The sequence below is a fragment of the Nicotiana tabacum genome, chromosome 20, assembly GCF_000715075.1.
Source record: "Nicotiana tabacum cultivar K326 chromosome 20, ASM71507v2, whole genome shotgun sequence".
Lineage (NCBI taxonomy): Eukaryota > Viridiplantae > Streptophyta > Magnoliopsida > Solanales > Solanaceae > Nicotiana > Nicotiana tabacum.
The window spans coordinates 25,449,479-25,521,567 of record NC_134099.1 but is presented as its reverse complement, the minus strand read 5'-3'; the positions used below and the strand labels follow the sequence as shown (position 1 = coordinate 25,521,567).

General features: G+C 35.7%; 6 protein-coding genes across 11 annotated transcripts in view; 1 reads left to right on the top strand and 5 right to left on the bottom strand.

The window, feature by feature from the left end:
* The window catches only part of LOC107798821 (uncharacterized), an 8,068-nt gene extending 275 nt beyond the window's left edge, over positions 1 to 7,793 (bottom strand). The window contains exons 1-9 of one of the 5 annotated variants that reach the window (XM_075241038.1): positions 7,654 to 7,793; positions 7,469 to 7,543; positions 5,813 to 5,940; positions 5,238 to 5,399; positions 5,038 to 5,143; positions 4,660 to 4,842; positions 2,695 to 2,854; positions 2,000 to 2,325; positions 625 to 714 (exon numbers count right to left, since the gene is read on the bottom strand). In XM_075241038.1, the coding sequence (XP_075097139.1) occupies positions 625 to 714; positions 2,000 to 2,325; positions 2,695 to 2,854; positions 4,660 to 4,842; positions 5,038 to 5,143; positions 5,238 to 5,399; positions 5,813 to 5,848 (1,063 nt within the window). In that variant the 5' untranslated portion in view covers positions 5,849 to 5,940; positions 7,469 to 7,543; positions 7,654 to 7,793. Of the gene's footprint in view, positions 1 to 624; positions 715 to 1,999; positions 2,326 to 2,694; positions 2,855 to 4,659; positions 4,843 to 5,037; positions 5,144 to 5,237; positions 5,400 to 5,812; positions 5,941 to 7,468 lie in introns of all 5 variants that reach the window. The other 4 variants (XM_075241040.1, XM_075241041.1, XM_075241037.1 and 1 more) reach the window with 4 other exon arrangements.
* An 11,463-nt stretch (positions 7,794 to 19,256) lies between these two features.
* Positions 19,257 to 20,107, bottom strand: LOC142174305 (uncharacterized). Its single transcript, XM_075240086.1, has 2 exons — positions 19,660 to 20,107; positions 19,257 to 19,618 (listed from the first exon to the last, which is right to left on the bottom strand). Exons 1-2 carry the CDS (start codon positions 20,105 to 20,107, stop codon positions 19,257 to 19,259), a joined length of 810 nt encoding a protein of 269 aa, XP_075096187.1.
* A 7,192-nt stretch (positions 20,108 to 27,299) lies between these two features.
* Positions 27,300 to 37,811, bottom strand: LOC107806494 (PH, RCC1 and FYVE domains-containing protein 1-like). Its single transcript, XM_016630657.2, has 10 exons — positions 37,493 to 37,811; positions 37,123 to 37,391; positions 36,431 to 36,517; positions 35,852 to 35,941; positions 35,232 to 35,312; positions 34,949 to 35,107; positions 32,732 to 34,831; positions 29,803 to 29,949; positions 28,549 to 28,835; positions 27,300 to 27,842 (listed from the first exon to the last, which is right to left on the bottom strand). Exons 2-10 carry the CDS (start codon positions 37,168 to 37,170, stop codon positions 27,749 to 27,751), a joined length of 3,093 nt encoding a protein of 1,030 aa, XP_016486143.2. The 5' UTR covers positions 37,171 to 37,391; positions 37,493 to 37,811; the 3' UTR covers positions 27,300 to 27,748.
* A 9,681-nt stretch (positions 37,812 to 47,492) lies between these two features.
* On the bottom strand, positions 47,493 to 49,712 carry LOC107797934 (HVA22-like protein c). 2 transcript variants are annotated; one of them, XM_016620857.2, is made up of 5 exons: positions 49,558 to 49,712; positions 49,391 to 49,417; positions 49,025 to 49,147; positions 48,217 to 48,457; positions 47,493 to 47,760 (listed from the first exon to the last, which is right to left on the bottom strand). In XM_016620857.2, the coding sequence occupies exons 1-5, from the start codon at positions 49,614 to 49,616 to the stop codon at positions 47,692 to 47,694; spliced, it is 519 nt and encodes a 172-aa protein (XP_016476343.1). In that variant the 5' UTR covers positions 49,617 to 49,712; the 3' UTR covers positions 47,493 to 47,691. The 2 variants fall into 2 exon arrangements, with proteins under 2 accessions (XP_016476343.1, XP_016476344.1); XM_016620858.2 differs by having other exon boundaries at positions 47,493 to 47,757; positions 49,558 to 49,710.
* Positions 49,713 to 53,512: 3,800 nt separating this feature from the next.
* LOC142174303 (uncharacterized) lies at positions 53,513 to 53,905 on the top strand. The gene has a single exon (XM_075240085.1). The coding sequence runs from the start codon at positions 53,513 to 53,515 to the stop codon at positions 53,903 to 53,905; it is 393 nt and encodes a 130-aa protein (XP_075096186.1).
* Positions 53,906 to 63,055: 9,150 nt separating this feature from the next.
* Positions 63,056 to 65,108, bottom strand: LOC107797936 (AAA-ATPase At3g28580-like). Its single transcript, XM_016620859.2, has 2 exons — positions 64,256 to 65,108; positions 63,056 to 63,949 (listed from the first exon to the last, which is right to left on the bottom strand). The coding sequence occupies exons 1-2, from the start codon at positions 65,025 to 65,027 to the stop codon at positions 63,120 to 63,122; spliced, it is 1,602 nt and encodes a 533-aa protein (XP_016476345.1). The 5' UTR covers positions 65,028 to 65,108; the 3' UTR covers positions 63,056 to 63,119.
* Positions 65,109 to 72,089: the final 6,981 nt, after the last annotated feature.

The following is a 72,089-nucleotide window of genomic DNA, read 5'->3' as shown; positions in this document are numbered from 1 at the left end:
AGAAAAAAACCGATGATGTTGTGATGGTTACTGTATATATCCTACACTACAGCTAAACCACCTCTAGCTTTTTCAAAGAGGAAACCAGAAAAATGGGAATTTTTCAAAGAGAAGCATTTGAATATGGGTTCGAGCAGTGTAAGTAGCCACTAATGCTTGCATTAGGGTCACACCCGGCCCTTTCCCAAATCCTGCGTGAACGCGGGATGCCTTGTGCACCGGACTGCCTTTTAAGCATATGGAAATGCAGACTAATAATATTTGTATAGGTCCAAGCATATATACCAATGTGCATTCATGTATCAATGTTTACTTCTAACTTATATATTTATACATGATTAAACCATGTTTACTGCAAATGCAACAAACGAAAGCCAGGATGCACTAAACAAGGATCAGAAGTCAGATTCCAGACAAAACCACTATTATAGTCCAATGTCGTGAAAGAAGATTAGGAGCACGAAAGACCACAGCATCAGCCATTAAAGTGCATCTAATAACTTAGGCAAAAAAACAGCACACAAGTTGATATGCTTAATGCTAACATTTTGTTGAACATCTCACGGTTAATGATTCAAATTTCAAAGCATAACATTCGATGGGCAAGAAAGTAAATAATCTCACCTATATCATCTTGCTCAGGAGAGTCGAGTAGAATGTCTGAATCAGAAGGCAAAAATGCAGAACCAGGATAGTTTCCAAGAGGTCCTAGATCTGTAATAAACGTCAACCAGAACAAAAGAGGAAAAGAATTCAAAAACTCTGAGCAAAAAAGCAATCCATAAAATCTTCATTGAACAAACAGCGCATACAAATTATCACACTCATTACTAGTACTACTGCAACTATATCTCTATAAAACACATCTTCGAATACATATCATTAATCTAATCTGTAAAGTTGGTCCCTTCTCCCTGAACAGGAATACTGTGATGCAACATGTTTGCAGTCCGTTTGTCTGATTTGCCTGTGTACCCCGCTAACTAACAAAAAACAAGCTAACACATAATAAAATACTTGAAAACTATGTACTTATCACAAAACGGGAAAAAGTCCTTGACAAGTATGAATCTAAATGCCAACAAGCCCCCACCTTTTCCTGTCCGGGCAGAGGGCCAACTAGCCAGTACACCATGCACTAGTCAATTTTTCTGTCAAATGAATCTCTTTTTGTTTTGCTTGTCAAGCATTTTGTTTATCAAGAAATTAACGAAACACACAACTGATAGAGATAAATATCAAGTAGTGCTGCTTCTGCTGCAGAGCCAAAAACTATAAAGCATTTCCTAAAGCTGAAGAAAAACAACCTCCCTGGAAATTGGAAAATTCTGAAGATACATTTAGCTCTAAGGCAAAGGAAGGCATCAACTTGGAAACTTCTAAAGTTTTCTGAAAGCCGAATAGCAGAGATACAGACATCTTACAATGGGGCCAAAACTTCAATAACATCGAGAAGTAAAGATCTTTGGCTAGAGAAAAAGCAAAAATAAGATATTTCATGAAAACAGACATATGGTTATTCAATTGTGAAAAATCTGACTTCTTCCCGCACCAAAGTTCCTACTTGGCTTAGAAGTACCCTGATTTTGTGTACACTTACCATACTTTCTCCAAACCGAATGTTACAGTTTGCAATGGTTGACTATTAACATTAAAGTTTATACATGTATTGGTGCTAAATAGAGCAACATATCGCAACCTTCATCTAGTATTCCAGAAGTATAATGCAAAATAAACTCTCTTTAGGCAAATGGACTTTATATGTAATATTAAAAGCCATTGGATCAGATTCTGGACGAGTATCTTCAACTTTGATAAAACTCCATATCATGAATTGTCATAAGAGTTCATTTGTAATGCTTCGAATAAGACAACAAGAACAAAGTTCTCAAATCAATTACTCTTCTTAACATCAAAGGATGCACAAAAGGAGTGAGAGGGAAGTAGAACCTCATTGCAAATTAATAAACAGAGATAAGAGTTGTATAAGCAAACTTACCTCCCAAATTGGACAAATCTGCTGTTAGATCTGAAAGACTAAAATTCCAAGGAAGCTGAGCGAAAGATCTCAGTGAATCCCTAGAATTACCAACACCATTATCTGGTGGAAGTTCTAATCCGACTGAACTTGCTACATCAGATGGGAAAGCAGCATCAAGGGCTGACGTGTCAACTCCCATCCCCGAAATCTCTGAAGCTGTAAAGGGAAAATGGCCGCTGGAAGCTACTGATGTAGGGCTTACGGCCATATCTGACATTGATGACATGGCATTGCTAGGTGGAATAGTTGGTGCTACATCTGATGCACTGGTGTCAATCAGCATACTGTCAGCAGAAAAGAATTGTAAAGCGTCATTGCTCAAGCCGTGTCTCCACCAACAAATATAAATAGCTTTTCATCCCAGCAGCCAATGCACTTCAACCATCAAATTAATAATTTATTCATCTTTGGTAAGAAGAAGAAGAAATGAACCTCATTTCCTTGATAGAAGAGTTAAAACTAGACATGGGCTTTACCTGAGTAGGTTTGACATACTCAGATAAAGTAACTATTTTTCACCAACCTATACTCATTTTTAACCCTTGTGAACCTTCAATGCTATTTCGAATCTTACCAAATTTGGGAAAATAAGAAATAAATTTCCAATCTTAGAATCAAGGAAAACTAATTCCTATGTAAGAAAAAATTCTCACTCGTTTCCAGAATTCATCCTCATGGGATGATAGTTTCCTGGCGCTGGCACACCATTAACCACATGGCAGCTGGACATGCCCATTGAATCAAGATGAGGTTGACCTGCAGCTGGAGCTGGATGTTGCTGAAGGACGGGATATCCCATGGGTAAGTTGTTGACTGCACTGGAAACAAGTGGCAATGAATATAGCGATAATAAAACTAAAAAAAGACCTGCTCACCTGTTCTGAAAATAACAATATCCCCATGCTCTATTCAAGTAACTTAACTACAATTTGAAAGGCCATGTTACTTAATATTGAGGAAGAAAGGAAGCAGATGAAAGGAAGTGCAGAGGGCAAGATGAACTACACACTTTGTAAAACCTTATGTTGTATACAGTTGAAAATTATTTTCAAGTTCCTACAAGATACTGATTCATCCGCCAAAATATTTAAGCTTCTTTGCTGATAAAAATTAGCACGGTTTGAAGCTGGAAAAATTGAATAAGCCATAGCTTCAGCTAGACCAGCCACTCCAACTTGTTCACAAATGAAAAGATTGGACAGACGGACCTAAAAAAGGCTTAGTAATTGATAATAGGTGAATTGGACTATAATTAGGCCCTAAAGAACCACCTTCTTGTATAGTTTTTATGGTAAAAAGTGATAACAAAATGCTCTGATTAGTGCTTTTCATGCTTTGCAGGCTACATACAATAAAAGAAGTCTATGGAGTACTTTTGGGATCAACTACGGAGAAAAAGAGGCCAATCTTACAATATCCGCTAAGTGCACCACGCGAAGGCAGCAAAACCAGAACTGGAGATGGACTGCCGCGGTCCCGGCGTTACCGCGGTCGGACCGCGGCAGAAGGCTGTTGCGGATTCTGAGAGGCTAGTTGGCCGCGGTCCTGGCGTAACCGCGGTAGGACCGCGATAGGAAGCGGAAAATTGAGGGACTGAAGTGCAAAACACGGGATTTTTAGCCCAAAACCCTATATTAAACAATAGAACTCGCCCCGAGGGAGGCATGTAATGTTTTAGAGAGTACTTTGGCAAGAAAAACAAGTGTGAGAGATCACCCAAAACATCATATTTTCTTCTTCTCTTTAATTTTCTGGCAATTTTGATCATGAATAGTTTCATAGTTTATTTACCCATTGTCATGAGTAGCTAAATCCTTTGTCTAGGGTTTTGATGGAACCTATTGAAGGATGAACTTCTTGATTATGTTAATATAGTTTGCCAGTTTAATCTCTATTTGTTCAATTACGTGTTTGTTGTAGTTAATTGACAGGATCCTCAATTAGTTGTGCCTAATTAGTATACATAACTCGGGAAAGAGTGCATATTTAGGTAATTGTTGAACAACATCACTCCCAAAGTATAAGAGGGATCTATAACTGCGGGTTTAAAGGTGGGATTAGGGATAACGAAGTCTTGAGTGCAATCTAAAGTGAACTGTAATAAACAAAGCCAGCTAGCGTATCTCGAGAGAGTGCGTCTAGTAAATTATCGTGATTACTCGGGAGAGATTCACGGTAAAAAGAGTGTTCATGATTGATAGAGATGTGTTGGTAAATCTATATGAAACATAAACAGAAGGGATTCCATCAATAGGGGAAATCACTACCTTAGAACCTTCTCATTATTGTTCACAACTTAAGCATATTTAGTTTACAACTGTTTATTGACTTTCAATCTTAGTTATTAAATATACCATCAACTGTTATTCACAACGTTTGGGGAAGTTGATTCTAAAGAATTTAGTAAGTCCAACGAAAGTAATTGATAGGTTAATTCTCTGTGGATTCGACTCTGGGCATAAATACTCAGGTTATATTTGCAACGTCCGCATTGTCCTTTTATAAGGCATAGTTGGGCGTGATCAGTAATCGATGATTGGACAATCTCAAATTTTAAAATCTAATCCGAAAGCAGAATAATGCAATAACTCTCACCTTCATACGACAAATAAATTTACCTGGCATGGTGTTAATCCCGTTCTGCATCGGAGCCAATGGAACCTTTGGAGGCACAGGATATTTCATTAGATGATACTGATGCTCAAGCAAATGATTGAACAAGATGATTTGTTTCTTCAGTTTAAGCCTAATGTAGTAGGCCCGAAAGAAATCTGCATTTTCTTCTTCTAATTTTTGCCAAACTGGATACAATATGAAAAAGATTTAAAAATTGGGAACTGAAAATAACCATAGTCTTACAAAAAAAAAATATAACCATAGTCATAGACCAGAAAATACTTGGTCAAAATACACGTGAAACAGTAGATAGCATATATAAAGCAAGCAGCCACAATCACAATGCATAAACAAATTCATCAATAACTTCATGTACCTACCTAGAGTTGTAAATCCAGGATCTATCCTTGCACGATTAAGAAGTGTTTTTACTACTTCATCCTTATTCATATACAGTTGCAAGCACCGTTCAATCAAGTTTTGGACCTGTAATAAACATGTCATCATGAAGTTAAAAGACCCGAGCACAACTTCCCAATGTATGATCTAGGCAAAAGTAAGTGTTTAGAGACTGTCTTACAAGTTCAATATCTTCACGTGAAACTTTCCGATTATCATTGCCTGATGCAGAAACAGAACCTGCATCAGCTACAGGTGTATCAACTGTATGGTTCTGCGGGTCATTTTGGGTTTCATGAGAAGCCTGGGTTGATGGTTTCTTTTCTACAGTGTTTTGTGGATCCTGCAATATATCATGAAATAATAAAATTATGAAAATAAGATTCCATATCTGAATAATAACTTAACCAACTTAATCTATGTTTTAAATAAAAATCACAAGAGTTTCAGAATTTCAGAAATTTTTATTCTATAACCTATTTAGTATAGACTATCTGTGTTGTAATCACTTATTATAGAACAAAATGGATAACCTAATTGCAGATAAGAGAATCCTCACGCTTTAAATAAAAAGTTACAGAGGTTCGCCACAAGTTAATAGCGCGAATATTGTTTCCAATTAGCAGCATTTTAACACTTCTAGAAAATGCTAAGTCGCATTGCCAAAATAATGCAACATATAACCAAGTAAATGAGCAAGAAATGGAAGATCTGAACACAACAAAGGGAACTCTGTTAGAAAATAGATAAAATAACCTGTGTGGTCTTCATTTTAGTCAACTTCATGCGCATTAAATATCTTCATGAAGCTCCAACATTCCACTGCTGCAAGTTGTATCACTACTTCTGGCACTCTGCATATGGAAAATTGGAGAACTAATCACCTGAGAATAAAAGGTAACCATCAATAAGTAGATGTAAAAAATCACATGAGTTCGATGATCGAGGAGAATTAAAAATTTAAAGTTTAGCCTAAAATTTCAGAGTTGAGAAAGCAAGCATCATGTTCAGTACAAGAGCTGATATATTTAGGATAATGTGACAAGTCTAAAAAGAAAGATTACACACTCCCATTCCCCACATTGGAACTGATCCATGATACTTGATGAGTTCCATAGATCTTAAACAATTTAAACTGAAAAGAAGAGAATTTATTCCAAACAACGAGCAAGCTATAAGAATATAGAAAGGAACCTATTACATTGGATAGTAAATGAGTCTGATATTTACTCTCTTTTTTTTAATCTTGTCTATTTTGTTCATTAAGCCCTGATATCCTCAAGTAACTACTTAGTCTCTCTCCTAAAACTCTGATCCCAACGTTGCCTGTTCTCCATACCTTCAAACTTAAATCTTGGATTTGCCTCTTTTACATTGTAAGGCGCTCAAGCTGCACTATATTCAAATAATGCAAGAACTATGGCAAATGGAGGAGCTAATACTGTTGGAAATGGAAAGCATTTGATTGGAATAATATAAAAAGAGAATGGCTTCAAAAAAAGTGTCTCCTTGTTTTTCTTTCTCATTTTCTACTGTTTACAACCTGCCCAGATTTGAACTCTACTCTACAGTGGCAATTGATAAGGTGTAACACTGTCCTAAAAGATTTATATTTCTCATGTATTTTTAAACTCCTTCGAAATCTCAGAACAAATTCTAGCATGAGCAAACATACGCATTCACGAGATTAACATACCATAACAAAGAATCCTGAAAAGTTACAAAAAGAATCAAGCAACCAAAAAGGAAAATTCTCCACTAAAGGTTAAGACTTTCCAACCAAATGTGTGACTTTAACTTGCTAAAAAGATAAAAATTCTATAATAAAGTTTTTAAGTCTTTTCTACCAAATTCTTGACTTTAATCCAAATCCAGAATTGTCTTTTAATCAAAGCTGAACCGTAGAAAGCAGCTGTAATGGGATATCCAAAATAAGAAATCAAAACAAGCATAATCTAATTAGGCAAAAATAAAGATATCCACACTACAAGAACCTAGTACAACACCTCCAGCTTAACATAGAAAATGCATTTTAAAAGTAAAAATTCTCAAAGATCTCAAAACTAATAGCAGAGAGATTACCATTTAAATCAAGATTCTCTTTTTTCCACAAAATCAAGGTTGTTTGTTATTCAAACAACACTTAAGAGTATATCACTCAATTAACAATATTAAAAATTTATTAACAATACAAAGCACCAGTCTGACAAATCTTTAACCAGGGTCAGATTTAAACTAACTTTAATTTATAAGCTCCTTGAAATACAAACAGCAGCATCAAACACCAAATTCAGAAATGAACAACAATGTGTGCAGATAAAACCATTTTAAAAAGGAAAAAAAATCCAAAAACCCCAACTTAAGAAATGTTTGTATACTAAAGAGAAAGCAAAAAAAAATAAAAAATCAAACCTTTGGCTTGCAAGGTGGCTAGTGAAATCTTGGTTACAGTGGCAAATGAACAAAGTGTTGGCAAAATTGAGCTTACTAAAATCGATTAAAAAAATGAAAATTAGCAACTAATCAAGAAAAAGAATAAAGGTGAAAGGTCAAAGGAGGAGATGAAGAAGAGAAAAGTGTAGATGGGTTGTGCTTACAAGAGTTTAAGAGGAGAGGAACAGTTAAGATGGAAGGTTTTAAAGCAAAGTGTGGAAAAATATGGTTTATGAGCTGCTGCTGTTGTTTATTGGTCCTGTTGTCCAGTAAGTAAGAAAATGGCAGTAATGGAAAGTGCAAATTACCGCCAAAGATTGGTTTTCAATAATACCTGATTATTTTATTCTAATTTGAATTCAATGTGGACAATATGCTTGATACCAAATTTTAATTTTTTCTTGTTTCTCATCAATTTAGAAGCTGAAAGCAATATTGAAATATACTTGTAGCCCGTTTGGCCAAGCTGCAAAAATCAGCTTATTTTGAGAAGTTTTTTTTTCAAAAATATTTTTCTCAAAAGTACTTTTGGTGAGAAGCAGTTTGTATTTGGCTGATTAGTTTGAAAAACACTTTTGAGCAACAATTAGTGTTTGGTCAAGCTTTAAAAAACTGCTTTTAAGTGTATTTTTCTCAAAAGTACTTCTCAAAAAAATATTTTTAGAGAGAAACTACTTTTTTCTGCTTCTGCTTATCCTCAAAAGCACTTTTTTTCTTTCCAAAAGCTTGGCCAAACACCTCAATTTTTGGGCAAAAGTGCTTTTGACAACAAAAAAAAACACTTTTGACCAAAAATAAGCTTGGTTAAACAGGCTATTAGTTCATGATTTTTCTTTCATGGGGCAAATTTTAGTGAAAATAGCATTGACTAGCTTGTTTTTGGACCGATAATTGAAAAATATCTAGTGTTTGCAAAGTCATAAAAAATAGTTATTATTTTTTAAAGAGATAAAATCTAGACAAAAATACCTTAGCTGAAACATAAAAAGTTCTAGCATAATATGCTAAATTCGAACTCCTGCATATTAATTTTTTCGTATTTTTAAGGATGTTTTCGTTCAAATTTTATCTTTATATAAAAAAAATGACTAAAATTCGATTACTTTTGAAACTTCGGGTATTTTCAAGTAAATCAGGCTATTTGTGATCCCCCTCCCCCCAAATTTTATCATTGGAAAAGCAATTATTTCTGTTATATTAATTTGAGGCTTTTTCCCCTTCTCTCTCTATATATAGTCTGATTGTAAAAGTTAGCCTAAAATGAAATTAAATAAAAGATAAATTTATGTAATCGACCCTAATTTTGTGTGATACATAATTGTAGTTATTGTTATTGTTGTTGGATTCTAACAACTTGTTTGGATGGTTGTTACGCATCGTTTCATAATGTATCGTATCGTACTGTATTGTATTGTACTGTATCGTTTGATAAATATAATGTTTGGATAGCTTGTGTTGTTTGCCATCGTTTCATGATATCACGCACCAGCAATATGAAGAATAAACTTGCAATATTATAAAGAAAAATTATGATACAAGGTAAAATTACTATATAAAAAAGTAGGGTAAATGATAAAATAAAATAATTTAATAATAATAAAGGGTGAGATTGAGAGAAAAAGACAAGGTAACGATGCGACCACTCCAAATCGGTCGTTACATAAAGTGGCACATTTCGTTGTTATGTAACGATGGATTTAACGATACGATACAATTTAAGTAACAATCAAAACAAATATTGTATTTAAAGAAACAATACGATACGATACAATAGGTAACAACCATCCAAACAAGCTGTAAAATAACTGGTGCACTCATATCCTTGACCTGCCACTAGCTCAAAATTGTTCATTTGCATTATGCATTTGGAATTTGTTACTCCTTTTTTATATTTCTTACTTTGGAAAAAACTAAATCTATGACCAAAATAAAAAGTTAAGTACTAAATAATAGTAATAGGCAGATTCTTAAACAGTAATTTATTTTTTCGACACTTAAACATTAATTAAACACAAAGCAAAAATGATACCCATTCATTGATTGAATTTGGTTGTCTTTATTCTTATTTTGGCTTATTTCAAGGATAGTTCTTGCTTATGTTTTTTTTGACCTATTTTTTGACTTTGTTCTCTTACCTTGATGGTTAATGCTATGACAATGAAATATATTTTACATTTCTGAAATTTAAGTGAAAAAAGGTTAGCTTGGTGCACTAAGCTCCCATTATGTGAGGGATTGAGGAAGGGCCGGACCACAAAGGTCTATTATACGCAGATCTTGTATTTTTGCAAGAAGTTGTTTTCACAATCCGAACCCATAAAAACCTAGTTACGTGGCAGTAAATTCACTAGTTACGGCAAGGTCTCTCCTTATGAAATCTAAGTAGAATGTAAAAAGAGATAGGAACTCTCACTTATTGAACCAACAAAAAAGAAACCTCTCATTTATGTTTTGAAATGAGCTATTACTTCTCCTGAGCAGTGGTTCTTTTATTTCATACTAAGGAAAGTTGTACAAGAAAAAGGAAGAGAGAAAGAAAATCGTAGAAAAAGAACAAAAATTGCATGATTTGAGACCAAATTTTGTGCAACATGCACATGGAGAAGCTGTCTGGCTGTGGATGAACAAATACAAATAAAAGTATTAACTTTCCATATGCAGATTTTGGGTCTGCAAAGAGACATAAAGTTTTTTCTGCAATCACCGAAAGATGTGCTGCAGTGGATGAGACTGCTTCTCCCTTAACTAGAGGTCTCGGGTTCGAGTCCTGGGTATGGAAAAAACTTTGGTAGGGAGCGCTTCCCCCCAAATGGGACCCTACGCAACGCGAATCCGAATATAATCGGGCTTCAATGCGGATACCGAACAGCGGGTGAAAACCAAAAAAAAGTTTGTAATGCAAACTCAACTTGTTGTCTGTCTTCTTTTGTTTTGCCTCTCTTTTTGTCTCTCTTTTTTCTTTTTCTTTTTCTCTCATAAATAGAATACTTGGAAAAAAAGTGTAAAAAAATTCCTGATAGAAAATACTTTTTCCTTAAATGAGCTTTACCCGGGCAAATTTAAGTAGGCGTTTGGATATAAAAATTATAATTTTTTTTAAAAAGTAGTATTTGGAATTAAGTTGAAAAATAATATTTGAAATTTGAAATTGTGTTTGGACATACATTTCACTTGAAAATTGTTGCAGTACAAAAATTTCTAGTACAAAAATTTCTGAATTTTTTTTAAAAAATTCATTTTCGAAATTTTTTCAAAAATTTGTAAAATTTCATGGACAAACACATTTTTGACAAAAAAAAAAAACGCAAAAATATCTATTGACAAACGGTCCTAAATTAATGGGAACCCAAATTTTTATTTGAGTTGTAGCAGTAACACAAGTAGTAATATGTTTTTGGGTTGAAAATGGTCCCACAAAGTAGATCTTGTTCGTCGAGCCAATCCTTTTTATTACTATAATTTGGCATCCAATGGCTAAAGGACCACTCCTTTCTTTGCCCCATTATTGCATGCCAAATTGCCTATTGCTAAAGGGATCTATAAAATATCCAACACCTTTTCCTCTTTCCACTTTTCATTTCTTTAATTAGTCAAATTTCATGATTTTCTTAATCTCGAATATCTTCAAGAAACACAAACTTATCTTATGTTAGTTACAGCGGCGAAAGATGATCAGTTAAATATTCTTATACAAGTTATACAGTACATATACATCAAATATTATTGCTGTTATATATGTATAAAATTTTAAATACTCTTGAACTAGCAAAATTCTTGATTTTTTGCCACTAATGTATGTAATTGTTAATGGCGAAAATAATTTACTAACGTATTTAAAGTTCTAAGCATATAGGTAAGGGCCTTCATATGCCAATTTGATGCGCTTTCTATATTTATTTATTTTTGCATGTAAATGTTCATAAATGCATAATTTAAGCCTATTAGTTATTACTCCAGTGAAAAGAATAATCATGGAAGCAGACTTGATACTTGGCAGGTCAGATTAATGAATTACATACAAGTTAAATATACTTGAGTTTCAATTTTTTTGTACAAAACCATATATGGCCATGAAACCAATTATATTGTGATATATATGTCAACAAACGATCTATTTCTAATCTTATTATAGAGTTTAATGACGACACGTGGATGATGATTATTATATTGACATGTCACGGTAATCCAATGAAAATCGTCTTCATCAGAAAAACCTGCGTTGATTTATTATTACAAAGAGAATCATGTTATGAAATATAACTCAAAGTAACAATATGGAACAAGAAAATAAAAGCAATTTAGTAAAACATGAACAAGAAATGGAGATGGAGAGAAGGAAGAGATTTCTTCTTCAATTGTGTGTGTCTTTCCATTGCAATTACATAACCTTTTATAGGCATAAAAAGTAAAGATGATGGACATAAAGTAGGAGATTTAATCTTTAAGTTATTCACAACATGAGCATCCAATGTAGCATCCAATGTAGTATCCAATGTACAAACTATTCATAACACTCCCCCTTGGATGTCCATGTAAGATAATGTGCCTCATTAAGAACTTACAAAAAAAAATATTGGGATGTACATAGTTATTTATAATATGCATTGCTTGCTGCCTCATTAAAAACCTTACCAGAAAAACCCAGTGGGACAAAACCTTGGTTAAGGAAAAGAGTGCAGCGTGTAGTTACTCCCCCTGATGAAAAATCACTTAATGTCTCGAATACGATGCATTTCAATCTTATATATCAGCTTTTCAAATATTGAGGTTGGTAATGCCTTAGTGAACAGATCAGTCAAATTATCACTTGAACGAACTTGTTGTACATTTATTTCACCATTCTTCTGAAGATCATGAGTGAAAAAGAATTCGGTGAAATGTGTTTTGTTCTATCTCCTTTGATATATCATCCTTTCAATTGAGCTATGCATGCAGCATTGTCTTCATACAATATTGTTGGAATATTCTCTTTCGAAGAAAGACCACATATTTGTTGAATGTGTTGAGTTATCGATCTCAACCAAACGCATTCTTGACTTGCTTCGTGAATGGCTATTATCTCTGCATGATTTGAAGAAGTAGCAACCATAGTTTGTTTTGTTGAACGCCATGATATGGTTGTACCTCCATTTGTAAATAAATAGTTTGTCTGAGATCGACCTTTGTGTGGATTAGAAAAACATCCTGCATCTGCATAACCAATCAATCATGGCTTGGATTCATTTGAATAAAATAAACCCATATCAATGGTCCCTTGGAGGTATCTGAATATATGTTTAATACCATTCTAGTGTCTTTGTGTTGGCGAAGAACTAAATCTTGCCAATAAGCTTACTGAGAAAGTTATATCTGGTCAGGAATTATTGGCAAGATATATTAATGCCCCAATTGCACTAAGATATGGTACTTCGGCACCAAGAAGCTCTTCATCATTTTCATGAGGTCAGAATGGATCTTTCTTTATATCAAGTGATCTCACAACCATCGGGGTACTCAATGGATGTGCTTTATCCATATAGAATCGCTTTAAAAACTTTTCGGTATATGTTGATTGATGGACAAATATTCCATCTTTCATATACTCAATTTGTAGACCAAGACAAAATTTTGTCTTTCCAAGATCTTTCATTTCAAATTCTTTCTTCAAACAGTCTACTGTTTTTGAAATCTCCCCAGGAGTTCCAATGATATTTAAATCATCAACATACACGACAATTATAACAAATTCAGATCCAAACCTTTTTATAAAGACACAAGGACAAATTGGATCATTCTTGTACCCTTCTTTCAACAGGTATTCACTCAGGCGATTGTACCACATACGACCTGATTGTTTCAATCTGTATAAATATTTCTGAAGCTTTATTGAACAAGTTTCTCGAAAACTTTTATATGCTTCTGAACAATTTAAATCCTTCAATGATTTCCATTATACGCATATCAAGTTTTTCATGTATTGCCAGATTAAAATCTTAAATGACTACATCCACCACAAGAGAACATGTCTCTATATAATCAATGCCGGGATATTTACAAATATTCTTGTGACACAAGTCATCTTTATGTCTATCGACTTGACCTTTTCCGCACAAGAACACATTTACCTCCACTGGATTTATACTTTCAGGTGTTGGGACTCCGTCTAACTTTATATTTTTCAAGTGAAGTCAACTTTCATTGCGTATTTTTCATTTGGCCAATTATTTATCTGTCCAAATTTCATGACAGATTTGAGCTCAAGATCCTCATCAATATTAATAATATTGAGCGCTACATTATGTTAATAATATCGTCGACGATCATTTTATATCGGTTCAATTATTACCTAATAAATACATAACTTATTGAGATCTCTTTATCTCATTATTTCAGGTACCTGAGCCTCTCTTATGAGGTCTTATGAAATATTATGTCGTGGTGCTCTTCTAGAGCATTTGCCTCCTTTTTATGACCTTTTTGAATATTTGCCCCTCTCCTTCTTCAAGGAGTTTTATCTTTGGAACTGATTAGTCTGTAACGCTTTATGCGTGGCATAGACTATTTCCCCCATGGACTTTATTCTATTTGGAGCATTAGCAGCTGAAATATGACATTTAGCTTTGGGTCAGCAAATGCGTCTGGCAATAATTTGTAAATGAATTATCACTTGAACTTCAAGTTCATATTTTCTTGTACGAGGATCTATATGTATTCATAATAATTCATTTCACGTATCACTTTCTCAGCTGCCCATTTTCTCCCCCTAATGTTGGGATCACCAACACATTTCCCAACCTTCTTTGGGAACACATCTTTGTGCATTGTGGTGGAATAATTAAATCATATAACACATCCATATTTCTATATAGAAATTATTTGGTTCCTGACCCTGAACCGATTGTGATAGGAAGAAATTTTCATAACTTGGCTAGATGCGTACAAGTGTTGCTGTATATTAAATAATACATCTCATACAGAATTTCATTTTTTTGAGAGTTTTGTTCTCATAACCAATGATTTAGCTATAACTGGAGGCATACAATTTATGCTAAACCAACTTGGATTTAAACCAGTATTATTAAGATAAATTATCATAATTTATATTCTGGAATTGTGCTCTAATAATTTGAGCAAAAAATCTTGCAAAAGCCAAACTGCAAGTTGATAACAAATGCACATGTGACCATATAATAAATGCATCTATTAAAACCATATAATAGTAAACGGTCCACATGACAGGTGACTGGGCCCATATATTTATCACCTTTTATTTGTTCTAGAAATCAAGGGATGCAATCCCTACCTTAACTGGTATATCATGAGAATAAGTAGCATAAGAGAATTCTTGAAGAATCTTCTACTCTTCAATATATGTCAATGTAATTCTCAATTAATTTTTTTCGCATCATAATTGAACCGGGATGGTCAACCGGTTATGCCAACTAATATTTATTTTAGTAAACCTCTAGTTTACTTGTGTCATATGATTCAAGCATCATGCTTATATTTGTGTAGTACAAATAGAAATAAAACTGGGTAACCTTTCATATTTACCCGATATGATTGTAGAAATATGAATATATTCAATCTTCCTTTCATTTATTGTCTCAATATGATAATCACTTTGACTTGTACATTTGAAACTCAAAAAGTTTCTTCTGAGACTTTACAATATCAATGTCATGAATAATTTTATTCATTCGGAGCTCTTAACAACTTTTGTACTACACGATCTTTTATCAAACCATTCATATGGTAAATGTCTCCTTCACGAAGAAACTTATATTATAATAAATTATCATGGTCAAAATCATCATAAGCAAAATCATTTATTGCTTTAATTTTGACTTTAATAACTTTTATAAGGAATGACAAAATAATATTTGGCGTATCACATGTACGCGACCAATGACATTTATGTAACCACACAATAATATTTATTCTCTTTATTTCACTCAAACCTCCCTTAGAGGTGAGTTGTGTGGTATTCATATAATCATGAATTGCATGTCTTTATTCATTGTTTTTATCACATATTGCCACATTCAACTTTAGGAATGGGTTTGCATTCTCAATGCTTATCACAAGTCACATTCTCTTCAAGGAATGGATCATAATCAGCGACGTGCTTTATTATTTTCATACCAATTTTATGGTAAACATTGCCTTCACATTTTGAAGGACTATTTTGAGAACCCTTATTGTTTTCCTTTAAAATCATAGTGATGATTATTATTATTTTGATCTTTGGAACGACCACATTCATTGTTCAACCACATGTCTTCATTTAAACTTATTATGTACTGCTACCACATTCACTTCAAGAATGAAGCAAATCAAAATGAAAAATATATTATTTTTCTTTAGTCATCATTATATCATCAATATGGTGCATTGGGACTCGAATCCAATGTATTACCCATGTAAAGGCATGTTTGACCATAATGACTTGAAACTCTATCAGGATTCAAATCCATGTCTTAACCCAAGCTTTAAAAATAATGCCAATTTATAATGATTACATGCATAAAACCAATTAGTGCTCTAGTGATATCATATTTGTAAGTTCATATGAACTAACACTATAAAATATTTATTCTACACTAAATAACTAATTGTTGTGGTATTGATTAAAAATTGGACATCGATATCTCAATAACCCAAAGCAAATATCACGTCCGCTAATTTGAATAAAATGAATTAAGTGGTGCATAAATATGATATAAAAATATCATAATAATTTGACAAAAATCGTAAATTAGATAATACCAAAATATGTCTAAACCGTATGTCTAGTTAGTGCATGGTATACATTATTAAATTATATAACTTCATTCGCATGACTTAAAAGGTACTAAATACATGTAGGAATAATACTGGTTAATATGAATACCCTTATTATACTAAGGTCTTTATCAAGCAATTCCAGTAATAATTTGGTTAAGTGATTTGACATGCTACATAACTAGTATTGTTGCTTTATTATATATCACAATTCAATTTTCAGAAAGTTAATAAAAAAGTAATAATATTTTGCTAGACAGTTTACATATTCCAATAGGCTGGCTAGCTATAAAACATAATGATATCACTATTGCCAAGTACGAGCAAAACGATGTTACTTTGCTTTTAAAGTTATTAGTTCATATAATTAGATGAACAATTCAATGAAGGCAGTAAACAATAACAAGGAAAGAATTGATTAGTTTAATAACTATTTCGATCAAACATATATCTGTCTGTAAAACTAAAAAGCCATGAGAATTGTACCAAAGTATAAATTATTTCACAGTTTCTAATGGAACTAAGCTCCAAAGTTAGTATAGAAAAAAAAATTGTACCGAATTTTCATACCACAAGATGGAATGGAAATGATAGAATGCGACTTACTTGGAATATTATCGTTGTCCGATAAGAGATGTAGCAAATAAAGACATATATTTCCATATAGAAATGATTGAACACGTTAATTTGATAAGAACTATCATTAATGAAAAATTTGGTGTAGTACATACCTCTTATACTAATATTTTATCTTATCAAAATAAAATAGTTACGAATATTATTATTATTATTATTATATTAATTATATGTGACAGTAAACTAATGTATAATCATTATACTAGGCATACTAAATTGTATTATAAGGTAAAACCATAAGCATACATAATAAAGTATAATTGTAATTTTGTAAATTATGTAGTCTAACGCATGCCACCTATTATTAGTTCACGAAAATTTAACTATACTATATTCATGAACAAGATGCTCAAGTTTATATTATGACAATAGATCATCCAAATATACCTTACCAGAAGTGGAATTCAACCTTAAGGTTAGAGACTTCGTGCTGATAACGTGTTATGAAATATAACTCAAAGTAACAATATGGAACAAGAAAATAAAAGCAATTTAGTAAAACATGAACAAGAAATGGAGATAGAGAGAAGGAAGAGATTTCTTCTTCTATTGTGTGTGTTTTTCTATTGCAATTACATAGCCTTTTATAGGCATAAAAAGTAAAGATGATGGACATAAAGTAAGAGATTTAATCTTTAAATTATTCACAACATGAGCATCCAATGTAGCATCCAATGTAGTATCCAATGTACAAACTATTCATAACAAATCAATATATATCAAGTTGTGTTATTTTTTTGGCACATGAAAGTTCTACATGTGTATTGAAGATCCAAGGCAGTGGATGCGAGCTTATTGAATACAATTGTTGATTTTGGAGAGAATTGACTGAAAATATTTTTGTGAGAAAATGTAATCTCTTTCTCTGTATTCACAATCATGCTGTATAAGTATTTATATACAAGTGAAAGCAGAAAGTAAGTGGTTAGATGAGCTGTTATCCACTAAGCCCAACTTCCTTCCAACTAACTATGTATATGCACAACTATTATAATTAAATAAGAACCTTCTAGATGGCACGTGTGACCAACCCATGTGAAGTAGAAAAATGAAAAACTAGGGCTTCTGGGTTTATTTCTCATCGCCTCTTTCTCTTAACACCTCTCTTTGCTTAGTGGAGGATTGTTCAGAAGTTGATGGAAATTCATCGTCAACACCCCCCCTCAAGTTGGAGGGGGAGGAAATCACCCCCAATTTGCCCAAAAGAAGACGATGTTGAGGAGAAGGAAGGGATTTGGTAAAAATGTCAGCGAGCTGGGTCTGAGATGGAAGAAAAGATAAGGAAATGAGACCGGACTGAAATTGTTGGCGGACAAAATGACAGTCGAGTTCAACATGTGGTGCGTTCATGAAAGACGGAGTTTTTGGCTATGTGGATAGCAGCTTGTCTATCGGAGAAAAGGGGAACATGCAGGATAGGAGAGATAGAAAGATCAGACAAGAGACGCACAAGCCAAGTCATCTCGGCAACGACCCGGCGCAGTTTCGGCGGAGGACAAAGAAACAGAAGGTTATTTCTTGGATTTCCAAGAAATGGGACTGCCACCAAGGCTGATGAAATATCCACTAACATAGCGACGAGAGTTAGGGCAAGAGCCCCAATCAGAGTCACAAAAAGCAAGAAGATCAAAAAAAAAAAAGTATTCAAGAAAATACCTAAACCTGGATCGGATAAGAGGTAGTGAAGACAGTGTTTAGCAGCGGAAAGATGAGGAACACGAGGGTCTTGCATAAATTGGCTAAGGTGCTGGACAGTGAAGGCAAGGTCAAGGCGAGTATTGGTCAAGAAATTGAGTTTGCCAAGAAGACGACGGTAAAGAGTGGGATCAGAAATAGGCTCACCAACACCAGAAAGAAGCTTACAAGAATGGTCAAGAGGAGAACGAGCAGGAGGCAGGCCAAGACAATCAAATTCAGTAAGCAGCTCAAGTGTGAATTTACGTTGACTGAGAATCAAACCATGGGGCTCACGCAGAATTTCCATGCCAAGAAAGAAAGATAAGTCCCCCAAATCTTTAATTTTAAATTCAGCATCCAGAAAAAGCTTAAGATCCGTAAGCTCTGAATAACCGTTACCAGTGAGTAAAATGTCGTCCACATAAACAGTAACTAGCGAAACAGAATCTCCAGCCTTTTTGTAAAATAGAGAATAATCGTTGAGTGAATGAGAGTAACCCTTAAAGTTTAAAGCAGCAGTCAACCTAGCATTCCATTGACAGGAAGCCTGTCGAAGACCATAGAGAGATTTCTTTAGGCGACAGACTATATTAGGAGAGGGGGATTGTAACCCAGCCGGAAACTTCATATACACTTCCTCAGATAGATCACCATGTAAAAGCGCATTATTGACATCCAATTGGTATAACCCTCAACCTTTTTTAACTGTAATGGCTAGAATACAACGAATGGTGGCCATCTTGACCACCAGAGAGAAGGTTTCAGTGAAATCTATACCTTCTCTCTGAGTATCCCCATGAATAACCAAATGAGCCTTAAGCCTCTCCACACTTCCATCAGATTTGAGTTTGACCTTATAGACCCATTTGCACGGAAGAGCCTTTTTCCCAACTGGTACAGGCACTACATCCCAAGTTTCATTAGTCAAAAGGGCATTAATTTCCTTAGCCATTGCTTCCTGCCAACCAGGGTGCATGGCAGTCTGAGAATAGGATGTAGGTTCTTGAATATGAGGGATAAAATTGAGTAAAGACTGGTTAGAAGGGGATAAAACTGTGAAAGAAAATTGATTAGGTGAAGGAGGGGATAAAAACAGGAAGTGGAGACATCAGTTAAATGTACAACACCACATATGTAATCAGACAAATATGCAGGGGTTCTATGTTCCCTAAGGGACATGCGTAATGCATTCTTCACCACAATAGGAGAAGGAGAAGGATAGATAGAAGGGCATGAGATAAGACTAGGTGAGATAGGCCCAGAGGAATCAGTAGAGAGATCAGCAGGAACAGAGGAAATAACAGGAGAAAATGAGGGAGAAACAGGTGTGGGAGTAGTAGATAAAATAGTATGGGAAGGGGTATCTATATCTGAAATGGGAGAAGAAAGAAATAAAGGAGAAATAGGGTATGACTTAGAAGAAAAAGGGAATATTGACTCATGGAAAACAACATTCCTGGAGATAAAAATGCGACGAGACTGTAGGTCCAATAATTTGTAGCCTTTCTTCCCAAAGGGATAACCAATTAATACACAAGCCATTGCACGAGGGTCTAGTTTCCCCCTCCCTTGAGATAGGGTAGAGGCAAAACACAAACAACCAAAAGACTTTAAGATGGAATAGTCAGGAGGTTTGTGGAACAGAATTTCAAAAGGAGTTTTGTAATGTAAAAGTTTGGTAGGATATCGATTAATTAGAAATGTGGCAGTAAGCAAACAGTCTCCCTGATAGGTAAGAGGAAGATGTGACTGGAACAAAAGAGCTCGACAAACTTCCAACAAATGCTTGTGTTTACGCTCTACCACACCATTTTGTTGTGAAGTAGCAACACAACTTGTTTGGTGTATAATTCCTTTTGAAAGAAAATATGTAATAACTGTAATGCTAGACCCAAGTTATAAGGCATTGTCAGATCTTATTGTTTTTACTTTTGTGTCAAATTGTCTTTCCACCATGGAAATAAAGGATTGAAGAATGGTAAAGGCATTTCCTTTAGTGCTGAGGAGATAAGTCCAAGTACCTCTACTAAAATCATCAACTATAGTAAGAAAATACTTGAATCCATCATGAGTAGGTATTTTGTAGGGTCCCCATGTATCAATGTGTATTAGTTCAAAGACTTTAGAAGAAGAAATTGAACTAGAGGAAAAGGGTAGTTTATGTTGTCTAGCCATGAGGCAAATAGTACATGGATGGGCATCTTTATTCAAAGCATCTGGAGGCAAACAAGAAATATTTTTCATACTAGAAATAGGCATATGTCACAGTCTAACATGCCATATATTGTGAGTAATATTTACAGATGTATGCATAGAGTGAACTGAAGAATAACTAGCAGAATCATGTAAAGAAACTGAAACATTGGAAATAGTAGGTGATTGTCTGAGTGAGTTCTCTGGTGGTGAATGGATGAATTGAAGAATGTAAAGATCATTTTTGGTTTTACCAAGACCCAGTGGTCTCTTCAGTGAAGGGCCTGCAAAGAGCATAAAAAGGCACCAAAAATCAGGTCAACACCAAATTGGAGTCAGAATATGTGTATAGATAACAAATTAAACTTGAATGTGGGAACAAATAAGACTCTATTTACGATTAGGTCTGAAAAAAGGGCAACTCTCCCTGCATGAGTTACTTTTATCTTATAGGAATTTGGAAGGTTAACAGTTAAAAGATAAGGGAGTATTTGAATGTCAAATAGAATTGATTTATCAAAAGTCATGTGTTCTGATGCTCCAGTATCAAGAATCCATGAATGAATGAAGGATTCATCAGGAAGAATAGATGGCAAAATAGGAGCAATACCAGCACAGTTTGCAGTCACATTAACTTCAGAAATTGATGCTGCTTGTTGACCAATTCTTACTTGTTGTAGAATGTCCATCAGCTGAGAATATTATTCTTGGCTTATTCCCACAGGGTTCTGAATTTGTAACCCCTGTGTATTAACGACACCTGAGTTCTGATTCCTTTGCACAGTTTGAAAAACAGAGTGTTGATCAATGGTTCCATGTATATTAAAGCATCATGTTGGTTTCCCCATTATGTTGTAGTTTTCATCTTCAGTTATAGCTGAATTTCCTTGTACTATATGTTGGTTCTGAAAGGTTCTAGGCTTAGTAGATTTGAAATTGGCAGGGTACCCAAGGAGCTTAAAACACTTTTCAACAGTATGTCCTGGTTTTTGGCAATAGTTGCAAAACATATTTCTCCTGTCATTACCCTTGATTGAGTTGAACTTATTACCATTTTTGAAAGTAGTATTAAAACTCATTTTTCTTTGCCCTTGTTAATTCATTTGCTTTTGTGCAGATACATTGAAAGAGCTGAAATCAAAGGGTGAACATGTCATTGGCTGAATAGATCTCTGTGTGCCGACCCGCCAAACTCGTTACTGATTTTGCCGCCTATGGGGCAACAAACTGAGTCAAACCTGGGTATTATAAGATTCATTCAATCCCATCAAGAACTGCACGAGCTTCTGTCTATTCTCTAAATCTTTGTTCTTCTGTTTTGCTTCACATTTGCACTCAATACAAACACAAGGAACCCTTGCATCTATAACTTCTATTTCATCCCAAATTGCTTTGATATTGTTAAAATATGTTGCAATATCAGATGATCCTTGCACAGTTTCTAATAATTTCTGTTGTAATCCAAACAGCATTGCAAAATCAGATGTACCATACTTATCTTCAAGTTGTTTCCATAGATCTCTAGTAGATTTGGAATGCAACACACTCGATCTTATGCCTTTAGTCAAAGAATTCAGCAACCAAGCCATAACCATATCATTAACCCTTATCCAAAGGTCCAAATAAGGTGAGTCCTCTCCAGGTTTTGAAATTTTTCAATTTATAAAACCTAATTTATTCTTTGCTAATAAGGAAATTAACATAGATTTCCTCCAATCTGCATATCCAGTGCCATCGAACGGTGAGAATACAAGCAACACACCAGGATTATCCGAAGGGCTCAAGTAAAGAGGATGTGAACTCTCAACCACAATCTGCCTCGTGCCAAAAGGATTTTCTTCCTCCATTAATGGCAGAAATTAGCAGAAATTGAACAATTGTTAGAAGAAAAACGAAGTAAATCAGAAGAGAGAATGGATCGAAACAAATTGATTTCAATTTGCCAAGCAAAAACTTCAGAGAACTGTCTTCGAAGAATCTAGAAATGGATCAAGCAAGCTTGCTCTGATACCGTGTTGATTTTGGAGAGAATTGACTGAAAATATTTTTGTGAGAAAATGTAATCTCTTTCTCTGTATTCACAATCATGTTGTATAAGTATTTATATACAAGTGAAAGCAAAAAGTAAGTGGTCATGAGCTGTCATCCACTCAGCCCAACCTTCTTCCAACTAACTATGTATATGCACAACTATTATAATTAAATAAGAACCCTCTAGATGGCACGTGTGACCAACCCATGTGAAGTAGACAAATGAAAAACTAGGGCTTCTGGGTTTATTTCTCATCGTCTCTTTCTCTTAACACCTCTCTTTGCTTAGTGGAGGATTCTTCAGAAGTTGATGGAGATTCATCATCAACAACAATCGATTTGATTTAAATACAAGTGAAGTTTTTTTAGGTATATAAAATATATACACACACGTATCTGCATTTATATTAAATTTGAATTTATTGTTGTATAAAGATATAGTGAAATCTATTGGTCTTGCCTTGCCATTTACCTCCTTCATTTTATACGACACTATTCCTCTATTAAAATAAATGGCATATCAACAATAATAATATATCAGTATGATCCTACAAGCGAGGTGTAAGGAGGATGAGGTGTACGCAAACCTTACCTCTATCTTTGTGAGGTAAAGATGTTATTTTCGATAGACTCTCAACTCAAAAAAAATATTTTTTTTTAAAAAATAAGTTTGAAAATACAAGTGTAAAAAAATTATGTAAATACTGTAAAACAATAAAGTTAATCAAAGTAAAAATAAAATAAAAATATGTAGTCATAAAATTAATTAAAGATAAAGATAGCATAATAACAATAATACTGGCAAGGAGAAGATGAAGTAGCTAAGGTACTCTAAACTAGAACCATGTTCCTCCACATAAAGGAGAAGAATCGTTTGACTACTTAGCTACTAACCTTCTATCATAATCGCTTGTTAGCCTACTATATTCTAATCCCCGATCTCTACGCTCTCCTATATTATAAAATATGGAATATACCTAGCCATATTTGGAAACTCTTTTTAGTTTAATCTTTGGATTTTACCTCTAATAAGATATTCTTATAATCATCATGACACGTTCAAGACAAAGAGTTAATGGTATTTTTGGTACATAACAAAAAATAATTCATTCTTTCTTAAGCTCTATCTTGAGTCAACATGCCACATAAATTGAAAAGGAATGAGCATTAATAATCTAATTCACCTCCAAAGCTTGTAGGTTTTTAGGGTTCGTTCGATTACCAGGATTATGATACCAATTCGGTATTAAATTTGAAATTTTATTTATCTACTGTTTTGGTTATTTGTATTAGTTAATATCGAATAAATTTTATAATAAAATTTTGATATTATCTTATCATAGAAGAGGTGAAACTATATAATTGTGAGATTGTAATCCTAGGATAACCTTGTTTTGAGCCAGATAATGAAGCTCATGTTTGGTCATAGATTTTGACTACTTTATTTTTTGTTTAAAGAAAACACTGTTTATTTATGGAATATGGTCAGTTTTTGAAGAAAAAAAATTATTTTTTCAAAAACTGATTTAGGACAGTTTGGGTAAAAAAATTCTCCATTCACAAAAATTCAAGTTCTTTTTCAATAAAATGTATGTTTAAAAACAATTTTAATTTTCAAAAATTATTTTTTAAAATAACTTTAAGAACTATTTTTCAAGTTTCAACTAAATCTATATCTAAATAGTAGTGAAATTTCATGTTTATGAAAGGATGGTTTGAAATTGGGAAAAGTCGGAAATGAGTAGCGGACATTATATGACATGTTTGTTTCCTTTTTTCCTGTTCAAAGTACAGACCAAACAAATGAATGAATTAAGAGTGAATCAAAAAATCAAACTCCCATGTCGTGTCACTAAATATTGATTGGCTGTAAGAGCACACGTTTCAATAAAAGAGTGGCAGATCGTGGCTTCCTTTTCACCCTTCATTTTCCTTCCTTTTTTTAAACAGAAAATCTTTACCGAAGAATTAACCCAAATAACCGTCCACCCAACCGCTAAACTAAAAATAGCCTGATGAAAGTATAATATATGCATAATTTATATATTATATGTATATAATTGTGTAATCAATATATAAATCGATATATATGGCTAGAAAAAATAAACAATGAATATGACCGGCTATTTGTATAAATATTCCTTCTTTATCCTACTTATGGGTTTGTTGTTTTAAAACGAAATCTTTACACGATTAATCAGTCATATTTGTTATTTACTTTTTCTAGCTGATATACATTAATTATACATATATCGTACATAAATTATTCATATATTATATATTCATCGACTATTTTAAATTTAAGCGTTTGTATGAATGGATTAGTTCTTCTTTTAAAACTTCCCATTTAAAAGTTGCCTGTAGTTGTCTACTTGCCTTGACTTCCTTGTTTGGGTATGACAAAATCATATTTGGGCCCACTTTGAGCTTTCTGGGCAGTTACCCCGCACATTTAAAGAATGAAATTTTTACCTACTATAACAAAGGTTAACATCTTATTTATTTTAAATAAATATTATTTTAAAAAATTATATTCTATAGATACCTTTTAATGTTTATAGCAAAATATCTAATTTTGGTTACCTCCTACTCCTAAGCCACTAAATACGCTATTTAGTTACACTATTTTCTTTCCCTCTCTACTTTGATACATGTCATTCTTTTCCCCATTCTCTGAACACACAATGCTCAATCTCAAAATTCCTCTCATCCACATTACCTACCATTAGTCACAAACAGATTTAGAATAGAAAATACAGCAACGGAGATATGCGTACGAAGAAGAAAACAGCGTCGGAAATGGCCGCTGGTGGCCGATGAAAGTGGATTGAGCAAGTGAACAATGAGAGGCTTTGAGAAGTACCCTAAGGCAAGCCGTTATGGATTGTTAGATGGAATTTTGAATAACTGTTTGCGTGAAACGACTGCGAGCATATGGATGTTTGAGATTCGGCCCAATTTTTGGGGCTTAATAATTGGCCAAATTTTAGGGTTTGTTCTTGAATAAAGACGACGGAGTTTGGAGCTGAGCAACTTGATTTTCTGTTCATATTTTTCATTGTAATTTAATGTATCTCGCTATATTCCATATATTTCATTGTATTCACTGTCTTTTTTTCATTGTATTTCAATGTATTCCACTGTATTCGTTGTATTTTATTGTATTCATTATCTCGCCATATGCCATGAATGTATTCATATATATTTTTTAATTAATATACTTTATGTATTCAGATATATTATATAATTTCTCTGAAGATTGCTATGTTTTTGGTTATTCATCGGTTGAGAATTTTTTTTATAACTGGAAATACAAATTTTGTGTGCTGTAATTGAGTTTGTTGAGTTATATTAGGAGTCTATTATGTTAATTGATTCACTTTCCGTTTAAAAACAGTGTAATCCCCTGTTTCACGCTGTGAATACTGTTTCACGCCGTGAATACAATAATCTGTCCAACTGTAATCTCATGTTTCACGCCATGAATACACTCGAATACAACAACTGATTAGTTGGACTTCCCTGATTCACACCTATATTTGCTACTGTATTCATGAATACAGTAGCTTAAATACATCTAATACATCTTATAACAACAGAAAACGTATCTACAATATGTAATATAGCAAATGGTATCTATAGATAGCTAATTACCACTAAAAGATAGTACTTTATGAAAATTTCTCTTGGAGAATTAACTCAAATAGCCGACCACCTAACCGCTTAAACTATAAATAGCCGGTGAACGTATAATAAATGCATAATTTATATATTACATGTATATAATTATGTATAATCAATGCATAATCTATATGACTAGAAAAAATAAATAGTGAATATGACTGGCTATTTGTGTAAAGATCCCTTTGTTTTCACCTAGAGCTTAGCATCTCCGTCACGTAGAAATAGCGTGCACTGTGGCAGAGCTGGAAATTTATCCAATGATATTCAAACTTAAAAGAAGTGAAAAAAATTCTCCAACAAAGGGTGCTTAATATATGTCATATACGTCTAAAATTTAATATTTTACCTATATACGTAGTGTAATTTTTCGATAAAGGGTGGTCATCACCGTTATGAAAATGTAGCTTCACCCATGTGCCACTGGCCACTTTTTGGTCATATCTTTAAACAAAAATAACCCATATCCTGGAGTTCCAAATTTCACAAGTAAAGTTCGACATTATTAAGGAGTTTCACATGTAGAATCGTTAAACTCTACATGATTATTAAATCTGACAATATTATATTATAGAGTTTCACGTGTAGAATCTCGAAACTCTCCGATGAAAAATGACTACCTATCTTTACAGGGGCTGAAAATTACAGTTTGTAAAATTTCCCCTTAGGATTCAGTGGAGAAATGGCATCAGGTAACTGCTTTTAAGGGATAGCCCGTTTCTAAAAAAATATTTAAAGTTCAGTCAATTTTTGGCAAACTATTGCTACTTCTTCAAATTCATCAAATTTGCACTTACAAGTGTAAGTTTAAATTATTTGGTCTTTGTTTATTAGATGCTTACAATTTATGAAATGCATGTTTAGTAGGAAAGCATGCAAACAGCATTCTCCTGAACACAACTCTCCTCAGTCCTCTCTTCACAAAGAATGCCCAACTCTGACTGTTGTATCAAATTCATAAATAAAAGTCACAGGAAAAAAAAACTGTACCTACAAATTTGTTAATTTCTCACTCACTACTGTTATACTACACGAAAACTAGCCATTAGTTGAAACGAGATCATCAAAAAATAGAGACATCTGCATCAAAAAATGATATACAAATGCACACATCAAAGAAAATATAGACACAAAATTTACCCTTTTCCTATTTCCGCTGATCCCTCGATACTGCTGCTCTTTATTGTTTGAATGCAGAATCTAGAAGTTGTTTCCAATAGACCCTCGGCTCAGGAAAACAAAAGCACCATATAGTAACAAATGCCAAGTTGCTACAAATTAGACATTAGGTGTGATGTTGTACTTCTCGCAGATTTTTTGTCCATTTTCATTCCACCACTTCTCTGCCTCTTCCTCAGTGAAGATTTTACGGCTGTAGGAAAGCACACAAAACTTCAGCAAATAAATCAAGATAATTCAAGTCGAAGAAAAGTTAAAAATTAAATTCCACCTATTTGATGTCGAATACTGTTTTTTCAAGAAACAATAGTTTATGGTAACAACTTTTGCAGGTATTTAGCTGAAATCACAGTTTTCTGTTCCTCTTGCTAAATGCTGACTTCCAGCAATTTGAAGCTATTGATCAGAGGTTTACGTGATCATGCCAAATAAAAAGGAGATACATGCATGCAAATGAACAATTTGTGATATCAGTTGGCATTGACGAAAACAGACTAGTTGTCAATTCAGGAAGCATAATGGGCAGCCTGGTGCATAAAGCATCCTGCGTTCACACATGGTCCAGGGAAGGGCCACACATGTATGCAGCCTACCCCCATGCAAGCATTAGTGATGGCTTCACGGCTCGAACCCGTGACCTATAGGTTACACAGAGGCAACTTGACCGTTGCTCCTCTTCAATTCAGGAAGCATAATATGTTGTTAAATAGGGCAGCACATATGATGAATACAAAAACATGAAAAGAGAAATTGCTAGCTAATTCTCCGACTCACAAGTCAAATATCACATATTATAAGCTCTTACTGAAGTTGTTCAATGGAAAGAGTAAACTGCTGAGTGGTTAGTTATTTTTATTTTTTACTCCCCAGAAAACGAAACAGGTTAAAAAGATAAGTACCTGAAACGAACTCGTTTCAGTTCATTGCCTCCATCTGGTAAGGAAAAAAGATACAGGTAGATGCCTGGTTCAACTTGTATCATTCGCTCAGCCTTCTGCTTTCTAGACTTGATACCCTTGGCTGAGACAGGAGTATTAGAACTACCACTGCAGTCGGTTACGGCTGCGGTGGTTACACAACTACCATTAGAAGGACGGCTACGGTCAAACGATGTTTGTTCAGCATTAAAATCTAAATTGCCGGTGGAGATCTGCTCTTCTGGAAGCCTCTCAGTGATCTCCTTCATCTGTAGAAAATTGGATTATCCATGCCATTAGATTACAGGACATCGATCTCAAAGGAATAAGCAGATATACAAGTATCAACTGAAAACATAGAGATGGGAAGAAGAAAAAAGCAACCAACTATAATATAGTTGACCAGCGATGAGACAATCGGTGAAGGGTGGTATCGAGGTAAACTAATTGGAATATGTGAAGCTGCTTTCACGCCACTTTCATCAAATTTAAGTAGTACGATCGCCAGAATATTCAGCCGTTCACTTCCCTTGGGAAGTAAAACAAAATAAAAGTGCTAGCCTAGTTGACAAACAGAGGCAAGTTGAACTTACAAAGTCAAAGAGAATTGTAATTTTGAGCGACAAGACTAGAGGACTTTCTTTTTTAGATGTAATTTCATCTTCTTGAAGTATGGAAACTACCTGCCCTCCATTTGTACTACTTGTTACTCATCAGGTAGTTAAGCTTATGAAGAAAGTGATTCATTTTATGCAGTGAGTATACGAAATGACTGGAAAATATGAGATAATAACTAAATAAACAAAAACACAGAAGACATACTCTGACCGCTTTCTGAGAATCTCAACTAGCTTGCCGATGCATAATGAGAACCTTATAGGTCATGCGCATGTAAGTGTGTACCATGTAAATTTATGTCATGGTAAAACAGCGATGAACAGAATATACTCTTGAATGAATAATGCGAGCGCTACAATATCCAAACTAATAGATTGAGTTCCCACAAGTTGGAACTAGCTTCAGTAACTGCTAATAGAAAATGAATGACTGCAACTGATGAGCAAATAGATTACAAAACATGCCAAGAACAGAACAAAATTTGATCTGGGCGTATGATAATATAAGGCTATTAAAACTAGATCGAACTCAAGAACGCTAAAATAGTTACAAGATCTTTAAGTACAACAACTATGCAGACATTGCAGATTAAACATTTGAATATAAAGATCATCTAACCTGGGCAGTCAGAGACTTGATTACTTGTTTTGCTGCTTTTCTTTTCTCTGCTTCAATAGCTGCTTTTGCAGTAGCATCCTTCAACTGCTTTGTCTTTCTCTCAAGTTCAACTTCAAGAAGTTGAGATTTGGTTGCAAGATCTTCCAACTACAAACATTTTTGAGTCAATCTCATCAGTTTGGAACTTTGTTATCACGTTACTTAATTGCTCGCAGAGGTATGCATCAAGAATATTTAAACAATTGTGTATATTAGGATCAACTAAGAAGATGCATTATCAGTTAGGATCAATTAGAAAGATTCTATGACTGTAATTATGCATTCTTTCCTATTTTGTCAAACACTAATTAAGCCATGGTTTATTGAGAGAATAAATCAAGCCGAACATTAGTCTGATTCTCTTCTCTACTTCTTATTTCACATGGTATTACTATTAGAGCCAGGGTACAAAATCATTTCCCTGAAAAATTGGTATCCAGATCTCCAGTTCAACCATCAAAACGAAAAAAGGCCAGAAGAGGAAATTTTCCAAAGAATAGATACACAGAAGCTTTCGACGAACAAGGACTTAATTTTGTCTGTTGCAAGTGATCTCTAGGCTGCACTGCCGCGTCAAACCCAGCCTCAAACAATCGGACTGGAAAATCCCATCGAACAAAAGAGGATGTGTACACCCTCCACTTCTAGTAAGCATGGCACTTTAACTATAAGCGGAATAACAGTCATTCAAGCTATTGCTCTTTCTCTTATCAGAAGAAAGAGAGCATTGAAAACAGAAAAGAGAGTGCGCTCTCGAGCCAAGAATAAGTGTCAAAGACAATATGCACAAACAAGCCTATTCAATGAGTATAACATTTTAGCTTTACTAGGGTGGACTGGAAATTAAGCCAACATTGATGAACTTGTCTCATTGGTAATCTAGTTGACAACGACTCCACTTAGTTTGCTGGGCCTTTCACATCATACTGACCTATCGCTACCCTTTGAATCTCAATGGTTTAGTTTATCAGTGACTCCTCACTTGGACATTCAGGTACTTTTTCTTCTTGTTTCAAAATTAGATTTTCCGATGATCTTTTGGTCTCAGATACCTCTAGTCAAACCCCTCTATTACGTCTTTGAATTTTTTTTTTTTTTTTTTTTTTTTGCGTAAGGACAGGAGACATGCAGAGTTGTTAGGTATTCTGATGCAAACTTGAATGATCTCCTTCATATAGATGTTCCACCTTAGGGTGTTGTATCTTAATCGTCAGCGACCTAGTATCTTGGAAACTTAAGAAGCTTGGTTTCATAGAAAATTGGAGGAAATGAACCAATGAAACGGATTAGTGAGAGTAAAACCGCATTACAAATTGTTTCAAATTCTGTGGTTCATGAAATACTAAAGCACATAGATTTTAGTTGTTACTTTATCGGGCAAAAAATTTGAATTTAATGTATAACTACCAGTTTTGTTAATACAAGTGACTAGTTAGCAGATATCCTCGCAAAATCACTTCGAAACTTCAGGATCGAATACATTAACAACAAGTTTGGAGCACACAATATTTAAGGCCAAATTTAAAAGGATACGTTAAGAATGTTTTGTTAAATAAACAATAGTTAAGAAGAGTATTGATATATCAGTTAGGATCATTTAGGCAGATTTATTATCAGGATCAATCAGAGAGATTCGAGGACTGTTATTAATCCTTCTATCTTATTTCAGAACATGTTTAAACACTATTTAAATTCCAATAGCATGAGGGATCGAGGTGAACATTCCTCAAATTTGTTTCTCCTCTACTTCACCTACAGTTTGCAACCACATATTCAACTGGATGAATTATTCATACAGCATAGTCACTGAACTTCCCACCTAGTCCCATGTCCAAAACTAATCGATGTAAGTTTCCATCTTGATCGAGCTTTATCTTATTAAATAAAGCTGCAAAGCTACTGATCATCCACCTATGTAATTAGATATATGAAAATAGTTTGTTTGCTAGTTTTAAGATGCTAGTATTAGTTGCACGTCAAACCAAAAAGCAGATGGCTGCACATACAAGACTCAAATTATTTTTCAGAGGTAAGACAACTTCATTCTTAAGTAATCGATGGATAAAGTGTAGAATGGTTTTCTCCTATCTTTTTCTCCTCATATCTTCTTCTTGTCAATATGTCTACACGGAGGTTCATGATGTGTAGGTTTATAGGCTGTCCAATATTCCGTTGAAGGTAACCCCGAAATGAGAAACATCATTAGCCCATTTTCATGCATAAAATCAACAAATAGTTTTTTGAAGTCTAGTTATCTCAATAACACAACTTGGATAACTGGAAACCGACATAACGGATGGTTATCTAGGGAGGGAAGAGATTTTGGGAGGCATATTAAAAACAGACCTTTCTTTCGTAAGAAGAGCTGAATTCAAATAAAATATTAATCATTTAAGCTTATAAAGAGTATCAATCATTTCAGGAACCTAATCCCGTAGCACCTAAAATCAACACAATGTGTATAGATATAAAAATCATATTGCGTCTATCTATCGCACCGTATGCATGCACATCGAAGGAGCAATTTGAAATGTGAACATCTCATACTCTATTGAACTGCTCAAATGACAGTTCTATTGGATATTTGTAATTTGAATCTTCCGTAGAAGCATATAAGTTAGAAGTTGTTGCATGAATTTAGCATCATTATGACGCTCTTAAATGTTTTAGAACAAACTGAAAGTTAGTAACAGAGTATTTGTTTTTAACTTCGCATTAGCACCTCATGAACTCAATAATAGGCAAAAACATTTACCGGTGGAGTGCTTATCAAAACACAGATTTATTACTAGCAAGAAGCCATAAAGAGATATAGAGTTGAAAGAAAGCAAGCATTAGGATTTAGCATGAAGAGAATGGAAAATTGTTCCACCGCATAGAAATAGCTCACCTGTGCCTTTAATTGTTTGACCTCCTGGCTTAAGCTCTCATTAATAGGCTTCAAATTATCTATAACTACTTCAGCTGTACGAACAGGACGATACGGAGTTGGCATTGCAGGCCACGATGGACTTGTCTTTCCTGGCGAAGGAGATGTCGACTGAGAAACCACTCTCGCACTCGGAAGAGAAGCCGATAAGAGACCTTTTGGAACTCGAAATGGACTGATTGGTGATTTAGGTAAGGAAAAGCTTTCCCTCTGAGCATTTTCACTTTGAAAAGATAATGCAGGGTTCTCATTTTGATCAACCCTGGAAATTCTTCCCTGAATGCGGTTGAATGAGTCAGAAGACGAGAGTCTGGAAGTTTGGCCTACAAATAGAGGAAGCCCGCTCTCTTTATCTGTCTGCTCATAAGCCTTATAATTTCCAGTTTTGACTTTTGGAACTCGATACGTAGATTCTGATTCAACTGTTTTCTGTAACTTGCCAAAACAATCATCACAGACACGATATGGCTTGTTTGTGCTTGGGGCTAATGATGCTTTAAGTGATTTTTTTCTGCTGCATGCTTTGCAAAAGACAAACCCACAATTGTAACAATTATGACGTTTTCTTCTGAAATTGAAAGGGATACGACATCCAAAGCATACAGAATTATCAGCACTTAATGCCCAATTGTGTACACAAATAGCAGCAGTAAAATTTGAACCACACACTATTCTCTTTACTTGTTTATCCCTCAAAATATCTACTAGAGTTGGCGTATACTTATTCTCACAGTCCCCATGACCTAGTTGTCCATTTTCACCCTTTCCCCACGTATAAACTTCTGTTTTGGAAGTCAAAACTGCAACATGGTGTGAACCACAAGAAATTTCCTCCACAGTACTGTCAGCGATATTACCTTCTACACGAATTGGTAACTTCCCATTAGCTAGAGGGCAACCGAGCTGGCCATAAACAGTACTACCCATTGTATATACTTGGCCCCCAGTTGTCAATGCAACGGTCATGGTATAGCCACAGGCTACTTGACTGAAGTTTATGTCAACCAATGCAGCTATGCACTCAGGAGCTAGCTTCGGTTCATCGCCATCATGTCCTAGTCGCCCTTTGTCTCCGTCCCCCCAGGTGAATAGCGTTCCGAACGGACCATCGGATGGTCCAGAATCCAATCCACTCATTAGTTCAACTATAGCAGCAGTATGCCAAACACCACAGGCAACCTTGAGTGTCCTCAGTCCTTTAAAACTTTCGACCTCTCTAGGAGTAATATATACGGAACGATCCCCATGACCCAATGCACCAAAAGTTCCATCTCCAAATGTAAACAAGCGGCCGGCAGTTGTTATGAGAGCTGTATGCCAAGGCCCACAGGAGATATGAGACACTCTTAAACCTTCCATGAGCCCACATACTCTCTTTGGGATCCAGTGACTGGCTTCACTTCTGTGTCCAAGCAAGCCCGAACTTTTAGCGCCGTCACCCCAAGTGTATAGATCCCCAGAGGATGTAACAGCACACGAGTGATATTCTCCACATGCAATTACCTCAACATTCATTCCTCTGAGATTGTTGATGAGCTTGGGATGTGAAACGTCTGTTTCTGCCCCATGCCCCAGCCTGCCGCCTGCTTCTTCACCCCAGCTGAATACCTCTCCTTGTTTTGTGACTAACATAGCATGCTTAGTACCACAGGCAATACTCTGAACATCAAGTACCACAGTTGACTCTAGTGCCTTGGGAGTATAAGCATTAATCCTTGTACCAGATGATCTGCCAATTCTGTGCTTACCGCCGCCCAATAGCCCATTGCCAGTACCTTCTCCCCAAATGAAGACATCTCCTAGGTTATCAAAATCTTCAAGGCAAGAACCCTGGCTGGATGAACTTATGGCACTAGATAAACTAACTCGGAATGTATCGGCCGTAGAACTTCGAGCATTTGAGTTGTCAACTGTTCCAGAAGACAACGAGCTAAGATTAAAGGCAACTGTTTCAGCAAGTGTAGGACTCTTGGAAGCTGCAGTGTATGAAATAATGTCAGCATAGGCTTTTCCGAGCCTGCTCTGAGGTAGATTCTCAGTTCTTTGATTGTCTCCTTGATCCTGAGGCAAAAAGATGGTGATACAGCATTGTTGAATCAGTTGGAGGAGGGAAGGAGTGAGAGGAGAGAAAGAATGAAAACGCACAACTAAAGAAAGTGCAACAAAATGCTAACATACAATAGATGAAGTTGATGTGGTGACTTGTTCACCAAACGGACTATCAGGAAACACGGGTTCACTTCTTGCATCATTTCTTCCTTTGCGAGAGCGTCCCCGTGTAATTATTGCCTTCAGCCCAGCAATCCAAACCTCAGCTTCATCCTTGTCTTTACAGATCTACACAGAATTATCATTAGAGTTGTATAATTTTTTTAAGACTAAGTTGTAGAAATCAAAATGCTCATTTTTCACGACAGGGAAGAATATTTGTTTTCATTGAGGAGACAAATCAGAAACCTACCAAGTCCAAAGATCTGTCATTACAGATGAGAGAAAATGATTGATACTCCTTTTCAGGCCGAGGATACCGCTGGAATATTGCCTAAGGAGGAGAAAAATTAACACTGTTTTGGTCAACCACTTGAACTAAAGCTCCAGAGCAAGAAGGAATATATAATCACACAGAATAAGGATCAAAATTTGACAAGAAGTAAGAAGAGCAAAGTCCTACTGAACTCTAAGTGTACAATTTTTACAATTCAATCATAGAGCACAATCAAACACTTGATGCAGAAACTACTTGTACTGATTAATGATCAGAAAATTTAATCCACCTTCTCTTACAGAGTAAAACCAGAAAATCTCCCGTTCAAAGCACTCCTAAAGTATTGTCCATCGTCTCCTTTAAGTCTTTGATTCTTATTTTGTTCCTCCATTATCCTATCCCAGTTTGGTTCCACTCCACCACCCAATCACCCTTAAAGAAAAAGATGAAAAGAAAAGAGGAACAATAGACATTGCCATTTCGGCAAGTTAACAAAACTACAGTCCTACTGTCTCTCCTTGGAAGCACTCACAGAAGGAAAATTGAGGAAGAAAATTTCTTTAATTAGGGGAAAAGCTGGGAATAGTCAAACTCACAGTTCTCTGTCCAGGAATAATCCTTGAAACATGACACAGTTCAAGCTGTTTTTCTTCTTTGCCGTGGTACCATACCAACGCAGATTCGTCCTGATACATACCCAAGAAAGCCCTTAGTGATACGGTATAAATACAACTTGTAAATCAAGTTTCCAACAAGTAAAAAAAAAACCAGTACTTATTGAAATGCATATTCAACATTTTTTTGATAATCAAAATATCCCCGAGGACAGCTTGTGAACAATTCAGAACTCGGTGGTTCTTAACTTTGTGCATGATACTCTGTTGCAAATTATAAGGGATCCTGAACGTCAAACAGTTTCTATCTTTTGACAAAATGTTCATATAAGAATGAATACCAGCAAAGACATAATGCCGTGGTTCTTAACTTTTCTAGTATCATACAAACGTCATAATCACTTCCAATGAGACCACTAATTTTAATGTGTCCTTCTGCAGACTGAAGATGTTAAGAACTTAAATGCATAGATACTGTATTATGTCCTCCAGCATGCATTTTAGCCTCATGACCCACAAAGGAAATAATAATATTGAAAATGAGATAACTAAAGAACTCACATTCGATAGACGAAAAGGACAGAACTTGGGTTTTCCTCTGCGCCCATATTTCAGCAGATTTACTCCTTTCTTAAGCGCTGCAATGGCCTTCACATGAAACAAAGGCAAAAAGAAAAGATAACAAGCAGAAAACAGTTAAACTTAATATCTACATGCAGGGCGATAAATACATTTATTTTGCATTCCCTAAATCTAGAACCTCCTAATTACTTGCAGAGGCGGATGGAGCCTATATACTATGGGTTTAACTAAACCCAATATTTCGACACAAAACATACATAAGTATATCTATATATAACAGCCCGGTGCACTAAGCTCCCGCTATGCGTGGAGTCCGGGGAAGGGACGGACCAAAAGGATCGATTGTACGCAGTCTTGCCCTGCATTTCTGCAAAAGGCTATTTCCACGGCTCGAACCCGTGACCTCGTGGTCACATGGCAACAGCTTCACCAGTTACGCCAAGGCTCCCCTTTTATATATATATATATATATATAGGGCGTGCGCACGCTTGTGTGAAAAAACACTAAAATTTCAACATATATTAAAAGCCGAACTCATATTATCAAAAGTATAATGAGAATAGTGCTAATAACTTTAAAGGCTAAATTTATCAAGTTTAAATCCTGGACCCGTCTCTTATTACTCTATAGTAGTTTTGCGAATAAAACAAAAAGGAAGCAAAATAAGTACCTGATCAATGTCCCTATCAGCAAGACTAGACCTCTGGAAATCAGCCATTCAAGTGGTAATACTATTAGGTGAAAAACCCCAGCACCCATCTGAACAACCACAGGGAAAACTCCTTCCCCTACTAGTATACCCCATATACTAATCCCCTCAGCTACATTAAATACAACACCCAATTCCTTCATTTATCCCATTGTATGTACACGTCATAAAATTCTCAATAAAACATTCCCTTTGTCCAAATAGCAATCAACATTCAACTCCTCCAGCAGCTGAAAGCAGAAAGTCACCATTTATGAAAGTGTTGTATAAATTCAAGAAATGAAATTAAACAGGATAATTTAATTCTATAACCAAAAGGGTCATGTTTTACCTTCTTTTCTTGAAATTTTTGAGACAATTGAGCCGTTGATATTTATCTGATGAGCCAAAAAACAAGTCTTTTGGGAGCTCAAGCGAATAGCCAAAAATTGGAAACAAACATGCAAACAATATGAATGTATTTTTGAGTATGAAGATTGAAAAGAATGCGTTCTTGCTTTAATTTCAATCTTGAAAAAAGGGTTTTTTCAGAAACCCAAATTATAGTAAAAGTAATAATACAACATTTTTTAAGGAGAAGAATTCTTTCGTGCGTCCCTTAATGTTCTTTTTGGTGTTGTTTGTATCAATGATCTCTGTTTTTTTTTTCCTTTGTTTTTATTTATTTGTTTATTGTTCCTGTTATCTGGTTAAGTTCAATACATGTCAGCAACCTGACAAAGTACCAACCTCGGATTTGATGATTGAGATGTTTTTGTTTTGTCTTTTTGACGAATAAGGCCAAAAAGTATATGTATTTGTATCCGAGACCCTATTAGTCCAACAAAAAAGAGGTTTCTAATAAAGTAATTCACTTTAAATTAAAAATATATTCCTGTTTCAAACCATCTTTACTTCTTCGTCAAAAAGAAAAAGATATTGAAGTTTGAAAGTCCTTTTTGTTTCTTTTGAAAAAAAATGTGTTTTTTTTTCTAGACTTTTATTTCTCAAATTTTATCGTTTAAAAAGGGTAAATGGAATTTTGTTTTTGTTTTCTAGAAATAAATTCCATTCAAAAATGTACTCCTTCTAATAAGTTCGTCTTAACCTTATGTTTGGATGTTCTTTTTTACTATTATACTAATGTTTAACCGCAATAAAAGCTGGTTATTTTCCATATATATATTTTATAAAATTTAATGCTTTTATCAAATATTGGAAGAGGATGGGAGAAGTATTGTCGGAATATGTGATAAAGGATACTTATCAAAGTGAAAAATAAGTTATATAAAAACATTTATAAGACTAACATTGTTGTGAAGGTGAAAGTTGGGTCATAAAATGAAAGAATGAAAGAGCTGATGATGCAGAAAAATTTTCTCTTGTTTTGTATATTCACTACTGTAGCTTCTATATATATCTATAGCCTATAGATACATAGAATGTACATATAATATTCCTAGACAAAAACATTTTTTACTATATGAGTCCATACTCACTTTAGTGCATCAGCACTAATACAAATGTGAGCATGTGCTCACTCATGTGTATGGCACTAATAAATGAATGACCCAGATGTGTTTATGTCTTCTAATCCAACGGTCAATATTAGATCTCCTGATTTGAATATCAAGGGCTATTATGCTGCCACTTCATGCTCCACTTTGATTGAATCATCTGCCTGAAGCAAATGTAACACTGCTGTCTTCTTCTTCTTTGCTTCTTCTGCTACAGTGGTATCATGGGGGTTCTGTTCTTCAACATCCCCCCTCAAGGTGGAGGGGAGAGAATGGACCTCCAGCTTGGATAAAATACTCCGATGAGAACCCCCAGATAAGGGTTTGGTAAATAGATCGGCGAGCTGAGATTCCGACGGAACAAAAGAGAGAGAGAGATCAAACCGGACAGAAATTGTTGACGAACAAAGTGACAATCCAACTCCACATGTTTGGTTCGTTCATGAAAAACTGGGTTACGAGCTATGTGAATGGCGGCTTGGCTATCCGAGTGAACAGGCACTGGTAAAGTGGGTGGTGCTGATAGATCGACAAGCAAGCGGACTAACCAAGTGATTTCTGCGGTCACCCTTCTCATAGACCTGTATTCCGCTTCTGCGGAGGACATAGAGATGGAGATTTGTTTCTTCGATTTCCAAGAGATTGGAGCTCCACCAAGGGTGATGAAGAAGCCACTAACAGACCAGCGAGAATCTCTACAAGCCGCCCAGTCTGCATCACAAAAGGCGAGTAGATCAAAAGAGGGATCTGCAGTGAGAAAAATCCCTTGAGAAGGATCAGTGCGCAAATAGCGGAGAACACGCAAAACTGCAGAATAATGAGACATGCAAGGACGTTGCATATACTGGCTCAAACAAAGAACAGCGAAACAGAGGTCCGGCCTAGTATTTGTTAAGTAGTTGAGCTTTCCAACAAGGTGGCGATAAATGGTAGGATCAGGCATAAGCTCTCCCATATCAGCTTGCAATTTAGAGTAAGGATCAAGAGGTGAAGATACAGCAGGACCTGTGCAGTTAAATTCAGCCAAAAGTTCCAAGGTAAATTGCCTTTGCCCTATTATAAAACCATGCTTTTCTCTGAGAATTTCCATACCCAAGAAATGATGAATGTGACCAAGATGTTTTACTTTGAATTCTGAGTGTAGAAAAGCTGTAAGTTGTGCAATTTCTGTGGTGTCATTACCTGTGAGTAGTATATCGTCCACATATACAACTAATATGGAAATTAAATCACCTGATTGCTTGAAAAACAATGAATAGTCATTTAGAGAGCTGGAGTAACCTTTGTAGTTTAGAGCCCCAGCTAACCTAGCATACCATTGCCCCGACGCTTGCTTTAAACCATAGAGTGACTTCCTTAGTCGACAGACAAGATTAGATTGAGAAAGAGTCAAACCTGCTGGGAATTTCATATAGACCTCTTCTTGCAAATCCCCATGCAAGAAGGCATTATTAACATCGAGTTGTGACACATTCCACCCCTTCTTGATAGCCACAGCCAAAAGACACCTGATAGTAGTCATCTTTACCACAAGTGAAAAAGTTTCTGAATAATCTATCCCTTCTCTCTGAATGTCCCCCCTCACCACCAACCTAGCCTTTAGCCTTTCAATTGTACCATCTGAGTTATGCTTCACCTTGTACACCCATTTACATGGTAAAGCTTTCTTACCTGGTGGTAAGGATACAACATCCCAAGTGTTATTTATCTCAAGTGCTGAAATTTCAGCATCCATAGCCTTTTTCCACCCAGGATGGATAAAAGCTTGTAGATAACTGCTAGGTTCTGATGTGGTAGAAATAGATTGAAGGAGATGCTGGTTGTCTATAGAAAGAGCATGGAAGGAAAAGGCATTTGGCTTGAGAGGTTTGGATAGACAGGAACTAAGGTCGGATAGGTAGATGCTATTGCAAATGTAATCATTTAAGTAGGCTGGTTTCTGAGTTACCCTGTCAGATTTTCTGACTGGTGGAGGTGGAATTGGAATAGGTGTGCTGATTGATGAAGGAGAAAATGATCTGGACAGGATGGGTGAGTAAGAAGGACATGGAGTAGGAGCAGAGTCTGAAGGTGTTAGGTTGATGTTGGTTGAAGTAGAGGGACCAGGACATGTAGAAGAACTACTAGGTGAGGAGTGGGTAGATGGAGGTGAATGCGATGGTAGAGATGTCCTAGAAGAGTATTCTGTTGAGTTATGGGGCAAGGTATCTGTTGGAATTGTATCTTGAGGGAAGAAAGGAAAATCAGATGTGAGAGGTGAGTGGGAAAAAGGGAATTGATCTTCATGAAACCTAACATCTCTAGACACAAACACCCTTTTAGTGACAAGATCCAAGACCTTGTAACCTTTCTGATGCTGGGCATATCCGAGGAACACACAACCTTTTGCCCTAGGTTCAAACTTCCCTCTGTTGTGAGACAAAGTTGAGACATAGCACAAACAACCAAAACTCTTGAGTGAATCATAGCTAGGTTATGTACCAAGCAATACCTCATAGGGTGTTAATCCATTCAGAACCTTAGAAGGAATTCTGTTGATCAGATATGTAGCTGTCAGCACACATTCTCCCCAGTATTGGAGAGGCACCTTAGAGTGAAATAAAAGTGCCCTTGCTACTTCCAAAAGATGCCTATGCTTCCTCTCAACTACTCCATTCTGTTGAGGGGTAAAAACACAAGAGGTCTCATGTATAATCCCTTCTGATTCAAGAAAACTTGCCTCTAGTGAGCCTTTTCCTAGTTCCATGGCATTATCAGATCTGATCTTCTTAACTTTCAAGTTAAACTGTCTCTCTGCCATGCACAGAAATGATTTCAAAACTGAAAAAGCATTCCCCTTAGAACTTAAGAGAAAGGTCCAAGTGGCCCTACTATAGTCATCCATAATAGTCAAGAAATACTTATAACCATTATAAGTCACAGTCTTGAATGGACCCCATGTGTCAATATGAATCAAATCAAAGATAGCAGAACTCTTAATATGACTCAAAGGAAAAGGCAGTCTGGTTTGCCTAGCTTGAGGACAGATGTGACACACACAATCAAACTTAGAGGGAAACTTAATGAAATTCAGATTTCTCATTACTGAAAAGAGCAAATGCCCTAGCCTAACATGCCATTGCTTTATAGTAGATGTAGCGATAGCAACTAAAGGTACTGAAAAGGAAACAGAAGTAGAAATAACACTGGAATTTCTTCCTTTTGGAATGGAAACTACACTTTTTCTAAGAGGAGAGATAAACTCTATTCTAGTTGGCTGAAACAGGTACAATCCATCTCTAACTTCACCAAAAACTTGTCCCCTCCCCACTAAAGGGACCTGCAATAGACACCCATTAGAAGTTAGATTCAAAAAACAACTGAATTGAAGACATCACTTATGAACAGATAATAAGTTATACTTGAAAGAAGGTACATGAAGCACCCTATGAAGAACCATATCAGGCTGAATAGACACACTTCCTATATGTGTAACACACAACTGGAATGAATTAGGTAAGCTAATGTGCAAAGATGTAGGAAGAGGAGTAAGAGATAGGAAAGAATTAGCATCAAAACACATATGTTCAGAGGCCCCTGAGTCAATTATCCATGTTTTAGTGTTGAAAACAGCAAGACAAGTTCATGTGTATTTGAGTATGGTACCAGCTACAACATTAGCATTGATTTCTAATGTTGTGGCTGCTGCACTTCCAATCTGCACTTGCTTGATTATGTTTACCAATTTTGAAACTTGCTCTTTACTGAAAAACTGGTTCTGATTGCTGATATTTCCTTCACTACATGTGTTGTTCTTCTCTTCACCTTCCTGTCCTGCCACCACTGCATTTCCTTTTATGGCAGGCTGATAATTTGTTGATTTTGTGAATTGAAAATCATCTGGGAATCCTATTAGTCTGTAGCAATCTGCCCTTACATGCCCTGTTCTCATACAATGACTACAACTCACATTAGGATTGTACTTTGCATTCTTTTTGAACTTTTGTTGCATGTTCTGAATATTCCCCTGTTTCTGAGGAGATCCCCATGATTTCTGAATATTGTTCCTTTGATTAAACTTACCTTGAGGTCCTACCATAAAAGATGCACCATCTGTTGGATATTGTGGGCCAATAAATATTTCCCTCTGACTTTCATTTTGCAGCAGGATGGAATAGGCATGATCCATATTTGGAAGTGGGCTCATCATGAGGATATTGCCTCTTGCATGTGCATACACATCATTCAGTCCCATTAGGAATTGGATGACTCTCTGATCCTCTAGGAACTTGGCTACCTTCTTCTTCCCTTCACATACACAGGTACAAGTGCAACCTAGATGTGAGTTCAGGGAATCTAACTCATCCCATAACCTTTTCAGAGTTGTGAAGTATCCTGCAATACTGCTATTTCCCTGAACTGTCTTAGCAATTTCCTTTTGTAGGTGGTAGAGTTTGGCTCCATTGGATTGTCCAAATCTATGTTCAAGACTATTCCAAAGTTCTTTTGCAGATTTGGAATAGATTACACTGTCTCCTATCTCCTTAGTTAGAGAATTTAAAAGCCATGAGGTTACCATGTCATTGCACCTACTCCATTGTGCATGATCCTTTGAATCCAAGGCAGGTTCATCACAAATCCCATTGATGAATGCCAACTTGTTTTTGGCTGACAATGCAATCAGTATTGACCTTCTCCATCCTGGGAATCCTCTTCCATCAAAAGGTGAGGTCACAAGAGTCATCCCAGGAGCATCTGAAGAGTGAAGAAAATAGGGATGGTTGACATCATGATTGACTGCTTGACTTGTTGATCCAGAAAGAGAAGGTGTTACTGAAGAATCTGTTCCAGTCATGGTGATAGAACAAATTGAGGAAAAGGAAGAAGATTAGAAGATGAAGTTCAAGGATAGAGCAGAGATCTGCTCTGATACCCTGAAAGAATGAAAGAGCTGATGATGTAGAAAAATTTTCTCTTGTTTTGTATATTCACTACTGTAGCTTCTATATACATCTATAGCCTATAGATACATAGAATGTACATATAATATTCCTAGACAAAAACATTTTTTACTATGTGAGTCCATACTCACTTTAGTGCATCAACACTAATACAAATGTGAGCATGTGCTCACTCATGTGTATGACACTAATAAATGAATGACCCAGATGTGTTTATGTCTTCTAATCCAACGGTCAAGATTAGATCTCCTGATTTGAATATCAAGGGCTATTATGCTTCCACGTCATGCTCCACTTTGATTGAATCATCTGCCTGAAGCAAATGTAACGCTGCTATCTTCTTCTTCTTTGCTTCTTCTGCTACAGTGGTATCATGGGGATTATGTTCTTCAACATAAAAGACCAACATATCCACTAGATGAGCGTTGAGAAATGAGATTAACAATGGCCACATTCGGTAGAAGGTGCAAGTAACACAATACTGATAAAATAATAGATGGCCATTTGAGACAGTTTCGTCCTCCAAATGTACCACTCCAAATGTATCTCAAATGAATACGAGATATATCTAAATTCACGTGAAATGTACTTAAACATTTCCTCTAGCTTCTAAGATAGATATTACACGAATTTTATTAAAAGAGTCAATCATCAAGAGATGTCGTTACAAATTTTTTGGAATCTATTCAAACTTAGCAAAAAATAAAGTACAATACAAAAAGTTATATACGTAATACCAATAAAATAAGATTAAGTTTTAATCATGTGAGTACATCTATTATAATATTATTATTGCTCGTGAATTTAATTTTTTTTAGTATTATTAAAAAATTATATTTCATTAAAAATATAAAAAAACTTCTGTTGCAGGAAAAACTATGTTCTTATACTACTACTTAAATAAATTGGGACGAGCTTAAATTAGACGACACATATAGGAAGAATTCATCTGGCCGACACTAAGAGCCCGTTTGGCTAAGCTGCCAAAATATGCTTATTTTAAAAAGTGCCTTTTTCAGAAGTACTTTTTCCGGAAGTACTTTTGAAGAAAAAACAGTTTGTGTTTGGACAATTCATTTAAGAAGTACTTTTTGTAAGATTTGGTAAACAAATTGTGTTTAGTCAATCTTTCTAAAAAGTACTTTTGAGTGTCAAATTACCAAAAAGGATAGTACCAAGGTCTTATAATTATTTTAAAGAGAAAAATGAACTTAAATATTTATTGTAAGATACTTTTATTATTTTTTTATTTAATTTAATTAAAATATAAAATATAAAGTAAACAAATATAATAAAGATTTAACTCAATTTTACATATATAGTTATGCAAAATATATAATATGATCTAGTATAATTACTTATTATTACATAATGATTGAATAATCAAAATACATCATTTCGCACGAATTAGAAGTCTATTCCACAAATTACTATATACTTATAATATACCATGAAATAATAAGTAAAGTCACTCACACATGATAATATTTTCTAACAATTTCATCTCTACTTCTATCACACAATGCCTCCATATTAGTAGTAGACTTGCCTTGCATTTCTAAAGGAATATCAGAAGACCCATCTCTCCTTCCTCAATCTTTGCAGTAATGTCTTCATTAACATAATAGTTAAATTCCTTATTGGTAGAAGAATATCGTCGGATGAAACTATGTATAGTCATGGTAGTTGTAACTAGATGATTCTGAGTGACAAACTTGAAATATGGCATTGACGTAAAATAAAAATAATTTTAAAGAGTAACTAATTATTAGCAACATAACGTATAATTTTTTTTAAAATTTAATTAGAAACTAATTATTACCTAACCTAACCAACTTTGTCGTAAATTGCCTAGCGACCTATTGTGAGACTGCCACTTGGCTTAGTGCGGATATTTTTTCTTCATCTTTTAATAATATATAGATAGATTATGCGATAAGATTGTAAATTTATTACCCATTGGTAGGTAATTTTCACAAATTAGATTTGATAACTGGTTTAAAGATTCGAGAACTAATATCATATAACAGAGGAAATTATAAGTGATTATTTGTAAGAAGAGAATTGATAATCCAAAGATGGAGGTAGATAATTTGCTTTGGTGTGAAGAAAGAAGAAGATAATTTGAAAAGTTACAAGACATTACACCAAAAAAAATCAAAAACAAGAAAAGTCAATAAAGAATTTGGAAAGTTACAATATGATTCATGTATATGATATCTTTAAATTTAAGAGAATGATAAAAATCGGAAACAAATATGAAAAAAACTTAAATTAGTAAAGGATAATTTGAAAAGTATAAATTTTAAAGTGAGGATAGTTTTGTCTTAAATAAATTAATTTTCTGCTTCTGCTTCTTGGAAGAAGCTAAAATTTTCTGCTTCTTCCCAAAAATAAAAAAATTGCTTCTGCTACTGGCCAAAAGTACTTCTTTATCTTGGCCAAACAACTTAAATTTTTTAAAAAAATACTTTTTTGGGGGAAATAGTATTTTTGGCCTCCCAAAAACTTGACCAAATATGCTCTAACTCACTTACAATTGACATTATACTCTACCACTCCACTCACCACATTTGAAGAATTTTACTGTCTTTTGGATAGTGCTAAATATTGCCAAGTTATATTTTCAGCAGTACAATAAAATTATCAATGTATGAGGCAAGTTAAAATGTCATTCTATTTAATAATGAACATTAAGCGCTATTACTGGGAAAGTCGATTTTCAGCAGAACCAACTCTCTTAAAAATAGTCATGTTAATAAATGAAATTGTCGAGCTGAGATTTAATTGTTCAAGTTTAATTTTCAAAAAGATTAAATCAGTTAATATTAATTACAACTCAAAAACTAATGATTCTGACATCATAATATCAAAGTATGTTGCCCATCATAGGAAAAAAAGAAATTGACATTTGCAGTTACTCCATCATGAGCCGCAAAGACCAAATAAATGGGGAAGTGCACGGTATTTATTTTGTCCTAAAAATTTAAACTAAAAATCTTAATTTCAGGACAATTTAAGATATTTGTGTCCTGAGAAAATTCAAAAACCGAAATTCAGGACACATTAGATAATTCCTAAATATAAAGAATCCTTTAGAGTTGCTACCTTGTATTATTTTGAAGAACTGACCAAAATAGCCGTCTGTCCAACCACTTAAACTAAAAATAGCCGATGGAGGTAATATATATATATATATATATATATATATATATTCAATGTTAATCTATATATGTATATGATTACAATAAATAAATAATGAATATGACCGATTATTTATGTAAAAAATTTTACAAATAAAAGCATGACTGCACAAGTATCTTCATTACTCAACCCATTACACTCATGCCCATTATTTATGTTCCAAATGACAAATGAAAAAGGAGTATTATTACTTTTAGCCCGCGCCAAAAACTATTTATATTTGGTAATCGAAAAAATGTATAAAATTTCTATAATTTTTGTATATAACATACCGAATGTGTGTGTGTATATATACACAAATCTTATATATTTTTTCGGCTATTATTTTTATAGCGTCTATACAATATCATTTTTCCAATGAAAAAAGTCAGCTGGAATACACAAATAGCCTTCAAAGTTGACGGTCTTGAATTTTATCCCTGCTTGCCGCATGGCAGAATTTCAAGTATAACAAGTATTGTCTCTCGCTAGCCCATAGATAGCACTTTTAATTTAAAGTTTGAAGTTATGCCCATGGGCAAGCGGGAGTCAAAAGTTAAAAACAACCGCAAAAAGTATTAAATTTCTACAATTTTTTTTTAAAAAAAGCTTTGTGAAGATCAATTTGTTGCGAGTGTACAATGAAAAATAACAGTTCTATCCGCAAGTTACTACTCGATTAATTCCTTTGTTAGTTCAATTTCAAACGAGATAGCAAATGGACTTTTATGAACTAGAAATATATAAATAGGTCTCAAAAGTCTCATCTCAAGAAGCCTAGAAAGAGTAAAATAGCAAATGAAATACTCTTACATAGAGTGGAAACTCAAGGATACCCAAACATAGCTCATCAAAATGACATACCAACATACATAACAAATAAGTAATTTAATAGTGCAAAGAGAGGCCAATCAATATCGATAATCATCATCAAAGATCATGTAGTTATTCCTCCTGCTTCTTGCATCTCTATCAGCCTGCTAAATCAACACCATAAACACTAAATTCAAATTCAAAATACATGTATAGGCAAAGTATACTACACAAAAATCCATTCTGTTTTCAACTTAAGACCATATTTGGTTTATTGGAAGACAAAGAAGGGGGAGTAGGGGCGGATGTAGCTTTTTAACAACAAGTTAGCATAGGCACGTTCACTTTCTTCGACTCGAATTATATATATAATGAAATTCTTTTATATGCTTAGGGGTAAGGTGCTCCCTAACAAATGTGATTATACCCAAGACTCGAGTTCAAGACCTTTGGTTAAGGATGAACGAGTACTTAACTTGGTAAGGAAGCACCAATATTAATTACTACTAGATATGATTGAATGATAGAAGAAGAATTTTCTTAAATATTAATTTGGAATATGTAGATATAGAAGATGAGAGATTAAAGGAAAAGATGCAATATTGATATATAATTAAATTTACCTTGGCTATAAGCCTTTCAAATGCTTGTGGTCCGTGTTCTTCAATATATTTCTCAGCAGCAGTTAGAACATCATCTGGCTTACTAAAAATGTCTTTTTTCAGAGGAACATACCAGATTTTGACTTGTGGATTTCTATAAAAAGGTCTTATGAAATTCTCATAAACATAGGAAGCTCCATTGAAATAAGGTAGAACTAGCCAACATATTGCAGCTAGCTTAGCATATGACCATATTGGAAACCTGAATTAAGAACACACCAATAATTAAAATTCAGCTACACTTGTGTGTTGAGGTGCTATTCCAATGCTACTAATGTTTACAAAAGGAAATTCTACGATTCATGATTCATGCTACTAATTTGAGGCGAAAGAAAGGCAAGGCACTATGATTCATGAATAAGGCAGTTTTATCTGAAGAGCAGAAAATGTATCACTTTATTTAGCTAGCTGTCTTAAAAGGATTTAATTTATATACATGTAGACAATGTAAAGAAAACTACTAATGTATCTCAACATTTTCTAGATTATTAATCTAACTTTTTATGAACAATTGCCTATAATTATTTTTTAAAATAACCTGATAGTGTATATTATATAAAAGTTAAACTCATCTGAAGAACATAATATACACAACTCATTTCAACAATATGTCACGAACTTAGTAAATTTCTTTTCCTAAAATCAGAAGTATTTTAAGGTGTATTTATAGGAAGTATTGCGTTAATATTCGAGGAAGTTGCTCTCTCTCTCTCTCTCTATATATGTCAATCCCAGAAACTGCAGAAGTAAATTGAGAAGTGAAGCTTACCACTCAATGGCCTTAGAAAAGGTAAGCTCAAAGAGAGTAATCAAAGAATAAAGAACCCAATAAGTTAGCCATTGCCGATCATCTGCTCGAGACTTTGTCTCTATTGCCTTAATGGAAGCGTACCTGCCAAATATATTATATATTCCCCATTATTCAACAAAAATCAGCCAAAACATAATAATAATGTCAACTAAAAGAAAACCCCTTTTCACCTATTTTACCTAAAAGAAAAAAAGAACAGACTATGCCACTAACTTTACTAAGGTCAGTGCACAAAATATTTCGAATGAAGGTTCGCACATAGAAAGCCTACCATAATGCCATTAACTTTAATATAGAGAAGAAGAGATTTGTAAATTAACTTACAGAGGGTAAACAAGAGAGACAAGAGGCCTGGAGTAGGAACAGAAAATAAATAAACAATGTCAAAAATCTTGAATCTTTAGCTTGTCAATTACTAAGCAAAATTACTTAGCAAGAAAGTAAACACATGTTATTATTACAATACATATACATGAAGAGAGAATGCTTACAAAGCAAGAACATCAATATTCTTGGCTATTACAGCAAGAACATTGTTGTCTGAACCCATGTTTGATACTCTCAGCTAAGAAACTGTATTAGAAAGAGGTCAGAGAATGAATGTGAAAAACACAAGGGAAAACCTGTGCTGATAATGTAAATGCATGGACTTTATACGGAAAGGAGTCAAAAAGGTTAGTGGAAAAAAGAGTGATTTAAGGAAAGTACGAAAAGAGTGATTGAAAATGGTGAGTAAATTTTTCTAAGAAGCATCTTATGCTTCACGAATATTGAGGCACCGAAATATGGCAACATCATTTGTGTGTGTGGGGATTCGTACTCATTTTTTTAAAGTAAGTTAAATTTTTTGGGCATTTTAATAAGTATATAATATAGCCACTCTTAAAAATAATACTAGTAGATAAATGATAAAGAAAATGGACCTTTAATTTAACTCAACCCAAAAACTAGTGCATAAGGGGATGATTGCCCAAAGCAAGGCAAATGGCCTCCCACACCCACCGATGTGAGATTCAACACCTCCCCTCTACAAATTGGAGCTTGGATAACAAAAATGGGAGTCCTATAACATCGATAGTAATAAATCCGGATGAGCCTAACTCTAATACCATGATAAATGCTAAAATCTACACCTTCATTGAGCAAATTCAGAGGAGCTCTATGCTTCTCCAACGGCGGAAGCTTCTAGAGCAGAGAAGCAAAGAAGAAGCAAATATTTTGTGAAATGATTCTCATCCCATTCTCAGTCAGTTACACTGTATTTATATTGTACAAAGCACTAACTCACTGACTAACTATTAACTTTTGAGCTGGCACACTTAAAACTAACAACTAACAGTAGAGTTGCCATGTTGGATACTTGATCACACAATACTCCCCTCAAGTTGGAGGGTGCAACACATTCAATATACCAAAGCTTGCCAAGAAAATGGACATGCGGAGCTTGAGAGAGGCTCTTGGTCAGCAGATCAACAATTGATCATTGGAATGCATATAGATAATTTTCACCACCTCTGCTTTGATTTTGTCTCGAATGAAATGACAATCAATCTCAATGTGTTTTGTGCGCTAATGGAAAATGTAATTGACATCCAATTGGATTGTAGATTTGCTGTATCATAGCACCACAACCGATGTTTTGATGGCAACTCCCAGTTCTTGAAACAGTCCCAGTAATCAGGTGACCTCTGCCACAGTTGAAGCCATGCTTCTATACTCAGCTTCAGCCGAGCTTTTTGACATAGTCTGTTGCTTCTTGGACTTTCACGAAATGAGAGAGTCACCAAACTTGACCATATAACATGTGACTGACCTTCACGCATTAGGACATGCTGCCAAATCTGGGTCACACCAACATTGCAACTCCTCTACAAGGATAGATGATAGTAGGCTATATAGTTGATATTTACACCTTAATATGACCATACTTTGTTGTTGTTTTATAGATAAATTGCCAACAAAATGCTCTAAATAGTGTTCTTTTGTTTAGCAGGGAATATTATATGAGAGGAAGCAACATGGAGTGTTTTGGAGGTAAGGTACTGTAGGAAAGTAAGACTGCCGTTGGCTGGACCATGGCAGACATAAAGGGTATCAACCCAGCCTTCTGTATGCACAAGATTCTCTTGGAAGAAAGGCACAAACCTTCTAGAGAGCATCAACGAAGGTTGAACCTGAACATGAAAGAGGTAGTAAAGAAGGAAGTGATCAAATGGTTAGATGCAAGAATCATCTTCCCCATCGCTAATAGCAATTGGGTCAGCCCTGTCCAATGTGTGCCGAAAAAGGGGGGAATGACTGTTGTGCAAAATGAGAACAATGAGTTGATCTCAACTCGTACAGTCACGGGATGGCGGATTTGCATGGATTACCGAAAATTGAACACAGCCACCCGGAAGGACCACTTCCCCTTGCCTTTTATTGACCAAATGTTGGCCAGGCTGGCCAGGCGATCACACTTCTGTTTCTTGGATGGATATTCGGGGTACAATCAGATATCAATAGCCCCGAAGATAGAGAGAAAACATCCTTCACTTGTCCGTATGGCATCTTCACCTTTCGGAGAATGCCTTTTGGGCTTTGTAATGCACCGACGACATTTCAACGGTACATGTTAGCCATTTTCACAGACATGGTGGAGGATATTATGGAGGTCTTTATGGATGATTTCTCCATGGTGGGAGATTCATTCGAGGACTGTCTTCACAACTTAAGAAGAGTGCTCAAAAGATATGTGGAGACAAATTTAGTATTGAACTGGGAGAAGTGCCATTTTATGGTACAGGAAGGGATAGTCCTGGGGCATCGAGTGTCCAGTAAAGGAATTGAGGTCAACTATGCTAAGGTTGACGTGATTGAAAAACTACCACCGCCCACTTCAGTCAAGGCGGTGAGAAGTTTCCTTGGGCACGCCGGGTTCTACAGGCGATTCATAAAAGATTTCTCGAAAATTGCTAACCCATTATGCAAACTCCTTGAAAAGGATCACCCTTTTGTGTTTTCTAATGATTGCAGGTTGGAATTTGAGGAGCTGAAGAAGCGATTGGTGACTACACCCATCATTGTTGCACCCAACTGGGAGCAGCCATTTGAGCTCATGTGCGATGAAAGTGACTATGTTATAGGAGCAATCTTGGGGCAGCGAAAGGATAAACTGATGCACCCGATTTACTATGCAAACAGAACGCTAAGCGGTGCACAACTCAATTACACTATGACGGAAAAGGAAATGTTGGCTATCGTTTTTGCATTCGACAAATTCAGGGCATACTTGATTGGCTCGAAGGTTATTGTTTACACTGACCATGCAACAATTAAGTACCTGGTAGAAAAGAAGGAGTCAAAGCCACGCTTGATTCGCTGGGTTCTTCTGTTGCAAGAATTCGATCTGGAGATACGTGACAGAAAATAGACAGAGAACCAAGTAGCTGACCTCTCACGGTTGGAAGGAGCTGAAAAGAAGGTAGAGGTTGAGGATATAACAGAGACATTCCCGGATGAACAGTTACTGGCAATGACAATGGAGGAGGCACCATGGTATGATGATATTGCTAATTATATAGCAAGTGGTATTGTAACTTATGAACTCTCCTCAATACAAAAGAAAAAGTTCTTTCGTGATTGTCGGTATTATTATTGGGATGAACCTCTGTTGTTTAAAGTATGTGTAGATAACATGATCCGGCGGTGTATCCCCGAGAAAGATCAACATTCTGTTTTGCAGGCTTGCCATGCTTCACCATATGGTGGACACTTTGGAGGAATTCGGACAACAACTAAGGTATTGGAGTCAGGCTTGTACTGGCCTACTCTATTCAAGGATGCCCATGCTTGGGTTAAAAGCTGTGATGAATGCCAAAGAACTAGAAACATATCTCGTAGACACGAGATGCCAATGACCACAATTCAAGAGGTGGAGATTTTTGACATGTGGGGGATTGACTTCATGGGGCCATTCGTCAGCTTGTATGGTAACAATTATATATTGGTAGCAGTTGACTATGTCTCCAAGTGGGTCAAAGTAGTGGCTCTTCCGACCAATGATGCTAAAGGGGTACTAGGTTTTCTAAAGAAGAACATTTTCACACGTTTTGGTACCCCAAGAGCTATACTCAGTGATGGCAGAACCTATTTCTGCAATAGAGCATTCGCACGGCTATTGGAAAAATATGGAGTTTGTCATAAAATGACCATCCCGTACCACCCACAATCGAGCGAGCAAGTTAAAGTGTCCAACATGGAGATTAAAAGTGTCCTCATAAAAACAGTGACTGCAACAAGGACTGACTGAGCAAAGAAATTGGATGATGCATTGTGGGCGTACCGCACAGCCTTCAAAACCCCAATTGTATGTCACCGTACAAGTTGGTGTTTGGCAAGGCATGCCACCTCCCAGTTGAGCTAGAGCATAAAGCACTTTGGGCATTACGGTAGTTAAACTTAGACATGGAGATAACAGGTACTAACAGAGTCACTGTGTTACACGAGCTCGAGGAATTCAGGTTCCAGGCCTTTGAGAGTGCTAGATTATACAAAGAAAGGATGAAATTAATGCATGATAAGCACATCTTGGATCGAAACTTCAAACCTGGAGATCTAGTGTTGTTATACAACTCGAGGTTGAGATTGTTTCCGGGTAAGTTAAAGTCCCGACGGTCAGGACCCTTCAGAGTGGTGCAAATGTTCTTAAGTGGAGTTGTAGAGATTGAATTAGAAGATGGGAAAAACAAGTTCACAGTAAATGGGCAAATGTTGAAACATTACCTTGGAATGGCTGAAGAAAAAGGGGATAAAATGGTAGTCCATTTGGCAGAGCCCCAGTACGCGAATGAGGAGTGATGATCAAATGCTTGCGTCGTGCCGCGACGTTAAATTAGGCGCTGCGTGGGAGGCAACCCACGAGTATGTTGTTAGTATGTTCATGTAACTTCATATATAAAAAAAAACAATGCCAGCACCGCGATCGCAGTGGAAGGCAAACATTCTACCACAGATTTTTCATCCCACCTTGACCGCGGTGGACCGCGGTGAGGTGTGAACATTCTGCCCCAAATTTTTAAACCCACCGCGGCCGCGGTGGACCGCGGGGGTACCAGGTATTTTTTTTTTCCGTTTTACTTATTCTTTTCCTCTTCTTTTAATTTAATAACCCCCCTATTATAACAAAAAACCCCTTCCCCAAATATCAAAACAACTGACATCCCTCCTCATTCTAATTTTTCATCTCCCTTTCTTCACAACCCTAACCCCCAAATCCCTTCTTCTTCTCCTTCTTCTTCACTCATACTAACATCCCCCACCTCCATTCCTCTCACCCATTCTTCAACTAAGGTATGTACTTACCTCTCCTCTCTCTTTTCTATGGTTTTGTGTTGTATTGTGTTGTAGCTTATATAGTTTTATGTTGATATGGTGTTGTAATTGTTGGTAGATTTTTGTAGTTTCTCCTTGTTTTTATATTAAATTTTATTTTTTACCATGATTGGTAAAGGGGTTGTTTATTTAATGTGGTGGAACGGTGTTGTTGGTGGGTGATTGAATGAAGAAAGTGTGGGGTGTGTGGGTGTAGTAGCATATTTGATTTGGGGAAGTTTTGCTAGAGTCACATATGCTGTGTATATGAAGATATTTGTCTTGCCCACAAGGTGTTTGGGAAATTACCCCAATGGATTTATAAGGAGCTAATGTGATATGGTTGTGGTAAAGTCTGAGTAACCATCCATAATCACACACTTCACGCACTCACTAATAGGTGTTTCGTTGTATGACAGGTACAATGAGTTCTTCCAGGAAGAGACGAAACACCGGGCCCTCCGCCAGTGGACCGGGAGGCTCCTCACGAGCTTGGAGCCAAGCCAGTGCACCTCAGTTAGATAACACTCGGTTTGTATCCAGAGCAGCGGAGGATAGGTATAACCAGAAAGCAACTAAGAAGTTACAACATGAGGTGCACATTGATCGCAAGGCTTTGGAGGTGGAATGCCCCAATATGTTTAATGAGCTGAGGTGGTGTCAGTTGGACATCTTCTTCGAGGTACCGGAGGAGACTAATGTTCAACTAGTAAGGGAGTTCTATGCGAACTTGCCAGAACATGATAATGGGGTTGTGACGGTACGCAATACCCCGGTAAACACATCCCTTGACACCATCCGCAAGGTATACAGGCTACCAGTGTTTTGGGGTGAATTTGATCCTTATCGTACTTTTAGCGGTACACTGGCCTTGTGGGAACTCTTCTTGCTGTGTGCCGGACGGAGAATACTTATGGATCAAGCACAGGATTACTCTCAACTCCCACTGTCTGAATTGGGAGGCTAAGTGTTGGCTCACCATTGTCAACAGTCGATTGTTGCCATCCAGCAACACGACAGATGTTAATCTACCACGGGAGTTTTGAAGCATAAAAGAAAAAGCACCACGAAAAAAAAGTAAAAAAATATGGGTTATTAATAATTATAATGGTTGATAAGTGGTGGCTTGTACAAATTGCACCTAATGGATGGGGATGTTTTAAACAAATGAGGTGGAGTGTTGGTTGGCACAACTATGATCTTTAAGTTTAATGTAATTGTATTAAAAGTGCTTAGGGAGGTTAGTCACTATATCTAAATATATCCCACCCGTCCCTTAGCCTACATTACAACCAAGTAAAGTCCTATTGATCTTAGACTGAATGAGCTCAATTAGTAAAGTATTACACTACGGACAAGCCTATGGTGCATCTTTGTGGCATGTAAACATTCTTTCTGAGAGTGAGCGAATTTTGTCTATCTTAGTTCCTACCTGTTCTAATTATCATCATATGTGGAACTACTCTTTTATGTGATGTGAGGGCATGTGATTCATGAAGGAAAGGTAAGTCTTGACTCTTGTATAGAGTGGTTTGAGTAAGTGCTGGTGTTGCATGGCATAACAGGTTTGACTCTTGAGATAAAGGTTGTTCACTACTAGGTACAACTTTTGTAAAATGTTCATGGTGTGAGTCGTAAAGGAAAAGCTTAGGGAAGGAATTTTGATGGAGTGTGGTGGATTGCTCGAGGACTAGGAATGATTTAAGTGTGTGGTGTTGATAGTAGGCTATATAGTTGATATTTACACCTTAATATGACCATACTTTGTTATTGTTTTATAGATAAATTGCCAACAAAATGCTCTAAATAGTGTTATTTTGTTTAGCAGAGAATATTATATGAGAGAAAGCAACATGGAGTGTTTTGGAGGCGATAATGTGAAGAAAAACGCCCACTCGAGAAGTACCCGAATACAAAGAAGCATAAATGGCGTGGGCAAGTCATCGCGACCGCGATGAACCGCGATAGATTAACAACGTAAGGCAGAAAGGTCAGCATTCACCGCGATCGATCGCGGTTGGACGCGACCGCGGTGCACTGTTCACGCTGCTGGAAAGTTTGAGGACCAAATCGTAAAATCGGAGAAACTTTTGTAAAACCCTTATATGCTTTAGAAACTCGCCCAAGATTGTGCTAAGCTGATTTTAGACTACTTTTGGAGGTAAGAACAAGAGTGAGAAGATCAACCAAACATTAGAGTTTTTTCTATCTCCTTTTAATTCTTGCAATTTTACATTATGAACAATTTAGTAGTTTTCTCTTATTTTGTTATGAGTAGCTAAATACTTATCTAGGGTTGCTGGAACCAATTGTTGGTTGAAGTTTTGACTCAAGTTGTTATAATCGAGCCGGATTTATGATATGATTGTTCAACTACGTTTTGTATGATGATTAATCGAATGGCCCCTTGATTAATCGTGTCTAATTACCTTATATTGCTTGAGAGAGAATATTAGGTTAGATAGCTGTTGAACAATACCACTTTTGGGTAATTGAAGATATTCATTACTTGAACTTAAAAGTGGGTTTAGAGATAACAAAACTTTGGTGGGATAATTTAGAGTTGTATAACTATTGTCAGCTAGAGTAGTTCGAGAGAATGCTCTAGTAAATTATTGTAGTTGATCGAGAGATAATTACGATAACCCATAACTCTTAATTCTCATAGAGTAATACGACGAGATTATAGAGGAAGAGTCAAGACCTAAACTAGCAATTGGGGAAATCATTGCCCTAGACCTTTTTACCATTGAATTATCTTTGTTTTAGTTTACTGTTGTTTTTAATAGTAGTTGAAGTAGTTAAACAAAAACCCAATCTTTATTGATCAAAAATCTTGCATCTAGAGATTGATTGAGTTGATAATAACATTGCCGTAGAGTGTAATAGATAGGTTAGTTCCCTAAGGATTCAATTCCATATTTAAAATCGGATTATATTTGCAGTGACTGCTTTGTCCTTTAAAAGGCATAGTTGGGCGTTATCAACAGACGTCAACCAAATTCCCTTGGGCCTTTTTTAAGTATCTAACCACCCTAAGAGCAGCCTCCCATTGAGACTTCTTAGGTTATTGTATGAACTGGCTTAAGGTATGGGTGATATAGCTGATGTTAGGCCTTGTTGTAGCTACATAAATCATTCCACCAATAAACCTTTGATACTGCCCAACATCATCTAGAAGCAGATCATTTTACATCATCTAGAGTGATATTTGGCTTTGCGCCATTGAGTCCCGTCTCAGATATGAGTTCTTGGACATACTTTCTTTGCTTCAATATCACCTTAGCCTTGGACCTTAGAATTTCAATGCCCAAGAATTATTTGAGCTCATCTAGAACCTTCAGTTTTAACTTTTGGTAAAACACCTGTTTTGCCTCAATAATCAGATGATCAATGTTTCTTGTGATAAGCAAGTCATCGACATAAACTAAAATGATCACCATGCCTTCTGGCATTTTCAATTGCTCTGGATGAAGTTTGCTTCCACTAATGCATCAAACAACTTGATATTCCATTGTCTTGATGCATGCTTGAGCCCATATAAAGATTTGAGCAACTTGCAAACCTTATGCTCCCCCTATTTCCTAAAACTTTCAGGCATGTCCATGTAGACCTCTTCGCAAAGGTCACCTTGAGAGAGTATTGTACACATCCATACGATACAAATTCCAGCCATTTGAAACTACTAGAGCTATTGATGATCTCACAGTCACCATCTTTACCACATGAGAGAAAGTGTCATGGTAATCAAGGCTTTCCTATTGGCCCACAGTCACCATCTTTACCACATGGGAGAAAGTGTCATGGTAATCAAGGCTTTCCTATTGGCTATATTCTTTTGCAACTAGCCTTGTCTTAAACCTTTCAATGTCCTAATTTGCTTGATACTTTATTTTATATACCTATTTTTATATCCAAAGTTTTGATCTCCCGCTTCATTGATTCAAGCTACCTAACATCCTTTGCAGCTTGTTTGAAGGTTTTAAGTTCAACCAGTGCACAAAACCTAGCCAAGTAACTTTGATATTTTAGAGTGATACCGTTATAGGAGAGGTAGTTAGTGATAAGATACATGATAGTTCCTTTATGAAATGTAACATAATCCTTTAGCAAAATATGTTGTATGGAACTCCTAGAAGATTTTTTTAGTGGAATATGAGTACCATATGGTGCCATATATTGAGTGGAAATATGAGTACCTTCAGCATGTATAGAGTACTTTATAATACTGTTCCAGTAATACCCTTTGCGAATGCGGTAATAGCCTCGTGTTCGCAAAGTACATCTTCACAGCCCCTGAATAACCCTTTGCGTTTGTGTCCTAGTCCCTGTGAACGCGATGCACAGACCAGGCCACCTTCCGCAAATGTGTAAGCTCTATCGAGAACGCGAATCACAAATCGTCTCCGGCCAAATTCACTATATACGAACGCGATGTCTCCTTTGAAAATGCGTTGAACAAACAACTCAATTGACAAAAATACCCATAGTGAACGCGTCCCCTCTCCCGCGATCGCGAAGCACAACTGAAACACAAGAAAACTAGCAATCTCATACAACTCCGAAATGGTCCGAAATCAATCTGAAATACACCCGAGCCCCTCGGGACCCCGCCTGAACATGCCAACAAGTATCATAACCTAACAAGGACTTACTCGAGGTCTTAAATCAAGCATAACAACATCAAAACCACGAATCACACCTCAAATCGAAGTAAATGAACTTTTGAACTTTCAACTTCCAAAACTCATGCCGAACCACATCAAATCAACTCAGAATGACCTCAGATTTTGCACTCAAGTTCCAAATGACATAACAAAAATTTTCCAACTCTCGGAACAAAATCCGAACACTATATCATCAAAATCAACTTCCGATCAAACTTATGAATATTCCAAAACTCCAAATTGCCAACTTTCGCCAAATTATGCCGAAACCTGCTAGAAGAACCCGATTGAAAATCCGGGCACACGCTCAAGTCTAAAATCACCATCCGGGCCTAATGGAACCATAAAACTTTCGGTCCAGGGTAAAATGAACAAAAGTCAAACTTGGTCAACTCTTCCAACTCAAAGCTTCTAACATGAGAATCTTTCTTCTGAATCGATCCTGAACCATCTGAAAATCAAAACCAACGATTCATATAAGTCATAATATGTCATATGAAGCTACTCAACACTTCAAACAACTAAACGAAATACAAATGCTCAAAATAACCGGTTGGGTCATTACATTTCCATAAAGGAGTTATGTAGATATTGCATTCATAAGCCACGAGAGAATAATTACATTGCAAATCTCCCATTGGTCCTGTAACTCCGCTTTACATGATTCTTTTGTGCGAGTACCATTCACAAACCCTTTCCGCTTCCCTAACAGGGAAACTTTCATCGTCATACTTCATAACTTGTAATTGTCAGACCGTGTGAGCTTCATAGGAATTAAAACGACGCTTGGAGTGCCTGATGGACCAAGATATATATAACGACCCAGCAGGTCATTTTGAGAATTTGCGTGCCATTCATCTATTTGAAGTCTTGAGTAATATCGTATGATATATTATGACTTGTGTGAATCGTCGGTTTTGGTTTTCAGGTTATTCGGAATTGATTTGAAAGAGTTGACCAAGTTTGACTTTTTATTACTTGACTTCGGATCGGAGTTTTGATGGTTCCGTTATGTCCGGATGATGATTTTAGATTTGGGCGTATGCACGAATTTGCATTTAGATGTTTCTAGAATGTTTCGATACTAACTGGCGAAAGTTAGAAATTGGAAGGTTTGGAATATTCATAAGTTTGACCAAGAGTTGACTTTGATGATATCGGGTTCGGATCGTAGTTCCGAGAATTGGAATAGCTTCATTATGTCATTTGGGACTTGTGTGCAAAAATTTGGGTTCATTCCAGGTTGATTTGATATGTTTCGGCATGAGTTTTGGAAGTTGAAGTTCAAAAGTTTATTTAAGTTTGAATTGAGGCGAGATTCGACGTTCGATATTGTTATATGTGATTTGAGGCCTCGAGTAGGTCCATGTTATGTTATGGGACTTGTTGGTATATTCGGACGGGGTCCCGAGTGGCTCGGATGAGGTTCGAATTATTTTGGCTAAGGCTAGTTTGGCAGGGGTTCTGGTTTGACCGCACCTGCGGAGATATGAGCGCAGGTGCAGAGCCGTAAAAATGGCAGTGGCATCGCAGAAGCGGAAAGTGCTGTTGGGAGCAAGAAACTGCAAATGCGGAATTTTCTTCGCATATACGAAGGCGCAGATGCGGTATGTTTAGGCGCAGAAGCGAAGGGCAGCGCAGATGCGAGAATATTTTTTGCACCTGCGTTTGCGCAGGAGCGGAGCTTGTTCCGCAGGTGCAAATGGTGGGTCTCTAGTGCTTCTCCACAGAAGTGGAATTGTTGGTCGCAAAGGGCGGGTCTCCAGTGCTTCTCTGTTGATTCCTCTTGATTTCTTCATATATAGCTCTTTATATTTTAACATCTCTTGATGAAAATCTTAGTTTCACCACTGAATGTAGGAAAATAAATCCAAATAGTGGTCAAACATAGTGGCCTCAAAATGGATCATTTGTGAAAATTCGCTATTATTTATATCAAATTAAATACTATTAAAATTTAACAGTTAAAAATTAAAGTAACAATAAATAGTATTTAATATGATTTTGGCCTCTCTTGAGCCAATTCATGAATTCAATCTTGGAAAAATAATTTTGGAAAAATTTGAGAAAAACCCGCAGCAGTCCCTCATCTTTGAGGTACATTCAAAATGAACCATATCTGTAATAGTCCTTTTAATTTTTTATTTTTATTTTGTGCCTCACACGACTGACACTAATTGTGTGAGGTCTTTTTTTGTCTTATAATTTTGTGAATTCAAAAATATAAGATATAAATTTATAAATTTGTGAGATAAAAAGAAGCCTCACATACATCTAATATCAGTTGTGTGACGCACATCATAAAATTTTTCGCCCTTTTAGGTTTATCAAAATGAAAAATGATCTAGTCATGTGTAACAGAAACCTGTTAGGTATTTTTCCAGATTTTCTTACCATAATTGATTTTCCTATCTGATGAAGGAAAGGAAAATATATTTATCATAATTGGGTTTTTCCTTTGCTAGAAGGAAAATATAATTTTTCTATATTTGGCTAGTCTCTTTTCTTGTAGGAAAAGGTTTGGAGTTCTATAAATTGAAGATCTGGCTTTCTCATTCAGCAACATCCACAATGTAGTCATATGAGGTTTGAGAGTCGTGTTTAGGGAGAGAACTTTACGAGACAAGCATTATTGTGTCACTTGTGTTTGTCTCTTCGTGAGGTGTTCTCTCGATATTTTGTACTCTCCCTTTATATAGTGGATTGCTTATCTCCATCCGTGGATGTAGGTCAGTTGACCGAACCATGTTAAATGTTTATGTCTCTTTTGGTATATTTCTCTTTTGTTGTTTGATTTATCGTCGCTGAAAGTTTGCTTTATTGGCTTTCACATGACACCTGATTATTTTCGATCCTAACAAAATCGTCTATGTGATACGCTACCACTTCAAAATTCCAGAATAGTTCTTTACCTTTTGATAAAATTTTAAAATGGTTCTTAAAATCAGCCACAAATTACACAATGCATGTGAACTATTTCCACAAGTTACACGATTAACAAATTACAGTATTACACTAACAAGTTAACAATATATTTTCACATTTTTAACCTCTCAAAAATGCATTTATCTTTACCCCCCATATCAACTTGGTTGCGACACCACATTGAAAAAGTTTTAAAAAGCACTGTTAGTTCTTTCCAATGTAAACAGTTCTTTTACAATCATTCATACCGCAACAATAGATCATTTATACTTCTTTCTTTCCTATAAACACTAAAGAAGTACATATGAATTAATTTTCGTCAATGAAAACATATTAAGTGATGAACACGTAATTTCCTTTAGCTTTATTTATAAAGTTAAAATTAATTTTATTTAACTCGTTAAATTATAGTATAATCTTTCTACACTTGGTGGCGCAACATAAAACTATTTTGGCTTCTAGAAGTTAAATACAAGTGTATTATAATTAGTTGCCAATTGCTATAGTATATATCCTCATTTTATTATGAATCTACTACACGTGAACCATATTAAGATGCACAGTTGCTGAAAATGAACCAATCGTTTATTAAATAGCTACTGATGTATATGCTTAATTGCTTATAACTTATTATTAATCTCACCAACTGCATAATACCACTTTCATAATTGCAATACTTGTGAAATCGATCAACTCCGAAATTTAAACGAAAAATTTGATATCTCTAACATACGAAAATGTTTTTTTTTAAAAAAAATTATTATTATTATTATTAGTAAATGTAACAAACCATTAATTCCATGACAACTTAGACTAGCTATTGTACCAGCACAAAAAAAAAGCAATCCGGTGTCCAAAGTATCTCGTGTTCACGAATGATTTAGGGAAGAGTAACCCTCTAAGGGTGTGATGTAGACAGTGGTCTATCCTAATGCAATCATTAGTGTCTGCTTGTGAGGCTCGAAGCCCTGACCTATAGGTCACACAGTTATCAAGACATAAAATAAACTTCACAAGTACACCTAATAGCCAATTGTACAAAACATAAAGAGCTAAAACACCTCAACATTTTATTTGTAACTTCTAATTAATCGAACATTTCCAGAGGATCAATCTTTGCTAACATCACCATTTTCCTTGGCACTACCATTTTCCTTAGTACCATTACTCTCTGACTTCTCATTCTTGTTTACACCATCAACAGCTGCTAATTTTTTCTTTTTTTCCTCTTTCTCTTTCACTTCTTTCTCCTTCTCAGCCTTTGCTCTCTCTTCTTCTTCTTCCTTAGCCTTCAATTTTGCTTCCTCCTTGGCATTTTCAAGAGCTTCAATCAATCTCTTCAAGCAAGTATCTGCATTTTCCTTTGAAGACTTAGGCATCAAATTCTCAGCAATATCAGCAGGAGTCATATTAGTTTCCCCCAATAAACGTCGAATCTCAGGAAAATAATCATGAGATTCGACGTCAAGATAATTATATGCAAGCACCTTGAACGACTCAAAACAACAATAGGATAACACAATATGTTTATCCATTCTACCCCTCCGAATTAGAGCAGGATCAAGCTTTTCCACATAGTTAGTAGTGAAAACAATAAGCCTTTCACCACCAATAGCTGACCATAAACCATCAATAAAGTTCAAAAGCCCAGATAAAGTTACTTCACTTTTCTCTTTCGCCTCTCCTTTTTTCATCTTTTCCGCGATGGCATCTTTCTCGTCTTTTTCTTTATCTTTCTCGTCTTTCTTCTTCTTCTTCTCCTCCCTTTGACCGGTAAGGTCAAGGGAACAATCGATGTCTTCAATTACAATAATAGACTTACTTGTAGTGTCTATCAACAACCTTCTTAGCTCGGTATTGTCCTTAACCGCTGTCAATTCAAGATCATAGATATCATATTCCAAGAAATTAGCCATAGCCGCAATCATGCTAGACTTACCTGTTTGGAATCGAAAATAACATGACGTCATGCAGAGCTCATACAGCAAATCTTGGCGAATATAAATGAGATGACAAAGAGAATTATACTAAAATGGCATAATATACTATATTATAATTAGGTCAGTTGACCTAAGTCAATCTACTATAAGAGAATATTGAGAGATACTCAATTTATGGATGGCCAAAACTTTTCTACCAAGAAACATATGAAGGTGATTTATTCCTATTTAGAAGTCTTTTTTCCTATTTTTTCAAGAAAGACAGTCCTAATAAATTAAAAAATAGGACAAAATTCTAACATTACCTGTCCCGGGAGGACCATAAAGAAGATAACCACGCTTCCACGCCTTGCCAATCTTGGCATAATAATCTTTTGATTTTCTAAATGTTTGGAGATCATCCATAATCTCTTGTTTCTTGTTTGGATCCATAGCCAAAGTATCAAAAGTTGATGGATGTTCAAACACTACTTGACTCCATATCCTCCAACCCCTATATCTATAACCACCTGACTCTCCCTTATTGTTTGTGTACAACTTCCTCTGCCTTTCTCTAACAGCAATCGCCTTCCCTTCGTCCAACACATACTTCAAGTATGAATTGGTGATAAGCTCGCGATTCTTTCTGTGAAATTTGAGCTTGAAATACCTCTTGTCATCCTCCTTCCACAATGAAATTGTCTGTTTGTTGGCTAATTTTTGGCTCGAAATCCACCAAACCTTCTCGCCTTTATATTCATCGGTTATCTCCTCGTGATCATCCATTGTTAGGACAACAGATTGACCATCTTTTACTACGTTGGCTTTGAGACGCTTAGCTTGTGTGCAGGAGTTCTTACTCAGGTATCTTTCGATTGCAACATAAGCTTTGCTCCGCTCGAACCAGCCATCAGTATCATATTCATGAAAAATAATGTGCATATAAGGGTAGAAATAACTTATGATTTTATCTGTATACCTCCTAATATGGCCACGAAGTTGGTGAGGAAAATAGTTCTGGTACATGGTCCAAGTGAACATGATTGCTGCAATGGTTGGACCCAACTGAGTCCAAACATCTTGCATCATCATCATCATCTTAATTAATTTCTCTCCTTTTTTTCACTTAGAAATAATATATAACAACACTTGATCAAGTGTACGTGAATGTTTGATCACTAAATGATGGTCTCTTATATAGTATATAGGAAGCACTAGCGTTGCTGTATCTTCCTAGCTCGCCAAGTTTGAATAATAGTCCTCCTCCATTGTATTTTATGTGATATTTATTGAATGAGCACGACCTTTAAACGTAAAGAAAGACTTTTAAAATTTAGTATCTAGAACAAGTGTAAATATTTGTGTAACTACAAAGCATTTTATTACAAGATAAAATAAAAAGTTAAAAATTAAATTATCTCATTTTTTTTTTGAACAAACTAAAAAAGAAAGTACATCACATAAAAATGGAGAGAAAGAATTTCTTTTTAAATTTGGGTGATGTGACCATATATATATGCAAAGCAACTCATGGCTGCTTGACAACATTTGTGGCCTAAAGCCACAGTTTAATTGGAGGCCTTCAACTTAAACAAAAACTTTTAATTTTTATTTAAAGTCTATTGTTCTAGTTTTTTGAGATGCAAAGTTGTTCATAATTTTTTTTATAATCGATTTCTTCTAATAATACTGTCTCGGATGATAATATAACTAATCTTTTTAATCTTTCTCGAGACATTGCTGATCTTAGGCAAGATTTTATTAATTTTAGTTTTGAAAAAAATCCTTTCGGTGAGACAACTGTTAATATTATTCTATAGGCAATATAAGTATTTGAAAAAGAATCAAGTTTTTTTTTATCTGATTGAATAAAAATCAATTAGAGCATTATCTTCAACTTGACTTAATTTTTAACCACCAAATAAAAAACAAAAAATATTTTTATATGCCTCAAATTGTTCAAATCTTTATTGAAGTGAAAAATGGCTTGATCTACTATGTATAAGTACTAATCAACTCTAAAAGATTCTTTTAAAAACTTTGTAGTTTAATTTTATTATTATAAATATTTACATCAAACTGTTCCTTTATATATATATATTTCGCGTTTGTTACAAATAGTATAAGAGGCAGATCCAAGAATTGGAGGTGGCAGGTGCCATATTTACTTTAATGCAATGACTATAATGTTTGTTAGAAATGTATATCCAGTTCGGTTCGATCTCTTCTAAGTTTATTCAAGTCAACTTAATCGGTTTTTTATTTACAAATATGAAAATTACATATTTTATACATAAAAAAACAAATAGAATCAACATTTTGTACAATATATCACATCTCTATTATTAATAATACAAGTAAAATCAATATTTTCACTAGTGGAATTATATTCTTTCTTATAAATTAAAAATAAATTATCACATGTAAAATTAATAGTAATATTTTTGATTTAGAGAATCACACCGTCTCTATTAAAGAAAAAATTTCACAAGTAAAATAATATATTGGATAAGAGAACTACACCAATTCAGAATAAGAAAAATAGTAAAAACATCTTCAATAGTTAAACAACACTCCATAAGTAAACGTAAATTCCATAATTTACAAGTCCCCAAAACTAAAAACCAAAAGTTTTATGGTTTTCTTGTACAATACGTATGAGATTTTCATTACAATTTAAAAGTAAACAGTTTTAAACTTTACACAACCATAGACAAGTACAAAATTATGATATGGTAATTAACCAAAATAAATTATAAAAATGAATTTGATCTCAATCCAAAATTCTCATCGACACCCAAGTTTTTCAGTTATAAAAGAAAAAGACTTAGATATTTGAGATTAAGAGCAATTCTTTTATTTACCCATACCGAGTATTTACATCAAATTATATTAATTTATAATGTCTATATCACACCCTTTGGGTGCAGCCCTTCCCGAATAATATGTGAACAAAGAATGGTAGCCCCCAAATTCGCTTTAGTTGCTTCACGTTTGAGCCGCCCTGGAAGAAACTTGTCACGACTTTAAACCCGGACCCGATCGTGATGACACCTCTCGTGAAGACAAGGACAACCGATACTTTCCAATTTTAGTTTTAAACAATTAACAATGAGAATTAATTCTAAAACGTAATAAATAATCCAAAAGTAAGCAGTTAACGGAACAATTTGCGGAAAATAAACCCAACACAGCCCGATACCGGGGTGTCACTAGTCATGAGCATCTACCAATTCTAACACAAGTCTGAAAAGTCTACAAATCTATTACAAAGTCACTAATAAGGGAAAAGAAGTGAGATAAGGGGGAGAAACACGGGACTGCGGACGCCAAGCAGCTACCTCGTGAACCCCGAAGTCTGCCGGGAGCTCTCAACTCTCGCTAGCAGGATTAACAACACCTGAATCTGCACACGGGGTGCATGGAGTAAAGCGAGTACTCCAACTCAGTGAGTAATAATCATAAATAAAGACTGAAAGCAAGAAATCACGTAAGACATATTACAGGCTATAATGAAGCAGTAAAAAGCCAGTAAAATAGTGAATAAGTAAAGATATGTAAAAATCATTTCAGTTCAGTTTAAACTTCATAAAAGGCCTTTTTAACAATTAAGCAGGTAAATGACAGGCAATTAGGAAGATAAACACATAAAGGTTCGCCCCTCAGGCAATATCATAGAACAACACTAGCCCCTCGAGCTATATCTCACATCACAATGGGTATCCGCGCTCACTGGGGGTGTGCAGACTCTTGGAGGGGCCCCTTACGGCCCAAGCGCAATATCAAGCCATCTTGTGGCATCATCACTAGGCCCTCAGCCTCATATCAACAAGCCACCTCGTTGCATACAAATCTCAGGCCCTCGACCTCATAATGATAATAAGGTGTTTCCTTACAATATAGGCCCTCGACCTTACTCAGTCAAAATTCTCACAAGCCACTCGGGCAATAGTAAAACATGATGCTCAGCCCAAAATATCATTTAAAATCTCATTTAAGTGTTAAAGCAGAGTAAACATGGTTGAGTTACGAAAACAGTAGAATATAGCATGACTGAGTTCAAGTATAAAGTCAAAACAGTAAGGAAATATCAATAAAAATCCCCTAAGGGTTCAAATAGTTGGCACGAGGCCCAAATATGGCGTTCAGCCCAAAACATGATGATAGCAAATAGTTTTCAGTTAAATACGCGGTAAAATAGTCATTCGGGACGGACTAAGTCACAATCTCCAACAGTGTACGACTCTACGCTCGTCATCTAGCGTGTGCGTCACTTCATTATAGCACAACGATGTGAAATTCGGGGTTTCATACCCTCAGGACATCATTTACGATCATTACTCACATCAATCCGGTCCAAACTCTAGCCCGCGACGCCTTTTCCCCTCGAATCGGCCTCCACTTGCGTCGAATCTATCCAAAATCATAATCACGACGTCAATATATGCTAAGAGAACAAAGCCCAAACGAAAATATTCAATTTACAATATAAATCCCGAAATTACCAAAACCTGACCCCCGGGCCCACGTCTCGGAATTCGATAAAATTTACATCAATGGATTCCTTATCACTCCCCGAGTTCATTCATACCAAAAGCACCAAAATCCAACCACAAACGACCCCTCAAATCCCAATTTCTAGGTCTCTAATTTCAAGCCCTAGTTCTTCAATTTTAGACTTAATTTCCATGATTAATTAGGTAGATTTCACATTAAAATCGAGTATTAAGTCCATGAATCTTACCTCCAAGTGATTCCCCTTGAATCCATCTTTAATCCTTTTCAAAAAGCTCCAAAAATGGTAGAAATAAACCCCAAAATCGCGGACAAGACGACTATTTAAACATTCTGCCCAGGCCTCATTTCCTTCTTCGCGAACGCGGTCAACACTTCGCGTTCGCGAAACACAAATCAACTTTGACCAAAATTTCCTTTTCGCGATCGCGACCTGCCTATCGGGAACGCTATGATTCCCCAGACAACTCTTCGCGAACGCACCCCTTCTATCGCGAACGCGATGAACAAATCGACCTCAAACCCGGCTGACCAATTTCTTCTGCGCGAACGCGGAGCCTCCCCGCAAACGCGATGCCCAATCACTCAGCCCTTCGCGAACGCGGAGCCTTCCTCGCGAACGCGAAGGCTTAAATCCCAGCCTTCACCAACTAACCCTTCGCGAACGCGAGGACCTACTCGCGAACGCGAAGGTCTAATTCCTCTGCAACACACAGTAGTTTTTCTGCAATTCCAAACAACATGAAATGGTCTGATTGACCACCCGAAACTCACCTGAGGCCCCCGGGACCTCAATCAAACATGCCAACATATCCCATAATCTCATTCAAACTTGTTCCAACCTTCGAAACGCTCAAAACAACATCAAAACACCAAATTCGCATCGGATTCAAGCCTAAGAATTCCAAAATCTTCTAAATTACGCTTTTGATCAAAGACCCAATCAAACCACATCCGAATGACCTGAAATTTTGCACACCCGTCGCAAATGACACAACAGAACTACTGCAACTCTCGAAATTCCATTCCGACCCATATATCAAAATCTCACCTACCACCGGAAATCGCCAAAAAATCCAATTTCGCCAATTCAAGCCTAAATCTACTCCGAACCTCCAAAATTCATTCCGATCACGCTCCTAAGTTCCAAATCACCTCCCGAAGCTATCCGAACCATCGGAACACACATCCGAGTCCTCTAACACATAAGTTAACATTCAGTTGACTTTTCAAACTTAAACTTCTTTAAACTAGACTAAGTGTCTCAAACCTTACCAAATCCTTTTCGAACCCGATCCAACCAATCCGATCACATATAGAACCGATAGACAAAGCAATAAGAAACAGAAATGGGGGAAACAGAGCGACAACTCATAAGACGACTGGCCGGGTCGTCGCAAAACTGTTGAGTAAATGCCCGGTGGGACTACTGTTTTACCGGCCAATCTTGAAATACTATAGTAGTACAAAATTTCTTGTCCTGATCAGGAGACTTATTCATCCATAGGCAAGTTCCTTGAGAACAAGGAGGATTAAATTAAGATTAAGATCCAGAGCTGGATCCACTAATATCCGAATGCAAATGAACGTTTTGTCTTTTTCCAAGGGATCATATATCATCTTAAGATGTCATTGTGGTTACGTATGGTAGAGGGAATAGTGATCATATTGCTAATAACATAGTTATTATTTTAATTATTCCCTCCGTTTTAATTAATTTATGTGAATCTATTTAACTGGCCACGAAGTTTAAGAAAAAATAAAAATTTTTGGAATTTGTGATCCTAAACAAATCAAAAAAAGGCCCAAAGTATTTGTGTAGTTATAAAAGCTTCTCAATAAGAATAGAATTGTAAGTTTAAGCTAAATTATTTCCAAATTTAAAAAATAATTATTCTTTTTCGAACGAATCAAAATAAATAGGTTCGTATAAATTGAAACGGACGAAGTATCTATTATTCGATGTTCCAAGTTCGCAGTCCCAACTAAGACAAATTTAAAAAATTGAAAAGCCAAAAAGGGGGTCGCTAAAGTTAGATAATTAACGTACCATAAAGTTCAGTCTTCATTATTGTCTTTGTTTATTACATAAGACGACACTTTGTTTAGGTGAAGGTGCCCCAGCCACCCACAAAAGTTGTTCATGTTGTCATGCTGATATGTACGAATATATTTTTCGAAGGAAATTCAAGCGCACTGCAATAGAATTTTCAATGACCCACTACTAATTTCTGACTTGTCTTTTGAAGATACAAATGACTTAAATAAACTCTAGACTATTTATTGAGTTAAAAGAGGCAAAGTCACCTTTTGCTAAGGGGGTCAACGTCGAAATATTACTCCACACCGTATTATATTGTATATATACAACAATAACAACATACCCAGTATTATTCCACACCGTGGGGTTTGGGTATTTAATGTGTACGGAGATCTTACCCCTATCTTATAAGGATAGAGAAGTTATTTCTCATATACCCTCGGCTCGGGAAAGCATAATATCACGTCCTTAGTTGTTAACTAAGTACACGTGCGACACTTGACAACTCGCTCACGATCTTGCACAACTTGCTCACGTTCTTGCTATGCCAAGTCAGCCTTACTATACTCAAGATCGCTAAGAGAATGGAAGAAAGAACACAAGAGAATTGTTAAAGGAAGCTTTGTATTAGAGAAAATTTGAATTGTTTGCTTGGTGAATTATAAATGAGTGACCCCCTTTATATACTAGTCTCCTAGGGGCTAGTATGTAAATATTAATTATTATACAAGTCCTTGATATTTACAAGATAAGGGCTTTCTCTAGAATTCTCTACAAGTCTAGAAGATTCTAAAGACTTTCTTAGCAAATCTATAAGGATCTAGGTTCTTCCTAAGGAAATGTCCATACCTCTCTAGAATCTTCTCACAAATGCTAGCCTTCTTCTTGTGTAACCTTTCACATGGCATTAATATATGCCAAATGATGCCTATGTGGCATGATGACATGGCGGGTCATCACAATAAGCACCATATTACTGAAAATATAGACAAGAAGGGACAATACCAAATAACTATATAAAAGCAGAATAAAAACAACAAGATAGTAAAGTGATCAACAATGAATGAAAACAATGGTTAGTTATAAGAACCTACTACCAATAGAAAGCGAAACTACATGCCAATATTATGTAATGAACGCCCTAGACCACCTACTCTACTACCCTAATCCTCGACCTCCATACCTTCCTATCAAGGGTCATGTCCTCGGTCAGCTGAAGCTGCGCCATATCTTGCCTAATCACCTCTCCCCACCTCTTCTTTGGCCTACCTCTACCTCTCCATAGGCCCTCCAATGTCAACCTCTCATACCTCCTCACCAGGGCATCTATGCTCCTCCTCCTCACATGACCAAACTACCTAAGCCGCACTTCCCACATCTGTCCTCAATAGGGGTCACTCATACCTTGTCGCGAATAACCTTTTTTTTGATCCTATCTAAATTGGTGTGCCCGCACATCCATCTCAACATCCCCATCTCTACTACTTTCATCTTATGGACATGAGCAATCTTTACTGGGCAACACTCAGCCCCATACAACATCGTTGGTCTGACCACACTCTATAGAACTTACCTTTAAGTTTCGTTGGTACCTTTTTATCACA

Coding starts and splice junctions, on each gene's coding strand:
- LOC142174305 (XM_075240086.1), bottom strand. CDS start 20,107: ATGGCTTGTGTATTAATTGGTTATCCCTTTGGGAAGAAAGGCTACAAA. Junction 19,619..19,659: donor AACTGATGTCTCCACTTCCT/GTTTTTATCCCC, acceptor TTTCTTTCACAG/TTTTATCCCCTTCTAACCAG.
- LOC107797936 (XM_016620859.2), bottom strand. CDS start 65,027: ATGATGATGATGATGCAAGATGTTTGGACTCAGTTGGGTCCAACCATT. Junction 63,950..64,255: donor TTATGGTCCTCCCGGGACAG/GTAATGTTAGAA, acceptor GATTCCAAACAG/GTAAGTCTAGCATGATTGCG.
- LOC107806494 (XM_016630657.2), bottom strand. CDS start 37,170: ATGGCTGATTTCCAGAGGTCTAGTCTTGCTGATAGGGACATTGATCAG. Junction 35,108..35,231: donor ATGACAGATCTTTGGACTTG/GTAGGTTTCTGA, acceptor AATTCTGTGTAG/ATCTGTAAAGACAAGGATGA. Junction 34,832..34,948: donor CCACATCAACTTCATCTATT/GTATGTTAGCAT, acceptor TTTTTGCCTCAG/GATCAAGGAGACAATCAAAG.
- LOC107797934 (XM_016620857.2), bottom strand. CDS start 49,616: ATGGGTTCAGACAACAATGTTCTTGCTGTAATAGCCAAGAATATTGAT. Junction 48,458..49,024: donor TTTTCTAAGGCCATTGAGTG/GTAAGCTTCACT, acceptor TTCTTAATTCAG/GTTTCCAATATGGTCATATG. Junction 47,761..48,216: donor TTGAAAGGCTTATAGCCAAG/GTAAATTTAATT, acceptor GTGTTGATTTAG/CAGGCTGATAGAGATGCAAG.
- LOC142174303 (XM_075240085.1), top strand. CDS start 53,513: ATGGAGATAACAGGTACTAACAGAGTCACTGTGTTACACGAGCTCGAG.